Here is a 72,089-nt window from a genome sequence, read left to right on the forward strand (position 1 = left end):
TCCCATTGTTTTGCTTCCCTGTGCTGCAAAACAACTAGAAAGAATTGTTTCTCTTGTTCTTAGATTTTTCTCTTGTCTTGTTCCTTAGCTGTGTCATTAAATGTTTATGTCCCCCACTCCATTGGAACGGCTCTTAACCAGGACACCATAACTCTATGTTGTTCACTGCATTCATCTGTGCCTACCTGGCTAACATGTCAGCTTCATTTGACATTGCAGATCACACCTTCTCCCTTGATAAACGTTCTCTTAGTCTCCAAGATTTCATGCTGTCTGCTCTTTGTCCTATCACAGAGGCTGCTTCTTTTCAGTGACTGCAGCTAAGTCCTTCTGCCCTTAAACCTCTTAAGGATAGAAAGCCCAAGGCTCAGTTCCTCATTTTTTTACTCAGTGCTGTTTTCTCATTCCCTTAATGATCTTCTGTTGCTTCTGGCTTTACACATGATCCATTCTGACTCATACCACCAGATTCACCAAATTCCTTCTCCACTGCTCCTGCTCTAGGACCCAGGATGTAACCACTGAAGACTACAGTGCCAATCCCCCCCACTCCCCTTTGCTGCTTGACTTGTCTGGTTAGCCAGTGGGAGGTAACTTCAGGAAATGGAATTTTCCTTGGCTCTAACCCTTCAATTCTGGGCACACTGTTCTCTCTCCATTTCTCCCTCAAGCCTGAGAATGGTAATTACTTTCCATATTTGCAGGTCCCTAGATGCTCACTGTCCCTTGTAAATCCCTTGAATCCTGCCAACATCTCTGTAAATAGCACCTTTATTAAATTCTTTCCAGTTAAAGACTTTGAATGTGTCTGTTTCCTGTAGAACCTTGCTTTGATATATCATCTATATGCTGATAACTCTGGGCTTCTGTGTCTTGCTCAGACTTACAAAGTCCAGATCTACATATTAAATGGATTACTTAAAAGTCTCATTTAGGTTTCCAGTAGTTATTTCAAATTAATTGTGCCCCAGTGTGGTTCCTTCTCAGTGAGACAGCATCCTCCTTCCATGTTGCTCTTCTGACTCCTAGATTCCTTCCTCTCCTTCCACCTCCTATGAAAGCCATGAGGAAAACTTGTTAATTCCACCTTTAAAAAAATGCAGAATCTGACCAATTTTTCCCCAATCTCCATTACTCCCATCCAGGTCAGGTCACAGTGCTCTTGTACCTGGATATTGTAAGAGGCTTATTGAATATGTCTTATTTACCAGATTGTGTCTCTGGATTTTGTTGCCAGAACAGCAGGCAGAAAAAAATCCTTTTTAAGAAGCAATTCAAGGAAATAAACTCATTACCTTACTTATGTAACTGTAACACCCCCTGTTCATTAACTTTTACAACAAATAATAAAAAAATTAAAAAGAATATAAATCAACTAAGAAAACTAAGTAAATTCAAACAGGTCATCATAGCCATGCCTGTATCCCTAATACCGCAGAAATGGAACCAAGGAAACCATGAGTTTGGATACACAGTGTGTCGTAGGATAGACTGGGCTACATAGTAGCTTCCCTTCAGAAAAGGAAGGAAGAAAGGAAAGGTGAGAGGGAGGGAGGAAGGAAGGAAGGGAGGGAAGGAAGAAGGGAAAGGAAAAGGAAAAGCAAAAGAAAAGAAAGGAAAAAGGGGGGAAAAGGAGGAAGAAGCAAAGGGAAGAAGAAAAGAAGGGAAAAGAAAGGTAGAAGAAAGAGGGAAGGGGGAAAAGCGGGAGGGAAGAAGTGAATTTAGGCAGTATCACTCTCCCTAGCTCCCAACCCAAGCCAAATCCCTCCTCAGGAGGCATCACCTCAGCCGTGCCAGCTCCCTGTTCTCCCCCAAAATGTGCCAGGCAAGCTCTGATTTTAGTGTTTATACTGGCCTCTGCCTGGGGTTCTCTCCTCTGATGTTTTCTTGAGTAACTCTTTCACTTCTTTAACATTTCTGTTGTCTTAAAATCAAATATCAACTTCCTTATGAATCCAACCAAGACTATCATGGTCACCCAGCTTTTAAGCAGCTGCATATCCTCATCCCAAGTGGCTTTCCAGCGTTTCCCTCCTTAACAGATCCATCACATGTTAACACTGTTATGTCTACCAATCAATCTTTGTGTTTATTTTCATTTTTAAAAGCTGTAAAAATGTTTCATATTATATTTTGGAATTCATTTATTACGTTTGTTGTTGTCATCTGTAAACAATACTAGTGATACCATTCTATCATGTGCTGCAATATAAGGTCTATAATAAAAGGAATCTTATTTTTTTCATTAACACAGGGTTTTGGGTATGAGAGATGTTCTCTACATTCTGTTTGTGTGTTTGTTTTTAATAAATAGAATATAACTCAACTATGAAAGTTTACAAAAGCAGCTTCTGGCAGGTCTGCCACTCAGAGCCTTGTCTTTTCATCTGACTTTAGCTGCTCTTCAAAGGCAAAGCAAGGTGGTTAGGTGGGAGGATAGGTCTGGGTGGAGACTGAAAGTTCACATGCAACAACTGCACTCACAGGCTTCCAGTCTTGAGCAGCTCAGCCTTCTTAACACTTGGTTTGCTCTTCCACAAAAGGTGCCAACTCACAGCTATTATGAGGAGTAAGTTAGAATAAGCATGTACTCTCCCTCACACACATACACTCAGGCAAACACACATGCATTTGGCACAACATCTAAATTAGAGACATGTTGTGAAATGGGCAGAGGAGAAATGTTTTGTGTGGAACTGACAGTTCAGTTTCACATGTATTGTCAGGCTTCTGAACAAGGAATTATCCCACCCCCACCTGGAACTCACACCATTCTTGTGATGGTCGATTCGTCACAGATAATATTTAGACCCAGTGTTATTCTCCAAACAGGTGTAGAATCCAGAAACTCTTTTCAAAGGGTCACTTAAATATTCTTTTCCAAAAACTGAGAACTAAGGACAGTTATTTACATTCAATTTTAAAAAACTGGGCCTTGAACTCAGGGCCTAGGTACTATTGTTCTCTTACATTTTTTTTGTTGTTGTTCAAGGCAAGCACTCTACCACTTGAACCATAGGTCCACTTCTGACTTTTTGCTGGTTAATAGGAAATAAGAATCTTCCAGACTTTCCTGCCCAGGCTCACTTTGAACTATGATCCTCCTCCACAGGCTACTGAGTATTTAGGGATAAGCTACCAGTACCCAGCTGAGTTAAATTCTAAAGCAAGTTTTCCCATATCCTCAGACGACTCTAAATACATTAAAAAGGATTATTTTTTAAATTATCAACAGAATTGAAAGAGTAGATTCTAGTCAGTTGCTCTAAAATGAGGACAGGTAGTTGTAGATTGTACCAGCCAGGTACTCACTGGCTTATAAGACAAGGATACCTATCAGCCCATATGTGAGTTTCTGCTGGTCATTCCATTACTGGGTTCTTCCTTGAACTCAAGCCAAGTGCCAGGGCCTTCTTTATTCTTTCTTTAATTCTTCCTTTCCTTCTTTTTCCTTCCTTCCTTGCTTTCTTCCTTTCTTCGCTTTTTTGTTTCTTTCTTCCTTCCTTTTTCCCTTTTCAATACTGGGCACTTCCCCTTAGCTTTTTCTAATCAAGGATGGCTCTCGAAGACAAAGGTTGCACATTTTCTCTCATATGTGGCAGCTAGGATTTTTTTTATAAACACATAAGTAAATACATTGCATGGTATACAAGAGTTTACAAATGTATTAATCAAAATACAAAAGATTCAGGGGAGAACTCAAACAGTGTAATTCCTTAGAAAGGCAAAATCAAAGTTCAACAAAATAAATGCAAGAAACTAGTTACTTGAAAGGTGCCAAAGGTAAAGGGCTAGAGGAATTAAGAGGAGAAGGGGAGAAGAAAGTAGTGGGTTGGGAGGTATGGATGAGAATGTTCAAAGGCATGATCAAGTTGCCTTCATCAACTCCTCTATACAACTACTTAAAGATATAAAATTAAAATATAAAGGGAATAGTTAGTTGTCTATGACTTGAGCCATACTTCTACTTCTGGCTCGTGTGTGTGTGTGTGTGTGTGTGTGTGTGTGTGTGTGTGTGTGTGTGTGTGTTTAAATGGAGATAAGAGTCTTATAGCCTTTTCTGCCTTTGCCAGCTTTGAACCATGATCCTTAGATCTCAGCCTCCTGAGTAGTTAGGCTTATAAGCATAAGCCACCAGCACTCAGCTTTGATAACTTTTGTAAGTTTCTCTTTGGAGAATCCTGCACCCTTAGACTTAGAATAATCACTGCTGGCTATCGTCCTTTCCGAATGAACAGTGCATAGTGGAAGTGCTGCAACGTTTTCTGAGAGCCCTGGGCCAGGAGATCCTGAGAGCTGCACAATGGCATGCTGGACAGTGTCACTAGTAAGTGGCAGTGTCACTTTCCATAAGGAGACTGATCCCAGGAGTTCTGGTCCCAGACAGATCTTTTTGGATCTTCTTTCCTTCCTTCCTTCCTTCCTTCCTTCCTTCCTTTCTTCTTTTCTTTCTTCCTTCCTTCCTTCCTTCCTTTTTCTTCTTCCCAGCCAGTGGCCCCATCTAGACAATGGATTTTAAAAAAGAGATGAGAAACCTGAAAAGGACATTAAACTATCATGGCCATAAATAGGAATTATGATGCCAATTAATTCAGGTTTCCATGGAGAATTATTAGATAAATGGTAAAAGGTTAATTGGTCCTGCGTTCAAGTATCCTTAAAGGTAGATTAAAATTAAACATTACAATGGAAATACTTGCATATTACAAGGACAAGTCTACTTGTCTACTACAAACTAGATGTTAGTCCTCTGACCATGACTCCTAAATTCTGTTTCTGAATAATGCATGTATAATCCTATTTACCCAAGCTTTCTAAATTGAATTTAGTAGGTTTGGGACAGCAGAATTGAATAATTAGTAACCTTTTAAAATATCTATCAATAAAAACACTAACTGAAATATATTTCCAATTAAATATGTCACTAAATAAATATCATCATATAAATGTTGAGTCAGTATTTGAAGTCTGTCTTCCTTGCCTACAATCTTCCAGTCATGGCTTTCATGTGCCATGTCCAACCGTCAGTCTTCCAAATCAAATCCCTTTCTCATAAGCCTTGAGATCTAATCCTGTAAAGATTAAAAGCTTTGATTACTAGCACCTTTAACTTTACTAAGGCAGAAGGAAACTAGTTGGAGTCCTAATTTTATTAAGTAAACCCAAGTGATTTTCAATTAGTCTCCTAATTTGAAGGAGTGTAAAATGAGTGAGAGTAGACAAGTGACAGAAGAATATAATAGTCAAGCCTGAGAAACCACTTGTTATTGGACATAGGTTTGAGCAGCAGTCTTTCATTCAGGATGGATCATTCTCCCACATCCTGCCTCCCAGCAGCCAGACAGTCCTCATTCTGGAGAGTGGAAGTTCTGGCCTGGGGCAATAGGAGTTTCTGTCAAGTCACAAAGGACTCTCTTACTTCTCTTCTGATAATTAAGCTCACTATAGCCCCATGAAATACAAAAGATCCTGAAAAGCACTATTTTACAAGATATTGCAAAGCTTCATAGAAATATTTTTACCTTATTTTGAAAACATTTCTTAAAAATGTTTACAATTATTTAATAGTAAGGAACCCTATTACATTGCTGATGGGAATGTACACTTATACAACCACTTTGGAAAGCAGACTGGAGGGTCCTCAGAAAGCTAAATATTGACCTTCCTTATGATCCAGTCATACCACTTCTAGGCATCTACCCTGAACAACAGGAACCAATATACAAGGACACGTGCACCTCCATGTTTATTGCAGCACTGTTCACAATAGCCAGGATACGGAAACAACCCAGATGTCCCACCACAGATGAATGGATCCAAAAATTGTGGTATCTATACACAATGGAATATTATGTAGCCATTAGAAAGGACAAAATAATGGCATTTGCAGGGAAATCATGTTGCAGAAGAAATCATGTTGAGCAAGGTAAGCCAAGAGCAAAGAGACAAATGGCACATGGTCTCCCTGATAAGTGCATGTTAAATCCAAAATGTAAGATGATACGACAAAGTTAACAAGACTTAAGAAACAAAGGACTTCCACTCATCTAGTCAAATCACTACAAAATAACTCCATGCTGCTGATCACATATATGGCATATATGTGCACACCAGAGGGAAACCAGGAGGACAACACAGAACTAGAGGGAATCAGGGAAAAACATACAACAGTGGGACCCATCAGATGCACTGGACATTGACCAAAATGAGCTAAGCAACTCAATGGCAGAGATGGGAGGAAGGGAACAAGTGGGAAAGAGGGAACAGCTGATGCTATGCAAAACAAAAGAAATGTACATATCACCCAATGTGGAAGAAATAACTGTATTGCAAAGCTCATAGAACTCATAAATGTTATAGACCATAATAGACAATTTGCTCCATGAAAGTTAGAATGTGTTTGTGACTTTAACTTAGCATCACTATCCCATAATACAGTGAAATTTGGGAAATTATGTAATCACTTTATCACAATAAAAATTTTGAAAAAAAAAAACAGTAATAAAAAGACAATTTAGCAGCTCTCACTTCTGGCCATGTCTATTGAAACACTGACAAGTTTTTAAGAGAAGCTAAATTTGGTTCTAGGTTCACAGAATTACATTAAATTAGAGCTGGAATAAATGTAGCCAGCATTGATACAATGACATAATGTATCTGGTGCATTTCTATGCAGGTCTGAAGTGTTTTTAATAGGCGTGCAACCAAAAGGACAGAGAGGTTAAGTAATTCCTCTCAGACTCATAAAAGTGTTAAACTAGGATTTAATCCTGGACAATTTTCCCTTAACCATTCACTGAATCCCCCTCAATAAATATGTGCTAAATATGTGCTCTATCCACTTATTTTCCAAGTGGAGAGAAGGAATGGAAAGAAATTTGGCTTGCAGGATCACATTTCCAGGGATCAGTCCTTTGCTCTAGATCTCAAAGTCCTTCCCTTTCTCTTGAGTGTAAATGAATTTTGTTGTTGGAGAATGTTGTTTTAGAAATAATGAGCTGCCTATGTGGAGGTAGATCCCTGGCCATGTCTCCTACTCTGTAACTCAGACTTGCAAAAATATCTGTCATCCCCTAAATCTTGTGCCAACCTTCATTCTCCACAGTGTTTCTTCACTATCAGTTGAGAAGCTCTATTACTTAGCTTAGCAAAAAGGGAGAAAGATGGTGACTTCAGGATTTGCTGAATTTCTCAGAATCTGGCTCTTAGGTTGATTCTCTTATCTAGCCGTTAAACATTAAGTGGCTTTTTCCTCCTTGGCTCCAGAAAATTGTTCATAGGAAGTGTTTCCTTTTTATTGTTGCTGTTGCTGCTGTTGTTGTTATGTTAAATTACAGTACAGTGCCTTGATTAATATCCTCAAGCTTGCTAGGCAAAGTACTATATCACTTGAGCTTTACTCCAGTCCTATTATTTTCAATTTGTTTTTCAGATAAGGGTTTGCACTAGTCTCCAATCTCAGCCCTCTTGTCTCAGCCTCCTAAGGAACCAGGTTTAGATGCATGCATTATCACACCTAGCTAATAGCTTTTAATGCATTTCAGAAACGTTTAATGCCCTCTAAATACAGTACTAGAAAACTATGAGGTGTAGACATCACTGCTTACATAACCTTCCCCTGTGTCATGGTTTGACTGAGCCAGCCTCCTCTCTGGCTAGATCAGCTCAGGTGGATAAATAGAAAAGATTTTGCTTGCTAAGTCTAGTTATGTAGTCAGATTAGAAAGGGAGATATTACCTATCTCAGAACTGCAGAACTGTGGGACTTGAGCTGGTAAAGCTGGTATCACAGTTTCAGAGCACCCAGAAATCCAGCAAACCCAAATGTTTTCTTTCCCTACAGTTGTCTGTTCATCTACTTTCAATTGTTTTTGCCTGTGTTGGGATTTGAACTCAGGGCCTGGATGCTGTCCCTTAACTTTTTTTGCTCATGGTTGATATTCTATCACTTGAACCATAGTTCTACTTCTGGTTTTTTTTTTGTTTTTTTTTTTTTTTTTTTTTTACTGGCCAACTAGAAATAAGAATCTTACAGACTTTCCTACCTGGACTGGCTTCAAAACAGAATTCTCAAATCTCATCATTCTGAATAGCTAGGATTAAAGATATGAGTCACTGACACCTGGTCACCTTCAATTTAATAACATGAGATTCCTATATTTCTGTTGGGATTGACCTTAATACTCTTTAATCTCTTGGCAAGGCCCTTATGTATGATTGTTAAATTTAATTTATTCTATCTAATTACAAAGTTACCAACTGTAAGTTCAACAGGCATATCTACATTCCAATAGAAGCTGTCTGAACTATTAACCCTAGTTTGTTGTTTGTATCACAAAAATATTCCAAATACTTTTCCTCTCCATGAAGCATTTGCTGTTTTAGGTCAAATCTGACCTAGAAAGTCTTTCCCTTACTCTTTAGTATAAGTGAATTTTGTGGTTGGGAAATGTTGCTTTAGAAATAATGAGCTGTCAAGTGGAGCTCAGAAATCATTTAGTTATGTAGAAATTTTCACTGCATTAACTATCCAAATTCAAGAAACACCACTTTGATATGCAAATGGATCTAATGAGTTCCAAGCCTTCTACTTTGACCCTTTCCAGAGGTGAATTCCTATCTTTGTCTCTCATACACTGCACATTTCCTTGGTATTCTCATCCAACAGTGACGTCACCATACACCTGGATGCTATATAACATCCATATGTTCACAACTTTCGAAAACAAATCTTTAATCCAGCCTTTTGCTTAGTCTCAAACCCATATGCTTACCTGCCTTTTGAGCTGCCAAGTTTACATCTTTACATGGCTATGCCTTCTTCCCCAGAACAGAAAAAGGGCAATTGGGGGTATTGGGACAAAGGCCCCTCCCATAGAGATCTTGCATCCCTCGCCATGGCCTTGAGCAATCTCACAGGCAGGCTACTGGACATCACATCGCCATGGCTCTGAGCAGTCAGTTGACATGCATGGCCCTGGCATGACATTCCACAGTCCGTAGACCGTGGAAGTCTTGCATACAAACAGCAGACTGACTGTCCCAGAGCTGTGCATCAGCACAGGCACCCCGTCAAAGCCTAAACAATGAGTGGAGAATATGTGCATGGAGCCTCTAATTAGGTCTGGGGGCTTCTATGGTCCACTGGCTGTCCAATGACTTTAAGAGTCCCATAGCTCTCTCCTAGAGACCCCTTATTAGTCTCTACATAACGTATTTCAGACAATGATTTTGCTTGGGACTCTCCTATCTAGCTGGAGATCTGCTTATCGTTTCCCCCCCCACCCCCAATAAATCCTTGCTTTACTTCTCCCTCTGGGTTCAAGGGCTTACTCCTCCAGGCTATAGAGATAAAGAACTTGATCCAGATGTTTCAGATTTCCATTATCATCCCCATCAAAGCTGAAGTCCTGCCAAAGCTTTTTATCCTCTGCTATGGTGAATCTACCAAATCACTAGTTCAAAAAACCTGAAGATATGACAGTTGCTGCCTCCACCTCTCCACATCAAAACAACCACTGCACTGAGTCATGGTGACTGCCTATTGCGCATTGGCTCAACCCCCTCATTTCCAGAAAACGCCAATTGTTTTATCTTTAAGATTTGTTTTCTTTTCCCTCCCCATAGTCCAACACATTTCACCTAATTCTAAGTGAATCTCCTTGACAACCTTGGTAATATTCTTGATTAGCCTAGCTATGATCTCATTCTCCTTACTAACCATTGCTTAAGGAATAGACACAGTACTAAATTCCAGAATTCCAGTGGAATCAAATGGAAGTATACTAGAAGCTTTGAGGAAAGTTTGTACTAATAGCTGGAAAGGACTTTTTTTTTGCTGGCCCTGGGATTTGAATCATGTCCTGGGCTCTCTCCCTGAGCCTGTCTGTGCTCAGGGTCTATCACTTGAGCCACAGCACCATTTCCAGCCTTTTCCATTTATGTGGTACTGAGGAATCAAACCCAGGGCTTCATGCATGTTAGGCAAGCCTTCTACCACTAAGCCACATTCCCAGCCCTGGAAAAGATTTTAGGAATATCTATGACATCTGGAATTGTTGCAAATATCTTGTTACTATTTTAAGAAGAAAATCGATACAAAGAATAGCCAAGGAAATCAATTGACTGTTCAGAGACAGAATTACTGTAAGGGACTCCAGTGTCTACTCTCTGGATTTAATATTTGCTAAGCAAACAAATTTACTTCTTGTTGGAGCTGGTTTGTGTTGTTTGTTTTTTGTATTTGTTGCAAGGAACTCCCTAAGTGCTTCATCATGTCTTATCAGTATCTAACATCTGTCTCCCAATCACGGTCTCAGCCGCCATAGCCTTTGTTCTGTCTTTCATCATTTCTCACCTAGATTAATAGAACAATCCTCCTAACTGGTGTTGCTGCCTCTAACCTCAATCTGCAGCAATCCATCCTCTGCAGCTGCCAGCATGAATCTTCCAACATGGAAAAAATTAAAAAATGAGAGAGAGGGGGGGAGATCTGCTTGCCCCAGATGCCTGCTCAAAATCTCTGCAGATTACTCCTTATTATTTTTTAACCACTTAACATGAAATGACATTATGGTTGATTATATTGATTTGAAAAGCCTTGGAAGAGGATGAGATTAGAGAATGAGAAAGGGACCCCCACATGCCCCATCTCTAGTTAGAGGCTAAGGCAGAACCCCAAAGACTAAAACAGAAGATGCAGCAGCTTCCTTGGCTTTGTTAAGTCTCTCAATGTGGGCCGAGACCCACATGATCAGCTTTAAGGTCAAAGTCAAAATCAAGACATATTCCAATAATGATGTGAACGTGTGGAAAGATTTGATGGCTGCTCTGTCAGCAGTGAGCAGTGAAGTCTTAATGAGACCAGCATCTCTTACAAGCTCCCCAAGGTGGACCACACAAACTACAGCATCTCAAACAACAGAAGAGAAGGTATGAGAGTAAGAGATAGTCATGTCCATGTGATAAGATGGCATTGTCTTCATAAATTTTTAAGTCCTTAGCATATTATCCAATGTTGTTCATAGTTGGCCCTTAGATTCCTCTTTAATAATAATGAAATGGTGTGTTTTTGCATTTCCAGCTCTCAATACCTCTCCTCTTCTCAGGATGGTCACTTTACCTAAGATGGTCACATTTCCCTGAGGAATATCCACATTGCTATAGAACACTGCTGACCAGCCTTCTAAGCTTCTGCAAATTGTTTCCACAGTTTCCGCAATGATCTCAGCAATGGCGACCAGGAAATCTTGATGGGAATCTTTGAACTGGAACTGAGAAAGTGAGACACTCTCTGTTTGGGCATCAAATGGAAGTTGTAAAGTTTTAGTAGCCACATTTCCTGCCACATGAACAACAAAAAATGAAGGAGAAGAGAAAGGGGAGCAGGAGAGGAAGAGAAGAGAGAAGGAGGGAAGAGTACTTGTTAGGGTGTAAGCTTTCTGATTGTAGTTGCATGGAAAGTGACATAGACTGTATACAGACTTACTGAGAGCCACATCTCTTTATAAGTCCCCTTCCTCTCCTCCTATTCTTTTTGCTTAGCTTAACCTATTTCTACTGAATAGTTATAACACTTTGTATCCCAAACAGTCAGAACTGATATGCTTGTCCCTAAGCCTCCACAGGGCTTCCAAGCTGATTTGGTCTCCTGTGTCTCCATGTTATCGCCTGTGATTTCTCTCTGGCTCCCTTCCTGGAATAGTCAATACTCCTCATTTGTCACTCCCTTTCAGAAATCGTTTTTATACCCCCATCACCAGTTAGTGCCCTTCTCCATGCCCTCGCAGTGCTCTGTGAATATCTCTGCCATCATTTGTAACATGCTCCACTGCAAATGCCCCTGTACTGCTGTCAGCTTAGTAGCTGGGGCCTTTTAGGCCATAGGACTTCATCTGTCTCTCTTCAGCTCTTAGGAATGTGTTTATTTGATGGATCTTTCTTGTCTGACTCTCTAATAATTCAATTGATCAAGTGATCAAATAAATGCCTTATGGAAACCTGGATACATTTTACATCCTAGCAAATTAGCAAGAACTGAATTAATAAATTCCTGGGAAACTGGCCTGTACATATTCTCTTGGTGGCCCTGCAAATCATGTCAGTGTTGGAAATCAATATAATGATGTATAGCAAGTGACACAGAAATAGTCATGTCTTTGGTCCAAGCATGAGTCCTTCCATCATGGAAAAAGAATTGACAAAAAAAGGGAAATATGTTTATGGAAGTAATTTACGATACCACAAAGTTAAAAGAGGGGTATTTAAATTACAGCTCATCCAAGTGATAAACATTAATGATTTAAATAAAAAACAATAATAACAGAAATGCTTATAATATATATATATACATATATATATGTATATATATGTATATATATATATATATATATGGGCTAAAATTGCAAAATAATAAATTTGGAAAACTTTTGAAACATTGCTAGAGGACAGATTGATAAAAATGAATAGTGTTGTTGAGTTGTTAGAGTATAAGTAATGTATTTTAAGTCAAAGTTTTGGTTAAAAGATGTCAAACTATTTATTAAGTAGGAAAAATCAATTAACCTTGTTATGGTTATGGATATGGATATGAAATATCTGCCATAGGCTCATATATTGAACATTGGGACTCCAGCTGGTCTTATTCTTTTGGGAGGTTCTGGAAACCTTAATAGGCAGGGCTTAGCTGGAGTAAGTAGGTCATTGGGGCATGTTTTAGGGAACTTTGTCTAAGGTGCCTCTTTTTCTCTTTTCCTTTTCCTTTCCCTTTCTCTTTTCCTTTCCCTTTCCCTTCCCTTCCCTTGTCTTCTCCTCCTTCCTCCCCTTTCTCCTCCCTTTCCACCCTACCCCCCACCCACTTCATTTGTTCCCTTGAGTTGAACTATACTTCCCCCCATGTCCTCTCTGCCATAATGGACTGTGACCTCTGAAACTGTGAGGTAAAATAAATTCTCCCTCTCTTAAGCCATTTATCTCAGACACCCAATCATAACGAATATGGCTGCCTTTGTGCTCTGAGATACACCTACCCTAAGAAAATCTTGAAATATAAAACTCAGTACATTAAATTGAAAGCTATTATATCAACATCGTCTCAGATGGCAAATTTGCATAATGATTTATGGACATTTGCCCTAACAATTGTGTGGGGATATGAAGCAGCTGTTCACTCACTTAGCTTTGGCTTTGCTAACAAGAGGCAGACAGCTGTGGTTAACGAAAAACAATTACTAATAGTTCAGATTTAAAATTCTTTTATTGTTAATGCACAAAGTGACTGGAATGCAGACCTAGAACCTCCTCCCTCTCTTCATCAGCTCAGATAGATTTTTATCTGGAGCATGCTGTGTGGGAAGAGACTGCATCCTGTTCTGGCTGGTGGTAATATGCACCATGGCATATGTAGTGAGCTTCATAAGCAGCTAGGAAAAAGAAAATCAGGATCAGAATAGAGCTATGATAATTCATCCTCAATCATCCATCCTTCGCTGCTCCACCAATCTAAACCAATAGAACAGTGAAGAACACAAGATGAATAGAATACAATCCAACCCTGGGACTATGTTTTTTGAGTTGGTTGCTGCTTTGGATATCAGTTTGCTCATATAACAGAAAAGATTTGAAAGAAGATCTTTAATGTGCCCATCTAAGCTTAGATTCTCTAAGAACAAGTTCAAATTTGGTATAATTTTAAATACACTGTCCTTAGCAGGATTGCCTACATTGCACTTAGAACATACTTGGGATTGTGGAAGCCCATAGTCATTTCTTCTGAGCATGTCTTCTAAATGAGTGCAAAGCTAGAATGACAATGGGACTCAAATTAGATATTGGGTAATTAGTGAACTGTGCAGTAGAATATTTTTAATATATTGCAAGTTTCAGTTCATATACCACAACTTAATTGAATTTGCCCTAAAGCCCTTCAATTAAAAATAGTGCAGAAACTAGCATTTTCAAGATAAATGTGGGACCTTGACCATACTCCAAGAAAACAAAGTGGTAAGTTTTTGAAAGGTTAATAACATTTTTCTAATCAAAGCAATAATGGAGATGAAGGGACTATTTGATTTTCTATGATGTGCAAGAGAATCTGATAGTTCTATCCCAGAAGCAATACAACATTCTCAAGAGTTCTGCTGAAAATGAGCAACTTTTGAAATCAATGTGGGGTAGGATCATTTTTGGCAGAGCCCCTGTTCTTTGGAGCTATGTTATCAGGAGGCTCTTCACTTCCCAGGCTCATTTGCACTGAAACCTCATCTCTTGCTTCTCTGGTTTTCTTTTCCTTCTGCAGTACCATCTTCCTGTGTTTCTTGTTTTTTCATCTGTTCTTTGGGCTCAAGGGATCTCCCACTTCTTTGTGACCCCCAAAATACTTAAGTTCTTTGAAAGATGGATCCATGACTTTGAAGTTAGTTAAATCTGGATAAGTCACCTGGCTATATCTGTTGTTTATTACTTAGATCCAGTATTTTGTGAGAGAGATTCACATTTTACTGGAAGAAAAAAAAAAAGGTCAGTTCTGAAAGATGTTCACCACTTGTAAAAAAAACAAAAACAAAAAACAAAACAAAAACAGAGTTAAAATAGTATTCTAGGTAATACCTGAAATCCTAGCTACTCAGAAAACTGAGAGCTGAGGATCACAACACAAAGCAAGCTGGGCAGGAAAGTCTGTGGTAAGAGTGTTACAGACTAACCAGCAAAAATCCAGAAGTGGAGATGTAGCTCAAGTGATATAGCACTAACACACACACACACACACACACACACACACACACACACACCTCTTCCTCCTCCCATAGGAAACAGCATGTATACAAAATTGCAATTTCACACACATATTAGTAGCAGGAAGAGTTGGGATAAAATCAGTAGATTCTGTAGTCAGTATTCTAACTCAGATCTTGTATCATAGTTTTCTTTTTTTTTTCTGTCAGTCGTGGGGCCTGAACTTTGGGTCTGGGCGCTGTCCTTCAGCTCTTCAGCTCAAGGCTAGCGCTCTACCACTTGAGCCACAGTGCTACTTCCAGCCTTTTCTGATTCGAACCCAGGGCCTCATACATGCAAGGCAAGCACTCTAGCACTGAGCCACCTTCCCAGCCCCTATACCATAGTTTTCTAAGATGTCACCATGAAGAGTCCGGCATTAAGATCCACAGCATTTCTCTGTATTATTTGTTCCAAGTAAATGTGGAACAAAAATTATCTTAATGTAAGAAGTTTGAAGAAGCATGAGGCTTATGGCATATTATATAAAAAGCAGCCTGCTTCTCTAAAACACATGTAAAGACCATTGGAAGCACACACTGCTGGCTGGGCTTGGTTGGTTGAAGTCCAAACATATACAATACATAGAAGTATGAGGGATTACAGAAGTTGGCAGAGCTTCCTGGATGGGATACAGAATCAGAGGAAGATGAAGGAGAAGAAAAGGGTCTAGAATTAAAACTTTTGAAATAGTAAGTTTAAAGAAACTGATAAACATTGAAGGATTCCATTCTAAGGGGTCTTTGGTTTCTTCTCCTAGCTCTGTAGTATTAAAAGTGGTTTTCTGACTTCATCATCTGCTCCAACACAGCAGTCCCCTAATCTGCAGTTGCATCAGTGGGTAATGATATATGTCCAGGTAACTGTAATTGCCAGCTAATCTGGAAACTTCTTAATTTCACCTGCTGTCCTGGTTGAATTATTAAAACTGTTTCTTTTCTGCTTTCATATTTGTCTCAACTTTACCATTACATTTTTATTCAAAGTACCTCAAGAATAATACAGAATGCAGAAATATATAATTATTTCTAAAAGGTTGAGGGCATAATTTAAAAGACAAAAGTGGGTTCTTAGTAATCTAGACAACAGCCCACCACTGGGGTCCTACCCTGGAAGTGGCCAGATTACAGAGGGGAATGGGTGCATGGGGGTTAAGAGAAATTTTTCAGAAGCTCACCATGTTCAGATGGCAGCTTTGTGGCACTGGACTAAACATTTCTTCACCCTGTGCTCTCTTTTTCATCTATAAAATGAGAAAGACACCAGCAGTGCATGTCTATACTCCCCTGGTTAGACTTAAATGAGTTAAAGTGGGTAAGATATGCTGACAAAGTTGATACCGAGCCAGAACTTGGTAGATGTCCGTATTTATTACGGGAGCTACAGCTGACTGGCTTCATTTGTGGGTGATGTCCCTAAAACTGTGCTTTTGCTGGTCTTCTCTGAGCATTCTGTGCTGTCCCACTCTGTGTATGCCCAGGTATATCATTCATTCTTTTAAAAAATAATAAATCTTAGGATCCTCATTATTTATTTTTCTCATGTTTTTCAATTGAGCAAATACAGATAAAGTTCTCCTTAAAAACACAATATTCTTAAGGAAAATACAAGTATACCACTTGATTACGCTTGGCATATCTGTCTTTCTTACCAGAAGCAGGCAGCTATGAGTGGGAGAACTTGTTTTACACAGCTTATTTTCTTTGCAGCTGATCTCCTGTTTGCTTTGTAATAAGAACAGACTAGGTTTTTGCTAGCAAGAAGTTGGCATTGTTTGCCCAACTAAACAAAATCATGATCTGAAATCCAAATCAGTGGCTATCACAAAGTGGTCTTCACCTTGATTGTTTTCTGGGGTTCCTCACACTGTCCTCAGATAGTTGCTCCCTGTAAGCGCCATAATCCTCTTGCTGGGCAGCAGAATAACCCAGTTATGAGTTATAAGGGAGTTCTCCATGACTTAACCTGGAGCAAAGATAAGATTAAAGATTCAGAAAGGCAGAAGATACCAACAAGAGTGTTGGTATTTAGGGGAAGATTATTTTTAAAGATTACATTAATTTTGTAAACCAAGCTCTTAATTTCTTTCTTAAACATAATATATTAGTGTTACAGGAAAACAGACTGAGGAGAAACCAATTGCCACTCAGAGAAGTAGAAGAATTTTGTTTTATTTATGCCAGCAGGCCCAGAGGAGTCTACTCCACACTTTTGAGTCCCAACTGACACTTTTACTGGGTAGAGTCTGGCTGTTTAGAATTTTTGTTTACCTCAACAGTTACAGTTTCTTGAAAATTACTTGCAAGCTGGTTCTGGCAATATTAGGCTGAGCTCTAAGTGGCAGGATTTCCTTATCAGCTGGAAAACCAAAATCTCTGGGAACAGACTTTTGGGCTCTCATCCTGGCACTGGAATGTATAAGCTATGAGACTTTGGGGGAATTTATCCAGCCTAGGTTCCCTAGAACACCAAACATAAGGTGAAAGACTCCCTCTGACCATCCAGTGCCTTGGTACAGTGCTCTAGGGGATAAAAAAGAATGGCAGCTTTACTCAGTAACTTCTGAATTTCTCCTATCATGGTTCCTGGAGAGCCCTGGCAGGAACTAGCGCTCTCTCTCTCTCTCTCTCTCTCTCTCTCTCTCTCTCTCTCTCTTTCTCTTTGCTTGAACTATATCACTTTAATCACTTGAGCCATGTCTCTAGTCCTGTTTTTTTGCCTTTTATTTTGAAGACAATACCCTGGGCTTTTCTGCTAAGACTATCTTCCAAACTCAGTTTTCTATATTGTAGCCTGAGTAGCTAGGATTACAGGCAGGAGTCACTATCACTCAGCTTAAACCCACTAGTTCTTACCATTATATCTACATCACTGGCTTAGCTAGACTCTTTGCAAAGCTACTGATATTCAGAAAAGAAATCTCCTAGCCATTATAGAGGTCTCACCTATACAGGTCTCACCCCTATAATTTTTGCCACTCAGAAGACTGAGATCTGATGATCATGGTTCAAAGCCAGCTCAGGCAAAAAAAGTCCCCATGAGACTCATATCCAATCAACCATTCACAAACAAAGTGGCATTGTAGCTTAAAGTGATAGAACACTAGCCTTGAGCTAAAAGAGTTTAAGGACAGTGTCCAGGCCCTGAGTTCAAGCCCCACAACCAACAATAAATAAATAAGTCATATATATATGTATATATATATTTCATAGAAATTATTTCACACAGAAACCCAAGGCTGCTGTATCCTGGGTCTGATTTCTACATGGCAATGATAGGACAGGGCTAAGAGTTACTTTCCTCTGCAGATAGGACCTGTGTCCTTGTCATCACCACCCCATCTTTTCTCCCCTCACCTGTCTCACATCTGTAGTAGAAACTTCAGTTTGTAACTGAGCCCAGTGCTCCCTAGCCAAGATGCCCCTTTATTAGGGAAACACAAACATTCAGACTGTAAAGATCCTTTAAAGATGTTCGGCACCCTTTGCTGGGGCCTCCCTTCCAACTCCCAAACTTGCTCATTGATTACTTGTTTAGTGTGATTTTTCAAATGGAATTGGTTTTTTGTTTTATTAATAGGATCATATATTTCAACAAAAACATACACCGAGAAATATACAGAGTTAAAAGAACAAATGAATTATTATCCTCTGATATAGATTCATTTCTACTAGAAATTTTGGCATGAGCATAGCAGATAGTACAGGATGAGTCATTAGCCACCCCTACCCTGACAAATTCCCATAGCTGGTATACTTACCTTCCTTTGGCAGCTGGAAATGCAGAGGATACATCTCTCAGACTCTGAAACTTCAGGCTTCATTCAGGTCCATGTGAACTCAAGCTAAAGCCCAGGGAGGGGTTTGGTAGGTAGAAATGAGCTGGAGCCAGGCTTCTGAGTCTGCAGTTTCTCCTGGCCCTCGCCAGTGTGGATAGGGACAGTGAAGATAGCCACAGAGCCCATGTTACATTTAGTCCCTGTCATGGTGCTAGGAGGAGAGGGAGGATGTAAGCATCTAAAGGGTACTGGAGAGTTTCAACAAGCAGGCATGGAAGCCACCTCTGGATGTGTTTTCTGACTGTGGCAGCTTTATCTTGACTTGCTTTGCATCAGTACTGGAAGTTCAGGCCAAAACCTGCCCTTGAGGCTTTCCAATAACTCTGCAAACACTCCAGTTCCTGTGTCAAAACCCTGTGTGCTTAATCCAGCTCACTGGGGTTTTGTTCTGTGCTACTGAATAGTCTGTTCTCCTATCCCTAACCATGCTTGCTTTACCTTTGCATATGACATGTGTTGTATGCCTCATCTTTACATCAAATTTTTCCTTTTGAGATGGTTTTGTTTCACACTGAGTTATGACAAATAATGCAGAGAAATCCCCTGCATCTTTTGTCTAGTCTCCTCATAGTGACAGCTTGGAAAATAATATCACTAGCAGAATATTGACATTGATGCTACCTATTGATTTAATTACTATTTTCTCCTGTGCTACTTATATGTGTGTGTGTGTGTGTGTGTGTGTGTGTGTGTCTGTCTGTCTGTCTGTCTGTCTGTCTGAAGATTTATCATGGATTCAGGCTCAGTTCTAGCACCACAAAAACACATTCTCTAGTGTCATCTACATCCCTGTCATGTTTCTCTTAACCTCAGCCCTTCAACTTCTGATCTCTTTTTCAGGTCTATAATGTTATCATGTTGGGTGTATGTAGAAGTACATGATTCTCAAGCTCTGTGTTCTGATCATTTGATCTTCCCTGATTCATAAGCTAAAACCTATTCCCAATGTAGTTTCCTAAGGGCTACCTGTCTGTGAATAGGTAAAAACCCTGATAAGAGGCTGTTAAAGAGCCTGTTATACATTACCCCAAAATACCAGCTACAAGGCAGAAGACAAGGCCTCACTGGACACAGCTGCTGTACCTTGACATTGGCCCAGACTTCTACAGGGGTAAGAAATATATTTCTGCTGTTAAAAATAACGTTACAAGACAGAAAAAGAACAGAACTACAATAATAACCTTTAAAGACTTACTTTTCCACTCATCATAACTCCCTGGCTACTCATGTAACGAATTTATCAATGTTTTATTTCTTTTACTCCCCCCTCTGCGAGGTAAGGTGTGAATACCCTATACAAATTTGTCTTTTGAAACAAGTAGGTTACCTTCAACGTGGGGTTATTATAAATCAAGACATTCTAGTGCTATGGTTCTCTGTGAGTAGAACTTTTCATTTCTCTGATATAAATATATGAGAGCATAGCACTGGTTTATATGGTAATTGTATATTGAGTTTTATAAGACATTGTCAACCTGTTGTCCAAAGTGATGTTCTTTTATTTTCCCACTACCATTATACAAGGAATAGAATTCTTTGCACTTTTGCCAGTATTGGATAATATTACTTTTTTATTTTTAACCATTTTTGAAAGCATGTAGTGATGTTTTTGCTTTTGTTTGATAATAGGCATTAATTTCTGTTGAATTTTAACATTGTAATTTCAGTAATTGCACAGAGCATTCTACAGAACCTCATATATATATGGAGAGGTGGGTGAGAATGTTGAAAGGGATACCATAGATGAAGATGGATTGTATCTATAAACTCCTTTGTTAAACTATTATAGATAATAAAATAAATATATAAACAAACAAAAACAAAGTGATGTAAGTATTACCCAAAGTCGGATGAGACTGATGGAGATTTTCATTAGACACAGCTTCAGGATAAAACATGGATACACAAACAGCAGCTCTAGGGGTCCACCCATAAGAAAAAATGTTCAAAGAATTTTGGCATTACTTGGCATATACTCAGGCAGTTCTCTTTCTGTAACCGGTTATCCACAAATTGCTTTAAAGCCAGAAAATGTAGATAAAGGTTGCTTCTTTTCCTTTCTTTCCAGTGCATTCTAGGTAAGCACTCTACCTGTGAGTTGGAACAATTTGGGAGATGCTTAGTGCTGTTCTGTCTGTAAGCATTCCTGTGTCAGCCATGTTGACAATCTCAGCTGGATGAAATTCTGAGCAAGATACTGAATTTGGTATGGTTTACCAAACCTAAGCGATTCCTTTAATTATCAAGGTTTTACACCATTGACATATATCCCAAGAAAAATAACAAAAGTAGGCAGAAGAGCAAATAAAAAATAGAACAAGAAAATATTTTGTAGTGTTTGTCTTTATTTTCCCATGCATATTAATTGTACCTTAGCAAATGAAATTAAGCAAAAGTTTCCTTTAAATTTTTAACCTAAAATTCTGTCCAAGGTATTTATTAACAGAAATCTGTTTTCTCCTCTGGGGGACAAATATTTTTTAAATGTAGGTCTGACAATATCATTGCCTTAAGTTCGGTTCTTTGAGGGGAAGAGATCCTCAGTCTTTCTAATGCGACAATTGGAAAGCATGTGTCTCCTGCTCATACTACACAAGAGAGATGTTGAATAAACATCCCCAAATGTTGATTTCTCCCAAGCCACATTTCCTTTTCTGGAAATTATCCCCCTAGGCACCATTTCAGTTTTGTTTCACACAGTAATAGAGTCAGAAAAATAAAAATGGACCTACGGTCTAATGAGTACTTACTGAGTGTACAGCCTGAAGAGTCCCACCTCCTCCCGTCCACTTGGTATTTGAAACAAGGTGTACAATGAGAGTGGTCTCCAGCATGAGCTCCCATCAAAAGTCATAGACACTGCAACTTGATAAATTATACGGAACTCTAAATATTTACACACATAGTAAGACCCAAAGAGGATATTTTTAGGAGAAGCACACAAAGGCACAATGCCTATGTGTATCTGATCATATAAAATAATCTTGATCAAAATGAACTCCAGGAAATGGGATAAAAATTTCATAGGTTCTTTTATACCAATGAGCCCTCCAGAGCAGATATGTGTGCTTGACTGGCCACTAAAATGCTCTAACACTGTCAATTCCTATTTCCTCTGATTCTGCTGTTGTCCCTCTATTTTCTTTATTTCCCTGAATGTGTAACTAGCACATGGTCCTAGCATGGTCCTCAGAATGCATCCTTTGACATCTTTCTGACCATCTGCAATGTCTGACGTGTTGAGCCTTTCCTTTACCTCCTGTGGTCTCATCCCCTGTGTTGGTCTCATAACACTGTTGGAAGGAGACTGTTTCCCACTTTGTTATACTAGATATTAGTTTCCTATGGGATGTATTTTCCTGTGACTGCTGTAACAAACCGAGTGGCTTAAAACAACTGAAATTTCTTCTGTACTAGTTTTAGAGAGGAGACATCTCAAATCAAGGTATTGACAGGGCCAATGGAATTACCAATGGAATCTCCAGGGCTAGGGCATGGTGGATCATGGCTGTAACAACAGGTATACAATAACAATAGGCTGTGGAGAACAATGTTGCAGTTGGAAGCCAGTCTCCTTGTAAATATGCAAGACATTATGTGGAAAATAATAAAATAAAAAAGATTGGGTGTGTTGTTTAAGAGGAAGAGTAGCTTCCTGGGAAACATGGATGCTTGTGTTTAAACTACAGCACTGTTAAAACAGATTTCTTTTGAGAGATATGCCTGCTCTCTCCATCATTGTTCACAATATCATATTCCCAGATCATATTTGGAAGTTTGTTTACACTCATTCCAAAAATTTTCAAAACCCTTGTGTTTCTTCATCAAATAACCTGCTATTTGTCTCCCACTAAAACTTAGCCCTGTCATCTTCTCCAATGCACTGTCTAGGATAAGTAGTTCACTTTCTCTAAATTCTGTTTCAGTGCTCCCAAATTTATGCCACAATCCATAAAATCTTGGTCATCAGAATTCTCCATAGTATTATTAAATGCACACTGATTGCTAGAGCCCATTCTAGATAAACAAGATCAGAATATTTGGATGCCATAGGATCCTTATCTTTAAATATTCCCATTATGAATTTATCTATTGATTATAAACCACAATCAACATTTATAGATTTATTATTCAGCTTTCAAATGCTGAATAATAATAACCAAGATGATTGATTTATAAGAAAGGAAAATTTACTTTGGCTTATGGCTTCATCTACAGTCACTTGGATTGTGGTAAGGCAAGCCAATGGCAGAGGAAAGCTGCTCCCTTTGTAGTGGCTAGCAAACAAAGAGCAGCTCACTTTTATAACAAAGCTCCTCCCCAAACCCATTAACCTGAGAGTGTACAAATGGATTGATCCAGTCACAAAACTAGAGCTCTCATGATCCAATTACTTCCTTAAAGCCCCCAGCTTTAAACTCGACTCTACTGTGGACCACGTCTTCAACACGTGAGCTTCGGGAGGGTATTTTAGATTAAATCCAAAACAATTGGAGATTTTAAGTATCTACTAACATGAAATGACAATAAAGGTAGAATGTCTAAACTTGGGATTAACAGGAAAAGCTCAATAATATGAAATCCACATTCAAACTTCAAAATTTTAATGAAGAGAAAGGTCAAATTATATGTGCTTCATATTCTTAGAAAAATATCATCCTGGCAAGAGAGTTCTCTATCACTTGCCATTACTCTCCATAGAAAGAACAGGTTCTTCTTGTTTCATAGCAGGTAGCTTCACGGGGGACTTTTCTGGACACCATGTTGTCTTCTACCAAAAGAGGAAAATAACCAAGGAAAGGCTCAGAGTAAAAGAGCAATAGTGATGCCTAGAAGACACTAATTTCTGACCACTCATCTTAAACATCCCCTGGTTGTCTCCATCTGCTCCCATCATCGAAACTTGTGGCATTTTCTTAATTTCTTGAAGAACTGAGGTCAAACAACTTCCAACATGGCCTCAAGCTTTTGAAGTAATTCTAATTATCACATATAAGATCATATAAGATTTAAGAATCTGCTATGCTTTCTTATTTACCTTTTTCAGAAATTTAGGCTTTTGCTCAGAAGATGGGTTCCTAATTCTTTTCAGTTTTTTTTTTTTTTTGCTCATAGGGCTTGAACTCTGAGCCTGGGCACTGTCCTTGAGCTCTGTAGCTCAAGGCTAGTGCTCTACCACTTGAGCCACTGTGCCACTTCCTTTTTTTTTAGTTTTGTTGAAAATCCAGTCTGTCTCTCTCTTCTCTTTTCATTCTCATTGCTGTTTAGGTCTCAGGCAATATTTTGCTTATGCTGTCAGAAAATCTGATGTTAAATTTACTTGGCTTTAGGGAAAAAGACATCTGATCATTTTACCACGGAACTTTCATGATAAAAATCAGGGTGGGAGGAGGATGGGCAAGGATGGGAAGGGGAAACAAAGGAAGAGGCTACAATGCTTGATAAGAAATGTACTCATTTTCTTGCCCATGTAATTGTAACCCTCTGTACAGTATTTTCACAATAAAAAAAGAATATGGATCTATAGAAAATGTTTTAATTCAATCCAAAACTTAACCAGTGAAAACCTGTTAAGCCTCATATTTTCAAAATCTTAGAAAAAACCTAGCCTTTTGACTATCAATTAATAAATCCTTATAAACACACCGTTGTGAAATTCCATGTGTCCATTTCTCTTAAACCTCTCTTACTGGAGGACATGTGTCTTTGGGGCCCTCTCAGTTTCTTTCTGTCCCATGAACTTTTTACTACCAAGTCAATATACAGTGACCTCAAAATTTTCTGTCCAGGATTCCTTATCTGTTTACTGTTAGTTCATGTTTGAAAAGTTTCCATGAACTTCTAGAAGACAAAAGATTGTGTTTTGGAGATAGAACTCTGGACTTGGAGCCAAAAGACTTCATAAGTATGCAATAGATTTTACTGTATGTAATCAAAGACCTTCTCCATTTCTTTCATGATAATCAGATGCAAGAAAGCAAAGAAAAATGGGTTCACTGAAGATTCAGGGCAGTGAAATGAGCCAATAAATATTTAGATGAGTGGATGAGCCTTATCATCTAGCTAGCTCCTTTCTTAATAAGTTACATAAATCTTTAACACATACCTACTTTATGTTTGCATGACAGACATGGGTTTTATTTAGCTTTTGGAAAATTATATTTGACAGTAGAGAGATTATGCTGAGATTTGCACTTGCTTTACCTTCTTTTGCCAATTAGCTTGTGTGGCTCCTGAGGTATAGTACACTCATGAGGCTGACTTGTTTCTACTTACCTTTGAGGCATATTCTCAGCACTTTTAAGGTCCTTTGTTCCTTTGTTCCTTCGTTCCTTCATTTGTTCGTTCCTTCCTTCCTTCTTTCCTTCCTTCCTTCCTTCCTTCCTTCCTTCCTTCCTTTCTTCCTCCTTCCCTCCCTCCCTCTCTTCCTTCCTTCCTCCCTTCCTTCCTATCTCCCTTCCATTATTCTCTTCTTTGTCCTTCCTTTCTTCCTCCTTCCCTCCCGCCTTCCCTCTTTTATTCTTTTTCTTTCTTTTTTCTTCCCTCTTTAACTTTGTGAATTTTTCTCTTTGCCTCCATTTCCTAGCAGCTGTGAGGTAGTTGTGTCCTCTATATTATTGACCACTGGTGGCAGCTATTGAGAAAGAATTCTCTGACTGACCATGAGATAATAAGAAGTTATGGGGAATATGTTCACTAGGTGAGAGAAAACAGAGAGCTGTCTCCCTATGTTTTTTTTTCTTTTAGTACTTGGATTTGAACTCAGGGCCTTGAAATTATCCAGCTGATGCTCTACCACTGGAGCCATGGCTCTAGTCTTTTTGGTGGTTGTTTTGAAGATGAAATCTTAGATACTCTTCTGCCAAGCCTGGGCTTGAACCTTAACATTCTAGATTCAACTTCCTGAGTAACGAGGATTATAGGAGCGAACTAGTGTCACCTGGCTTCCTAAATTTTTCTTTGTGTATTTGTATGAGGAAATATTTTGCTACTACTGAAAAGGGGAGCAGATCCTCGAGGTGGATCCTGCACTTTAGTTTCCCATGTTCTTCTGTCTCATGGATGAAATGGTTAAGTCTAAACTTCAAGCTGTCTGTGTCTGTGATTGAAAGAAGACGTTCTGCCTTCATACTAGTGATGCTAATGTGTGTATCTTTATGTGCTATTAACATACAGAATGGGTTCATGGATTAAATTTTAAAATCTACCAAAATAAATACATGTACTCTGTGTTCTAACTGGTGTATGAAATTTCAAAAGAAGTTAACTAAGTCAATGTCCCCCAAATAAAGATTCTGATAAGATATTTTCAATATGTTATCTTTCCCAGAAAGAAAGAAAAACCGCAATTTTGCTAAGTGTGAAGTCAAGCTTAAATGATGCGAATACACCCTTGAACAAATTTATTTTCAGCACGGATACAAAGAATAAAAATTGTGCATTTTATTATATTTTACAATTGAAAGGAAAATAAAAGTTTGCTTTTTATTTCATTTTCTTAATAGGCTGATTAATCTTCCTACATTTATATTGATTTATTCACTACAGAAGTTTATAGCACTCACCTATGAAAATAAAAAAAACTATGTGCTTAAATTCAATTATGATTTTAATGCATGAGTTTTATCAATAGTAATTTTATTATGCAGTATGTCAGTTTAAAAATAATTGCCTAGTAATTTAGTCACTGTTAAGATGTTAGGTCAATATTAGTTGAGTTACTTACTACATTGATTTTGAATGTTTGGCTAACTTCTATGTATTCAAAAATGCTACCCAGAAAAAATAGTGTGTGTATTATTTGCATCATACCTTCTTATTTCTATGCACTGTAAAATGGCTATATGTCTGGGTAATGCTAACAAAGGTGTTTATTTTGCCATTTAAAAAGTGTAAAAAGGTACTTGTGGCTGCAGGGTTCAAGTTACATACAAAAGTAAACCTTATGAATCTATTAAAATGATTATAAATAGCAATTGCCATCAACCTCCTAGTTCTTTCTGTGAAATAGATATTACATGCTTTGATAAAGTTATAATTAGTGCAGGGAGCTATAAAAGCATGGAGGTACAATTTGGTATGAAAGGTAATGAGGGGTTTTGTTAGGAAAAATGGGGAGAGTTGTTAAAGTAAAACAAATCATGTGATTGTTCTTATTGTTCTAAGATATAAATGTGAATAGTGAAGAATGAAGTAGGAATTCATTTTTCTGAATGGATTTTTATTTAACTTGGATTACTGTATGGGCAAATAACTATTCTGAAAAGAAGCAATAACTGTGAATTTTGCCAAAGTTGACTCATTTTGATGAATTCATTCAAAATTATCTTTAAAAGAACTATGATGGGGAGACAGGCTGAGAGTATGTTAGACTTGGTGATGTCTGGATGTTGGGTGCTGGTGACTCACACCTATAACCCTAGCTACTCAGGAGGCAGAGATCTGAGGATCAAGATTTGAAGACACCAGGCAGAAAAGTCCATAAAACTCTTATCTTTGAAGGAATGGGAAAGGGAAACAAAGGAGGAGGCAACAATGCTTGATAAGAGATGTACTCATTACCTTGTCCATGTAATTGTAACCCCTCTGTATGGTATTTTCACAATAAAATAAATAAAATAAAATAACCAGTGGTTCCAAAAAAAACCCAAACCCCTCTTATCTTTAATTAACCAGCAAAATGCTGCATATGGAAATGTGGGGAAAATTGTAAAGTGTCAACCTCTCAGTCAACCCACAGTACCAGCACAACCCCCTTCAAAAAATTATATAGAATGCCAAATGCAGGTGGCTCACTCCTGTAATCCTAGCTTTCAGGAGGCTGAGATCTGAGGATCGTGGTTCAAAGCCAGCCCGGGCAGCAAAATCTGTGAGACTCTTACCTCCAGAAAACCTGAAGTGTCACTGTGGCACAAGTGGTAGAGTGATACACTTGAGCTGAAGAGCTGAAGGACAGCTCATAGGCCCAGAGTTCAAGCCCCACAGCCAACAAAAAAATAAAGAAAATAAATAAATTACGTAGAGATATAACAATGAAATATGTGCCCCCTTTCTCCTAAAAACTAATATAAGCCAATTTTTAAAAAGATCCTTTATTATCAAATATTACACTAATGCAAAATTTGATTTTATCTTAGAAAATGCCTCTGCTCTTCTTTATCTTCTTGAACATCTGATAAAATAAAATCTATGCTAGTACTTGCTCCATGGGTTGAAGCAGACATTTACAAACCACACTCTCTGGGATCATTTTTTTTTCTAGTAAATAAAGTTTTATTGCTACACAAGTACACCTATTCATTTACATTATCTGTAGGGCTGAATAGTGGTAACAGAAAGCTTATGGTGCGGTATTTACTATTTGACTTTACACAAAAGGTTTGCTGACCCTTGTTTGGTATAACGTTCCTGGACAGGTGATCAGGAAGACCATCTATTGTTATCCAGGAATCTTAGAGGAGAGAGAGAGATCCTTCCACATTTATAGATATAACTGGCAAAGTAGGAGATATAAATATTTGGGGTTTGAGTCCCTAGCTTTGGATTAAAAAAATAACATAAAATACATTTCTGAAGCAGTAAAACTATTCTTTTTTTTTTCCAGATAGAAGTTAATTTTCTGCCCTTAGAGCTGGTTCATGCCACAAGGTTCTGCTTTTGCTGACAATATAAAAAGTGGCTTTTTTGCATTAATTAACAGTTTTCACTGTGGCTATGTAAATGAATCAGCCCCAATACAATGAAATCAGCTTACTGTGCTCCACTATAATCTTTAGAGCTCCTTTATGATCAAAGGAGAGGCTCTTTAAAAAACTATTCAAACTGTAGAAATACAGCAAGGGAAATTCTTAAATTCTGTCAGTGCCTTTCTAAGGGTTTTCTAACAGGTTCATCTATGGAGCATTGGATTATCCAAGCAACGTCTTCAAACTCTACCTTGAAGGTCAAATATCATGGCTGGTTTTATGTTTTTTGTTCTTAATATTTATATTTTATTGTAAAGATACTATACAGAGGGATTACAGTTACATGTGCAAGGTAATGAGTACATTTCTTATTTAGCATTGTTAACACCTCCTTTATTTTCCCCTACCATATCACATTTTCATGATCCACTCATCTACTGAAGGACATCTGGGTTGGTTCCCTATCTTAGCTATGGTGAATAATGCTGCAATAAACATAGTTGTGCTGGTAGCTTTAGTATAGGCTTGGGTAAATGCCCAAAGTGGGATTGCTGGGCCATAGGGGAGCTCTATGTGGAGTCTTTTGAGGAACCTCCATTCTGCTTTCCAAATGGTTGAACAAGTTTACATTCCCACCAACAAAGCAGTAGTGTTCCTTTTTGGCCATATCCCATCCAGCATCTGTTAGTACTAGATTTCTTGATTGTAGCCATTTTAACCAGAGTGAGGTGGAATCTCAATGTTGTTTTGATCTGCATTTCTTTTTTTGTTTGTTTGTTTCTTTTTTTATTTCTATTTTTTTTATTGTGAAAATACTGTACAGAGGGGTTACAATTACATGGGCAAGATAGTGAGTACATTTCTTATCAAGCATTGTAGCCTCCTCCTTTGTTTACCCTTCCCATCCCTTCCCATCCTCCCTCCCCCCACACCCAATCTGCATTTCTTTTATGGTTAGAGAAGTTAAGCATTTCTTCATGTGTGCATTGGTCATTCTTATTTCCTGTTCAGCAAAATCTCTCTTTATATCTTTAGCCCACTTATTAATCATGTCGTTGTTTCTATGAGGATTTGTTGATGGGGGACTTAATTTTTTGAGTTCTAAGTATATTTTAAATTTGAGACCCTTGTCCATTATATAGCTAGTGAAGATCTTCTCCCAATCTATGGGCTTTCTATTGATCTTGCTTGCTATGCCTTGTACCATGCAGAAGCTCTGAAGTTTCATGCAACCTCATTTGTCCAACCTTTCTTTGATTTGTTGTGTTTCTGGGTCTTTATTGTTTAAATAGGGATACAGGTTGACCAATTGCAACAATGAGATGTACAAGATGCTATGCCGTAAAACAAACTTTACAATTTAGGCAGGGGTGGAGGGGTAGCTGTGGAGATGGGAGGGAAGGGATGGTAGGAGAAAAACAAAGGAGGAGGCAACAATGCTTGATAAGAACTGTACTCATTACCTTGCTAATGTAACTGTAATCCTTCTATACAGTATTTTCACAATAAAAAACTTATGAAAAAAAAGAAAAAGAAAACTTCGGCTTGTGCTAGGAGCCCTATAGTTTCTCCTATCCCTTTCTGTAACCTTTTCAGGGTGTCTTCTTTGACTTAGAGGACTTTGATCCATTTGGAGTTTATTCTGGTGCAGGATAATATATTCAGAACTAGCTTTAGTTTTCTACAGGTATTTAACCAATTTTGCCAGCATCATTTACTACACATTTACCTACAGCCAGCATTATACTTAATGGTGAAAAGCTAAAGCCATTTCCTCTAAATTCAGGAATTAGACAAGGATGTCCATCTCTCCACTCCTCTTCAACCTAGTATCAGAATGCCTACCTAGGGCAATAAGAAAATATGCAAACATAAAGAGGATCCAAATAGGCAAAGATGAAGTAAAGATTGAGTAAAACTCTCCCTCGTTGCAGATGACATGATCTTGTATTTAAAGAACCCCATGGACTCCACTCCCAACTTGAGCTGATCAGAAACTTTGTCAAGTAGCAGGATAAAAAATTACACCACAAAAATCAATGGATTTCCTGTATGCCAATATGAGAAGAGTGCAGTGGAAATCAGAAAAACAATCTTTTTTGTAATAACCCCACAAAAAATAAAATACTTAGGAGTTAACTTAACAAAAGAGGTGAAGGACCTCTATGATGAAAACTTTAAAAACTTGAAAAAAGAAATTAAAGCAAAACCAAGCAAATGGAAAAACCTCCCATGCTCCTGGATTGGGAGGATTAACATCATGAAAATAGCAATACTGCCAAAGGCTATCTACAAATTCAATGTGATGTCTATCAATATCCCAACCTCATTCTTCAAGGAAATAGAAGAAGCAATCCAAAAATTCATATGGAACAATAAAAGACCCCGAATAGCAACAACAATCCTTAGCAGACAGAACAGTGATGGAGAAATATCAATTCCAAATTTCAAACTCCACTACAAAGCCATAGTAATCAAAACAGCTTGGTACTGACACAAGAACAGACCTGAGGACCAACCCATGGAATAGGACTGAAGACCCAGAAATGAACCCACAGACATATAGCCACCACCTAATTTTTGACAAGGGAGCTAAAGAAATAGAGTGGAAGAAAGACAGCCTCTTCAGTAAATAGTGCTAGAAAAATTGGTTAAACACCTGTAGAAAACTAAACCTAGCTCTGTATATATCAACCTGCACCAGAATCAACTCCACATGGTTCAAAGACCTCGAAATAAAAGCAGATACCCTGAAGACATTATAGGAAGGAATAGGAGAAACTCGAGGGCTCCTTGACACAGGCAAAAATTTTCTTTTTATTTCTATATTTTTATTGTAAAACTACTGTATAGAGGGATTATAGTTATATGAATAAGGTAATAGTACATTTCCTATCAAGCATTGTTACCTCTTCCTTTGTTTTTCCCTACCATGCCTTGCCTCCCCTCCTCCCTGCCCCCCTGACATTGTAAAGTTTATTTTCAACATAGTGTCCTCTACATCTCATGGTCACAATGGTGCTACCTTCATCCCCATTTAAGCATTCTGCTATCTCCCTTCCCCTACCCAAATTACAAAAATGTGTATACAAGATGCAGAACACTAGAATCAAATACAATGAAAACAGGTTTATACCGTGGGGGAAGAACATACAAAAGAAAAGTATATTGTAAGTACATTAAAAACAATAGCAAGAAAGAAAAAACCACTTGTGTCCCTGTCTTGCGGTGCATTTCCCTAACATCATCTCATATGGTCATATGTACATAGCCTTTGACCTTCTCTGCTTGTCCTAGACATGTACTAGTCATTGCAAACAAGGGAAACCATGAGACCTATGTTTCTTGAGGCCTGGTTACTTCACTTCATATATTTTTTTCTGGTTCTTTCCATTCCTTAACAAAAGAGGCAATGTCATTCTTTCTCATGGAGGTGTAGAATTCCATTGTATATACATTCCACATTTTCTTGATCCATTCATCTACTGAGGAGCATCTGGATTGGTTTCATATCTTAACTATGGTAAATAATGCTGCAATAAACATAGTTGTGCTGGTAGCTTTAGTGTGGTCTTGTTTGTGACCATTTGGGTAAATGCCCAAAAGTGGGATTGTTGGGTCATAGGGGAGCTCTATGTGGAGTCTTTTGAGGAACTTCTATACTGCTTTCCAAATGGTTGAACAAGTTTACATTCCCACCAACAAAGCAGTAGGGTTCCCTTTTGGCCACATACCCTCCAGAATCTGTTGTTATTGGATTTCTTGATTATAGCCATTTTACCTGGAGTGAGGTGGAATCTCAATGTTGTTTTGATTTGCATTTCTTTTGTGGCTATAGAAGTTGTGCATTTCTTCATGTGTCTAATGGCCATTCTTATTTCCTCTTCAGAGTCTTTAGCCCACTTATTAATCAGGTCATTATTTCTTTGAGGATTTGTTGATGGAGAATTTAGCTTTTTGTGTTCTAAGTATATTTTAGATATGAGACCCTTGTCCATTGTAAGAGGAGTGAAGATCTTCTCCCAGTCCGTGGGCTTTCTATTGATCTTGCTAGCTATGTCCTTTGCCATGCAGAAGCTCCATAGTTTCATGCAATCCCATTTGTCTGACTTTTCTTTGATTTGTTGTGTTTCTGGGTCTCTATTAAGAAAATTTTGGCCTGTGCCAAGGAGCCCTTGAGTTTCTCCTATTCCTTCCTATAATGTCTTCAGGGTATCTGCTTTTATTTCGAGGTCTTTGAACCATGTGGAGTTGATTCTGGTGCAGGTTGATATATACAGAGCTAGGTTTAGTTTTCTACAGGTGTTTAACCAATTTTTCTAGCACTATTTACTGAAGAGGCTGTCTTTCTTCCACTCTATTTCTTTAGCTCCCTTGTCAAAAATTAGGTGGTGGCTATATGTCTGTGGGTTCATTTCTGGGTCTTCAGTCCTATTCCATGGGTTGGTCCTCAGGTCTGTTCTTGTGTCAGTACCAAGCTGTTTTGATTACTATGGCTTTGTAGTGGAGTTTGAAATTTGGAATTGATATTTCTCCATCACTGTTCTGTCTGCTAAGGATTGTTGTTGCTATTCGGGGTCTTTTATTGTTCCATATGAATTTTTGGATTGCTTCTTCTATTTCCTTGAAGAATGAGGTTGGGATATTGATAGACATCACATTGAATTTGTAGATAGCCTTTGGCAGTATTGCTATTTTCATGATGTCAATCCTCCCAATCCAGGAGCATGGGAGGTTTTTCCATTTGCTTGGTTTTGCTTTAATTTCTTTTTTCAAGTTTTTAAAGTTTTCATCATAGAGGTCCTTCACCTCTTTTGTTAAGTTAACTCCTAAGTATTTTATTTTTTGTGGGGTTATTACAAAAAAGATTGTTTTTCTGATTTCCACTGCACTCTTCTCATTATTGGCATACAGGAAATCCATTGATTATTGAGGGTTAATTTTGTATCTTGCTACTTTGGCAAAATTTCAAATTAGCTGGAGTAACTTGGGAGTGGAGTCCATGGGGTTCTTTAAATACAAGATCATGTCATCTTGTATTTACTTCATCTTTCCCAATTTGGATTCCCTTTATGTTTTTATCCTTTCTTATTGTTGTAGCTAGGCATTCTAATATTAAATTGAAGATAAGTGGAAGGAATGGAAATCCTTGTCTTGTTCCTGAGTTTAGAGGAAATGTCTTTATCTTTTTGCCATTAACTATAATGCTGGTTGTAATTTTGTCATACACAGTCTTTATTATATTGAGGAATGTTCCATGGATTCCTACTTTTTCCAGAGCTTTCATCAAAAGGGGTGTTGGATCTTGTAGAATGCTTTTTCTGCATCTATTGAGATAATCATGTGGTTCTTAACCTTGTTCTTGTTGATGTGATGAATTATAGTAATTGATTTGCATATATTGAACCAGCTTTGCATTCCTGAAATGAATCCTGTTGATCATGGTGTATAAATTTTTTATGAGTTTTTGAGGTTAATTCACCAAAATTTTGTTGAGAAGTTTTGCATCGATGTTCTACAGTTCTTTCTTTGATGAGGACCTGCCTGGTTTTGAGATGAGGGTTATGATGGCTTTATAGAAGGAGTTTGCTAGTGAACTTTCACTTTCAATTTCATTGAAGAGTTGGAGGAGTATTAGTGTGAGTTCTTGTATTAGTATTAGTGTGAGGCTTTGTTGAATTCAGCTGTAAATCCATTCCTGTGCTTTTCTTGGTAAGAGGTCTCTTATTGTTGTTTCTATTTCGATGCTTGATATGGGTGTGTTAAGTTGGTTTAACTCATCTTGATTTAAATTTGGGCATCTCAATATTTGCTAGAAATTCATCCATTTCTTCCAGATTCTCAAGCTTATTAGCATAAAATTTGATAAGTATTCAATAATGTGCTGAATCTTGTTTTTTCTTTGTTTTGTTTTGTTTTTTGTTACTTTTTCCCTGTGGTAATGTTTCCATTCTCATCTCTGAGTTTGTTTATTTGGGTGTGTTCTCTTCTTTTTCTAATAAAATTTGGTAAAGGTCTGTCAATTTTGTTATTTTTTTCAAAGAGCCAGCTTTTCGTTTTTTTGATTCTTTCTATGTTTGTTTGGACTCTAATTCATTTAATTTTTATTTAATTTTAATTATTTGTTTCCATCTACTGGATTGGGGTTAACAGTGCCTTGTTAAATTGTTGATTTCAGATCTCTCCAATTTGTTGATGTAGGAACTCATTGCTATAAACTTGCCTCTGAGTACTGCCTTTTTTGGGGGGGTGGGGGGTCCAGTTGTGGGGCCTAAACTCTGGGCCTGGGTGCTGTCCCTCAGCTCTTCAGCTCAAGGCTAGCTCTCTACCACTTGAGCCACAGCACCACTTCTGGCTTTTTGCTTTTTGCTTATGTGGTGCTGAGGAATCGAATCCAGGGCTTCATGCATGCAAGGCAAGCGCTTTACCACTGAGCTACCTTCCCAGTCCCTGAGTACTTCCTTTGCTGTGTGCCAGAGGACCTGGTGATATGTGTGTTCATTTTTGTTAAATATCATGAACATTTGAATTTCCTTTCTAATCTCTTCCATGACCCACTGGTGGTTCAACAATATTACGTTCAGCCTCCATGTGTTACAGGATTTTCTTTGGTGGTTTTTGGTGTTGAGTTCTAATTTTATTCCCTTGTGGTCTGAAAGAAAGCAGAGCATAATTTCAGTTTCTGAATTTGGACAAATTTGCTTTGTGACCTAAAATGTCATCTATTTTGGAGAATGTTCCATATGCTGCTGAGAAAAATATATATTCTGATGATGTTGAGTGAAATACTCAGTAGATGTCTTTTAAGTTTAGTCCATACAGTTGTTTAGGTATGAGTTTTCTGTGTTGAGTTTTTGCCAGGTTGACCATCCAGCGAGGATAGTGGTGTGTTAAAGTCCCCAACAATTAATGTCTTTGGATCTATGTGTGATTTTAGGGAAAGTAATGTTTCTTGGATAAATTTGGATGCTCTGTTGTTTGGTGAATAGATATTTAGAATTGTAATATCCTCCTGAAGGAGAGAACCCTTAATTAGTGTTAATGACCTTCTTTATCTCTTCTCGATAATTTTAATTTGAAGTCTATTTTTTGTATGTTTTTTATTGTAAAAATATTTCATAGAGAGGTTACAGTTACATGAGCAAGGTAATGAGTATATTTCCTATTGAGCATTGTTGCCTATTTTATCTGATATTAGGATTGCACCTCCCACTGTTTTGGGGGAACGTTTGATTGTTAGATTTTCTTCCAGCCTTTCACTTTCAGAATATATTTGTTTTTGTGGGCAAAATGTGTCTCTTCTAAGCAGCAGATAAAAGGATCTTGCTTTTTGATACAACTACACGGACTATGTCGCTCAATTGGAGAGTTAAGTCCATTAATATTGAGAGTTAGGACTGAGAGGTGATTGGTAGTTCCTATCATGTTATCCACCTACTTGGGATTTGTGCCAACTGGATTTTTCCTGTGCTTTTTGTATTCTTTGTTTGGGGGCTGTTTCTTGGCCTTTATTGTGGTCTTGTTGGTTTTCTATGTATAGGACATCTTTCAGTATCTTTTGTAGGGATGGTTTGGAGGAGATATATTATTTTTATTTGATCTTCCATTATGAAGGAGAGTTTTTCTAGGTACAGTATTCTTGGTTGTTAATTGTTTTTCTTTAGGGTGTGGCATACATCATTCTAGGCTCTTCTTGCTATAATTGTCTCTGCTGAAAAATCTGAAGTTATTCTGATTAGATGATTGATCTTTTCTTCTTGACAGCTTTAAGGATCGTTTCTTGGTCTGAATTGATCCTGTGTGGATTACTATGTGAGGGTGGGATGTCCTGTCCTGGTCTGGTCTATTTGGGGTTCTAAAGGATCATTGCATATGAATAGGCCTATCTTTTTGCATGTTTGGGGAGTTCCCTGCTAGGATCCTGTTAAATAAATTTCCTAACCATTAACTTCTGTCTCTAGGTGCTCCTCAACACCCATTATCCTCAGATTAGATGGTGTCTTCTAAATGTTGAACAGATCTATCATATTTCTTGGATTTATCTTGTATTGTTGTATGTTCTTTCTCTATGTTATCTAGGCTGTCTTCAGTCCCAGAGATTTGATCTTCTGCATGGTCTAACCTACTTTCTAGTTTTTAAAATTTCTTTTCCTTCTAATTGGTCAGATTTGATGGCTTCAAATTCTTTCTTGGAGCTTTGTTTTGAGTATTGTGTGGAGTTCTTTACTTCCTTAATTTGGTTTTCAGTGTTCATTCTCAAGTCCCTTAGTTGATTGGTTATGGTTTCATTGGACTCCCTTTCCTTCTGTTAGGCTTTATTCAGCATTCCCTTTGTGGCCTCCCTGGATTCCTCCAGCTTTCTGTTTGTGGATTCTGTGAATTCCTCTATTAATCTTTGTCTATTCTCATCCCTTTCACGCAATTCCTCTATTAATCTTAGATTAGCCTCATCACACTCACGATATTCCAGTATTAATCTTTGGTTAGCCTCATCATGCTCACGCATTTCACTATCCCACTCACACATTTCCCTATTACATTCACAGTGAGACTTTTGCAGGCTTTCAAACTTTCACTGAATATGTTTACCAGTAGTTTGTAGAGCATAATGGGTTATTCATTGACTGCTCTGTTGTCTGATTGTCTTAAGTAGGAGTTGAAATACATGGAGTTGCCATTTTTCTTGTGCTTCTGATTGTTCTGTGCATTTGGTATGATAGCCAATCCGATTCTGAGCTAAAACACTATTTTAAGGCAAGCACCAACCAGAGCCCTGTAGTTGCACAGATTGTTTGATCCAGTGAAAATGGGTACAATCTAGTTCAACAGATACAATCTAGTTCAACAGCAAACAGCTAGAGATCAATGTACTAAGAAAAATCAAAGAAGGGGTCAGGAGACTAGAAATAAATAGGTTTAGGGATAATTGAGGAGAAAATAAGATTGGAGGAACATAGGGAGGGAAAGTGAGAGAGCGATTCAGAGAAAGAGCAAGGATAGAAGGAAAGGAGAAAAGAGATGAAGTAAAAGGAACAATAAAAAATAAAAATGTTTAAAATGAAACAAAAAATTATATAAAGAAATAATTCTACAATTAATGGAGTAAATGCTGGGAGTTTGTGAATTGATTAATCCATATCTGAATTAAGCGTGCCCACAATGAAGGATAAGGTCTACTTATCAAAGACAGATATATATCTGAGCATGAACAGAACAGCAATTAAGTAATGCAAAACAAAAAACAAAAAAAAAAGAGGACCAAAAGGGAAAGGAGTATAAAGAGAATATAAAAAATAACAAAAAAGAAGCAACAACAAATGAAAACAAAAACAAAAAAACGAACCTAAAATAAAAATGAAAAAAAAATAGAAAACAGGTTAAAAATATTAATTAGAAAAAAGTTCTTTGAATTTTTTGTTCAGGAGATGGAGGTGAATTATGTGTTTCCCCTGTGTCCATAACCAGTCTCTTGGTTGTGAAGTCTGTGGTTTGCTTGTGTTTGGTTGTCCTGTGGCTTGGTTGGTTTCTTAAATCAGTTTGTTTGTGGAAGCTCTGCCTTACTAGGTTGTTTATGTCCCTCCTTCCAGGCTAGTTCAGTGAGAGAGTATCACAAAAGAGCGAGGTGGCTGTTTCCTCTAGCTTGGAGTTGCTGTGAGGAGTTCTAGGTTGTCGGTAAGGCTGTGTGACCTGTCAGCAATCAGTAGCTTTACCCTGATGGGCTAGCTCCTGAGAGAATCAATCAGCCCAACCTGACACCAATCTTAGGATTTACTAGTAACAAGTTTCCAATTGCTCTAGGGCTGGAGTTACTTCCTGTGCAGCAGCTGGGTAGGGTAGCTTCTGGCTCTGTTTACCCATTAAGGAGAGTCTGCTCCACCCATGCAGAGCTACCTCTGCTTTGGAAGGGCAACTCTCCCCAGGGGTAGAGCTGAGCCCTGCCACAGTTCAGATCCTTTTGACCTGTTGAATGGCTCCTATTGTCTTCTTCCCAAGACTGAGTTATGCTGGTTGCTCTAGCTGGGTCTGTGTCAGTATTAAAGATGGAGTTTTTCTCTGGTGGTGGGGGAGGGGCTACCTTCCCACCTGTGCTCCATGAGAAGGAGTGAGGATGTCTTGGGCATTCTCACAGCCTTCCTTTGGTTTCCGGGCCATCCATGTCCACAGTCTGCGGCTGTCTGTGGTCAGCCGGATGAAGATTTTTGCTCCTTGTCAGTTCTTGCTGGCAGTAAGTAGAATCCTCTTCTGCACCACCTCTGGTGGTTCTCTCTGTTGATATGGCAGCTGCTGCCACTGCAAACTAGAGGTGCTCAAATCTGTGTCCTTACCGAAGCTGCCTGAGTTTTTCCTCTCTGGCCAAACTCTCTGTACTATGATAACACACTTGGTGTGACTCTCTAGCCTAAGATTTTTCCACTGAAATACTAATATTGGTTTCTACAGGAGAGCTTGCTTAGCCTCCAGCCTCTCCTCCACTATCTTCCTCTCCCATGGCTGGTTTTATTGATAAATAAATAGGGACTTGCTAAAACACAGCTGTGACACTCATCAAGGTATTGTCTATGTTCACTTTCACATAAGGCAGCTGAGAAGCTACAAAAGAGACCACTCAGCCCAACAAGTCTAAAATATTTATGTCTAGCTCTTTACAAAACATTGACTAATTGTGTGTGTGTGTGTGTGTGTGTGTGTGTGTGTGTGTGTGTGTGTGTGCATATGAACCAGTACTTTGGCTTGAAATCAGGGCCTGGACACTGTTCTTTTGCTTTTTTGCTCAAAGCTCATGCTCTATCACTGTAGCTGGAGTTACACCTCTACTTGTAGCTTTTTTGGTGTTTAAGTAGAGATAAGAGACCCATAGACTTTTCTCCTTAGGATGGCTTTGAACCTTGATCCTTAGGTCTCAAGCCTCATAAATAGCCATGGGGGCCCTGCTAACTTTTTTTTTTTTCTTGAGGCAATCTTGGTTTGACTTGCTACTTGCTATTGCTTAGTGTATAGATGGCAATGAATAGAAAACTGAGAGCAATGCGAATGATTGTTGTCTGATAGGAATACAAAATCAAGCTATTTGAGAAAGATCCAAAAGAAGCAATAATCTCAAGAGTTTTATTACATTATAGATGCCAGCAAAGTTTTGTATAAAAATTATTCAAATCATTCAAGCTTTCTTTTTTCATGCACTACAAATACTTTACTCCAATTTTCCTCTAAAATTCTCACCATTTTGTTTTGATTTCCTCAGTTCAATAAATCTGTCATGTATTCACTTTAAAATAAAAGATGATTAATATCTAATTTTGCCTTCCAATGAAACATTGATCAAATTTCTATGGTGTACTTATAGTTATATAAGGTAAAACTGCATCTGAGACACAATTCATAGCTATTATCATTGACAAACAGTAAAGTTTGATAAGAACCAGTTTTGGAGTAATTATTGGAAAAAAAACTTCATACATACTCATGGCTTATAGGACTATACCTCAGCAAAACCATCCTAAAGAATAGTTTTTATTTAACTACTGCTAAGTTAAATTAGAAAGATGAATTTTCTTCTAGTTATAATCCCTAGAAAATCTCTAGAAAACCCTACACACATGTCTAAGAATTTCATATCAGAATTCTTACTACTATCAAACACACATCTGGAGTAAAACATTTTCTATCAAAACACACCAGAAAAATAAATAAAATAACCTGGGCATGGTGGCATAAGCCTGAAATTCTAGCTACTTAAGAGGTAGAGATCAGGGTTCCAGGCCAGCCAGGCCATAACACTTCATGATATTCTATCTCAACCAGTGGTTGGCCCTTCACTCTTCACTGACAGAGTGAAGGGTCCTGACAGGTCCTCCCAAATAGGAGGACCACAAACAACAGAGGCTAGCTAAAGCATATAGCAAGACTATCCCCCAAAATAACCAATGTACAAAGGAGCTGCTGATGAGGCTCAAATGGCATAGCACCTGCCTAAAAAGTTAGAGGCTCTGAATTTAATCCTTAGGACCACCAAACAAATGAGTGAATGAATGAATGATTGAAAGGATGAATGAATAAATGAATGTATCATAGTTACCTATAATAAGTTAGGATAATCCCAGAAGATAGTTTTGAGTTTAAAATGCAAGTTGAGGAAAAATACAAACACAATGATTGCATTCATATGAAGTTTAAAAGTATGCAAAATTACAATAAATTAGGAACACAAGTGTATGATGAAATTATAGAGGAAGGCATGTATCTCATACAAAATTCAAGCTAGTGTCTAGTGCTGGAGGACAAAGAAAGGGAAAAATTTAGGAGAGGTCTAGCTTAGAAGATAATAGGCATATCTTTCTTGAACTAAATAATTAAAGAGCTGAATTTCTACCTAACATTCAAATTTTACAATAGTCTTTTAAAAATCCTCAACATTTAGCAAAAATATATTTAACAAAACAGTCTAGTAATATCCAAGATAGACTAAAACTATAAGGAAGTTGATGGGGCAGGAGATACTTCATAGTCATTCAAGATGTTGTAGGTTGCAAATGGATGATATAAAAAAAAAAACAAATTTAAGCAAATAATGGAATTTATTAGCTCAAATAGATGTAATGACTAGGATTCTTGCCATAGCTTGATAAGAAGAGATGGTAGAGAAGAATGTGATCACATAATGTCTCCAAATGCTGAGTTGTGCTTTCTCTGTGTAGAGCCCATTATGAGGTTTTTTTCTATCTTGGCTTGATAGAATGGCTACTGGACTCTATTGTATTGTTTTCTTATCTTCACTGGGTCCCATTGGCTCAATTTGCCTTGATCAGTCATTAATTGGGGGTATGCAATATTCCAATTAGCTAGAATAAAATTTGGATGTTCACTCCTTGAGCTACAGTTGATGATTTTATTCAAACGGTTTAACCAGGAGTAGAGAAAGGAAGAGCTGACTGCCAGAAGTTGAGTGTATTTTTCCCAAAAAAAATCAAACTAATCAAAATTGCTATATAATGTAAATGATAGCCAGACAGCCTAATCCAGTTTACAGGAAAGCAGGAGCAATGGTCTAAAAGCTAAATATCTCTCTGCTTGGATCCCTAGGTGGCAGAGCCTGAAACAAGGCTTTCATGCTTTTGACTCATTGAGGACCTCCAGTGGGTAAAGATAATAAAATGGGAGACAGTCACCATTAAATGTGCCAGGTTGCTCTGTCTTTAAGGACCATCCACTGAAGCCTGTTATAAACTGCCTCCATGTCCTCCAGACAGGGGAACCACCACAGATTGCACAGGAGGATAGTGCTAAGCAGAAAAGCCCTGAAATGGGAATCAAGAGGGGGACTAGCACATGGTAAGGTGAGATGCAGCTGAGTTTATCTGTGTGAAGACATTTGTATCTCAGGCAGAGCTGGCTGCTGCAACACCAGCTGGATGGAAAAGAAGGTGAGACACAGTGGATCTGATGTTCTGCTCTGGGTAGGGAAGGTTATGGATGAAGATCCAGAATGAGTTCTTGTTCCCCATGATGTCCCTCCATCATGCTGACAGCCATGTTTCACAATTGTATCAGTGATTCAAGAGGGCTTCTATCCAATAGGATTTCCCTCTCTCCTTCAGAGGCTCTAGGTCTCCACGGAGCCAGCAGATTCCCTTCACATACCGAATGGACTCAGCACTGTCTGGCTTATCACCAAAACAGGTGGAAAGAGACTTCTCAAGGTGTATCACTTATATGTAGCACCTGTTCAAGGTATTTCACTTGTGACATGAACTGCAGCACTCATACAATTCCTGAGGCAAGTTTCAGTCTATAATCAATATCAAGTCAAGGTACCTCTGAGGTCCCTACTTTGCCCTAAGCCCAGCAAAATGGAGAAGACGGAAACTAAAGTTGCCTAGGGAAATGATTAAAAAATAATTTCAGGCATTGGAGACAATTTGAAAGGAGGATCTAGAGGCTTCCAGCAAGCACAACTTTGCAGATGATCAGGAGAACTGCACTCCAGGGAGAGGACTGTTTTCTGGTTGTTGATCCAAGGTTAACATTTCCTGTCGTGCTCTGCATGGCTCTGATGCAGAATTGGTTTATAGGAGGTCAGCAGTGCCTCATGAAAAAAAGCCCATTTGAAGAAAATCAATCTGAAACATTAAAGTAGAAATAATTCCATGCTTAGCTACAGAAAAATACAGGAACACATTTCATTGATGAAAAGCTTTTAAAAATAATATAGACCTTCATTCCTAATCCATAAAATGAGGGGTTGGATTAGATGATCTTGAAAGCTTTTAAAAATAATATAGACCTTCATTCCTAATCCATAAAATGAGGGGTTGGATTAGATGATCTTGAAGGTCATTTTTTTCCCTTTGCCAGGAACTTTAAAAGTCCCTTTGCTGTAGATTTTAAAAAGGAGTTTGGGGTTGAGGATTTGTTTATGTCTCTCTCTCTCATTTTATTTTGTTCTATGCGATTCCACCTTTTCAGTCTGTGTTAATAACTCCAGTACATATGGGTCCCAGTGTTATGGTGAACCATGGAAATCCCTTTGGTAAGCATATATAACCAAGATCCCTTTCATTTCCAATACTATGAGTCTAATAATGCTTGTGCTTACTTTTCCCATCTGAAAAATATAAGCAATAATTTCTGCAGCTCTCCTTACTCAACTGCTGAATCTTAGGTATTTGGAAGGATCTGATATAAATAACAGCAATGGAAAGACACTCAGATGCACTGCACTCTTAGAGTTCTGCCCCAGACAATAACAAGCTGGATACCCAAGTGTCCCCGTTTTCATCTTTACTGACTTTCCTTCCCCACAAGCATACCTTCTAACTCTGCTATTCTTCCTCAAGGTACCATCACAGAATTGATTTATCACATGTCTTTCTTGCACTCAGGCTCCTACATCAGGTACAAAGACATCTGGCACATCTAATGTTGTTTCTGCCTAAGTCTACTTAGCTCCCTCCAAGAGGCCCAGCAGACTTTGTACACACACAAAGAACGAAGAACATGACAGCCTGGCCCCTTACCAGATAGCTTCTTTCCATTCCAGAGCCAGTGACTAAAGAAGAGGCTACTGAGGATAAGCATAAATGCCTGGCCAGGTTCCTTCTCCACTGTTCTCCTGTCAGTCTCCCTTCCTACAGTGCTGGTACTCAGGCTTCTGAACTCTTTGTATCACAGAGATTTATGTGCAGCCCCTATATTTTTCTCTCTTCTTTTCCTTCTCATTTGATTCTTTTTTGCTTCTTCCATCAAGTATCTCTTCTATTCTGGGAAAGCTTAGTATTATTCTATATTCTACAGCACAGACCATATATGTCTAAAGAGAAGGAAAGGAAGTTCATGCATTCGTTGTTCAGTTCATTGTGGTGGTCTGGAAGAGATGGAATTTTATCATTCATAGAAATCCTAGGCTTGTGAGACTTATTGGTCTTTGTTAAACATGTAGTTTGGAGGCTTCACAAAAGGTACAGTAAGTATCTTTTCTTCTAACCTCCTCATGTGAGAAATTCAGTCTTGAATGTGACTGTGCACCAGATGTATAGAATGCTCAGCTAAGTCCTGGTGAATCCACTTGGCCTGGATAAGCCAGTGAAGGTAGGGGGCCAGGGAAGAATCGTTTCCTACATAGGCCCTGGGTGATTGGGAGCCTGTTGTGAAGGACAAAGCAAGGTGAAGTCAGCCTCTATATGCACCTGTCCACTATGCACATGTTCATAAATTGTCATTTAATAATGTAATTATCCATAACTTTAATGTAGTTTGGTTTTTAAGAATAACTGATCAGAAAGTAACTGATAAGCTATTAAACAGAGAAAGAAATGAGGACTCGAAGAGATTACATATTTTACTCTCCATGGAAGAACAAGGATTTCTACCAAGGTCTTTGTGATTGTAAATGTTACGTGCTTTCTTTAAAAAAAACAAAACAACAGGGGCCAGGTATGCTTTACCTATTTTCTTTTTCTCATCTGATCCCGATAACACTTTAAGATGGATACTAGCATCTTAGATATTTCAGATAAGGAAATGCCAGCTCACAGAAGTTAATTACCTTGCCCAAGTTCACACTGCTATGACAGGCTGGGGGTATTCACACTCACTCTTACTCCAGATTCCACATTTGCAGTTGCTCCACCCTATCACCAATGAATGTACTTAGTCCCTAACAAGGATGGCATGAAGTGCTCAGTTCCTTAAGTGTGGACCAGGTTGCCTTTGGCCTTCTGTAGACAAAATTTCTCCAACATTCTGTTCAGCTTTCATCAATATGTACTTAAGCCCCAGAAAATTCCTCCACACGTCTGTGACCTGCTGTTTCCAAGACAGGCACCATTTGTTCAGTACCCATCACCTTCAGCCTAGCGATCCTCCACGTGGGGCAGCTGCACCATTAGCAGACCAGATGGTGGGAGCTGGACCCACTTAACTGTAAAGGATGCACAGGGAGGGAGTGCCTGCAAAAAGGCAGTAGCCTTGCTGCCTTGCAGTACCACCCAGTTTGGAAGCTGAAGCAGGGGGCCAGAGTCCTGCAGGCTGCAGGCCCAGCCAACCTCAGCAGCAGAAGCCAATTGCCTGGGGACAAATCTGTTTACTTTTGTGCATAGGAAGTGTTAAGCAGATTTGCAGTTATACTGCCTACCTTCCAGCAAAATAGGCTTAAGCAACACCCTTGCTGGAGAGTAGGAAAATATCTCTGGAGAGAGAACTCACCAAAAGGCAACAGCAAAACAAAAGTTAACAAATTTCTCCCTAACATGGTCCACTAGGATTTCAGCTATAGGAAATTCTTATTATGGCATGCACGCGTGCGCACTCGTGTGCACACACACACACACACACACACACACACACACACACACACACACCAATTGTTGAGCTTCCCCTAGAGCTTATTTAATTATTTTTCTTTTTTTTTTTGGTCCAGTCGTGGGTCCTGAACTCTGGGCCTGGGCGCTGTCCCTCAGCTCTTCAGCTCAAGGCTAGTGCTCTACCACTTGAGCCACAGCGCCACTTTCGGCTTTTTTTCTTTTTGCTTATGTGGTGCTGAGGAATCGAACCCAGGGCCTCATGCATGCAAGGCAAGCACTCTACCACTGAGCCACCTTCCCAGCCACTTAATTATTTTTCAAGAACTAAGTTGGCAAGCCCTAAGCAATGGCAGGAAAGGAATGTGGGGAGGAGAAAGCCAGCCTTATGGGCTTTCTCATGACAGTCATTGTGGAGATCTACAGAAGGCTGGATGGTATGGCTCTGATAAAAATGCTCAGGTACTCAGGACCAGGAAGAGGAAGCCAGTAAACCAGGGCTTTTGAATCACACCCTGAAACTTCTCTAGAGGGTAGAACATCCAGCTGCTGATATGGGCTGCCTGCCATTACTCCTAAGGGGGACTGGACTTGGCACAGCATTCCATCCAGAAGGAAGCTGCCTCTGGAATATGAAAGCAGCAAGTGCCAGCCCAACAGAAAGGAGCACACAGTGACAACTGAAACGTATCGTGCTGAGAGAGAGGGGAGAGAGAGAGAGAGAGAGAGAGAGAGAGAGAGAGAGAGAGAGAGAGATGTTCTTCCCTCTAGCTCCCTCTTCCCTGTCCTGAGTATGAGTACCTGAGCTTCTCTACTTAGTCACTCCATTTTTATCAGAGCTGTACCATCCAGCCTTCTGTAGATCTCCACAGTGGCTGTCATGAGAAAGCCCATAAGGCTGGCTTTCTCCTTCCCCACATTCCTTCCCAGCCATGTGCTTAGGGCTTGCCAACTTAGTTCTTGAAAAATAATTAAATAAGCTCTAGGGGAAGCTCAACAATTCGTGTGTGTGTGTGTGTGTGTGTGTGTGTGTGTGTGTGTGCATAATAAGAATTTCCTATAGTTGAAATCCTAGTGGACCAGGTTAGGGAGAAATTTGTTAACTTTTGTTTCACTGTTGCCTTTTGATGAATTTTATCTCCAAAGATATTTTCCTATTATCCAGAAAGGTTGTTGCTTAAATCTTTTTTGCTGGAGAGAGAGAGAAAGAGAGAGAGAGAGAGAGAGAGAGAGAGAGAATGAGGAATGAGGCCTATGGGCCCAAGGACTGAGTCACTGAGGAGGCTCAGTGCTACAGGCCAAGGTGCTGGACTTCTTACTGTATGAGGAAAGGGATGTGTTCTAGAACAGGCAGTGTTTGGGAATCAGGGTGAAGCTTGTATTTATGGAGGGTTTCTTGTCCCTGGGGGAAACAGTTTGTTGCTCTCAGATGCAGACAAGTTTGATTGATAGCAAAAGAGGACTGAAAAAAAAGGGATGAGAATATGAAAAAGTACTTCCTGGAACCAGAAGATTAACATCCAAGCAGTCTGTATTCCACAGTGATGCCCTGTGTTTTGTTTTTATTTTGTTTTGTTTTGTCCCCTCCCCCCATATCAACAGTATTGAAGGTTGTGATGTCCCAGAAATAGATAAAGCCCTGTGACCTTGAAAAGAAGAGAAGTGCTAAAAGTCTAGGTCAGTAAGAAGCCCAACACTCCTCACTCTTGACACAGACCAGCATCTGGTAAGGCTGATCCTCACACTCCCTAAGAACAGCCCCATTCGTGTGTCTGGGCTCTGGTCCTTGAGCTGAGACAATTCAGAGCTCTTAGTACTGCCAGGGCTTCAGGTAAAGGTAGTTGTGATTGTTTCAACCAATCAAGACCAAGCAATTATGTATAATAAATCAAAGTTCTATCAGTTTCCACCTGATAGATAGTCCTGGGGAGGTCCCTAAGAGTCTAGCAACCATGCTGTGAGAAGCTCAATCTCATGTAAATGCTGTATTGTGGGTATTACATGTCTTCAAGTAATGCTCACCTCAGGGGAAGACATAGAAATGACTGAGAACCTTGCTGAATTTACAGCTTCCAGCTGCTTAGGTAAGCTCATCTGAGGCCAAAGACATCATTGAGCAGAAATGAGATATTCCCACTGTGTACTTTCCTGAACTTCCAGCCCCCAGACTCAGTGAACCTAATAAAACTATTGTTTTATATCATTAAGTTGGGGATAGCTTGCTATACACCACTAGCAACTGGAACAGTGGTTAGATAGAAGTACAGACTAATGCCAACATACTCACCTTCGAACAGTGTCTATCCCATGGCAGATAACATAGGTCATATATTCTAAGATGTGGAGGAAAACTAATTAGATAGGAGAACATGGCCTGGAAATTGAGGATGAGAATGTTAATGATCTCATGAATACTTCATTAGGTCACTGTCTAAGTGACCTGAAGTGCCATTATTTCAATTCACCCAATTCAATTTGGTCTTAAGAAAACACTGGGAGGGGAACGTGTGGAAGGTTCAGAATGCTCAGGCTGTGGCTGTAGGGGATGACCTACCTACCTCTCCTCAGGCACTGTGGCTCCTGCTCTTTGGCACATTCGTTCTTGCGTACTCTGAAGCAGCACACAAGATAATATTCACGTGAAAACCAGCTAATGAGGAGGAGTTCTCAAGATGGCGACGGGGCAGTAGGGAAACGCCACAGCTCTCTCCAACCAAAAAGAGAGTTCGAGTTCCAACCTTTAATCTCCCCAAGAGACCGACAACAACAAAAAGACGAACACTCAGAGAAAAACCAGAGGTGGAAAATAACAAAAAAAGAAAGAGAGGAAAAGAAGAATTTCAGAACAGAGAAGAGCGAAGACCCCTCCCCCAACCTTTACTGGCCGCGCGGCAGTGCGCCAAGCCGCCGGCCAGCCGGCCCGGCAGGGGCTGCCGGAGCCACAGAGACACAGGGGGCTGCTTGCAGATCACCAGGTACCGGATTGCAGAACAGCGGATCGCCAGGAACAGAGAAACCTACCAGCCAGGAGTCTCCAGGAGGATCCCACCCCACCCATCACTCTCCACCGGAGCGGAGAGGCTCCATCCCGCCAAAGCTGCCCGGCACCAGCAGCGCCACAAAGGGACCTGTCCCCAGACCACCCGCCCAATCGCCATCGCAACGACCCGGCGGGGGGCCGCCCAACCCAGCCCGCAACCACCCCAACTGAACTCGGACTGCAACAACAACTGACGGACTGCAACAACAACTGACGACCTACAGGGTGAGTACCCATCAGGGGACAGGGAATCCATCAAGGGAGACCAGAGCTGGAGGGAATCCCCAGACCCTGACCTAGACTCCCTACCCCAACACCCGGACCACAGGACCCACTAAAACTGGGAACTGTTCGAGAGCCCCACCAGCCGGTGGAGCACACTCTGCTGGCCAGGCCAGAGCAAGAGTGCCCCTGGAAGGGAGCTTAAATGCTCAAGCCAGGAACAGTGCCCCTGGGTCAAGACTACCAACAGTAGAAGAAATTTGAACTGTGTCCTCCAGGCTGCATAACCAAGGTGGTATACACATTAGCACAGGCCTAACGAGCGCGCTCCAGGCTGGGGCCGGAACCAGGCCAGGGGACCGGCGCCTGAACAAAGCAAAAAGGGTCAGAAGTGGGGCTGTGGCTCAAATGGTAGGGTGCCAGCCCTGAGCTGAAGAGCTGAGGGACAGCACCCAAACCTAGAGTTCAAGCCCACAACCAGCCCAAAACAAACAAACAAAAACACATCAGGAGCCCATAGCAGACTCCAGTATTTGGGAGAGTGCATCCAGAGCATCTGATCTTCCCAAGAGCACCCGCAAGAGCAAACACAAGCAGTCTAGGCTGCTCAACCCTTCCAAAGGCGGGAATTGCTACAGCAGAGAGCTGAGAATCCTAAGTGAATAGCAGCTGGAAATAGGCTCCCAACAGAATCCAGATCAGGCACAGACTCTCTCTACCAATACAGAATCAGCAACCAAGCAAAGACAGACACACCAAAACAAGATTGAAGAGCAGTCTCCTGAACCCCCATGCGAAAATCACAGAGAAAAATCACAAGGTTTACCACTACCCAGGACAGCAAGCTCACCTCAAAAGCCAGCAGCCACGCAGGGGAGAGCCCCAGTGGGAGCAAAGCAGGAATGGAAGACAAAAACTACATCCAAGGGTTGCTGGAGGCAATGACTCAAGAAATAAAGCGAGAAATGGATCAGAAATTGAAAGAGCACAAGGATGAACTATCAAAAGATATACAGGATATCAAACAAAAATTGGATGCAAAAATAGAAGCTGCACAAACCTCAGTAAGAAGTGAGATAAACGCCAAATTAGAGGTAATGCATACTGATATCACCTCATTGAGAGGTGAGATCAGTACTCTGAGAACCAACATTGAATCCATAAAGGGATCCATTTCCACCATGCAAACCACAATAGAAGCCACGGTCAACAGAGTGAATGAAATGGAAGGTAGAGTGTCAGATACAGAAGACAGAATACACCAACTGGACCAAAAAGTGACAGATATGGAAAAATCACTCAAATTAAACCAAAGGGAAATTCAAGAGCAAGCAGATAATGCTAAAAAATTTAACCTTCGCATAATCGGAGTGGACGAAGGTGAGGAATTCCAGAGCAAGGGAATGCAACACCTATTTAACAAGATAGTCAATGAAAATTTTCCCCACCTCAAAAACGACCATCTTAACTACATCACAAAAGCTTATCGAACACCCAACAAGCAAGATCCCAGGAGAAACACTTCTAGGCACATAATAGTAACAATGATGGATCTGAATAATAAGGAAACAATCCTGCATGCAGCAAAAATGAAGAAGGAGCTATACTACAACGGGAAAAAAATTAGAATCACTGCAGATCTCTCCACACAAACAATGAATGCAAGAAAAGCCTGGGAAAGCACCATACGAGCCCTGAGAGCCAATAACTGCCAACCCAGACTGATATACCCGGCAAAGCTAGCATTCACATTCGATGGAGAACTGAAAACTTTTAATAGCAAAGAAAAACTAAATGAATACATAAACATTAAGCCAGCATTACAAAGAATTCTAAGAGGGGGGACACAACCTGAAGAAAGCAACCAGGAACTGGGACCTGCCCCAAACAGGCATTACTCAAAGTCTAACTGAGCAAGCACAGGAGGAAAGGAAAGAAGAAAAACTTAGGAAAACGGAATGGCAGGGACAACAATGCATCTCTCTATACTTTCTCTTAATATAAATGGGCTGAATTCGCCAATTAAAAGAAAACGAACTGAGGACTGGATCAGAAAATAAGACCCATCCATCTGTTGCCTTCAGGAGACCCACCTCTCAGCCAAACATACAAACAAACTCAGAGTGAAGGGGTGGAAAAGGATCTACCAATCAAATTCCCCCAATAAGAAAGCAGGTGTAGCTATCCTGATATCTGACAAAATAAACTTTTCATTAAAATCAGTACAGAAAGACAAGGACGGACACTACATATTAATAAAGGGAACAATCCAAGAGGAGGATATAACCATCATCAACTTATATGCCCCAAATATCGGTGCACCCAGATATGTCAAACAAATGCTCTCAAACTTACAGAATAAAATAGATCCCAATACGATAATACTAGGAGACTTTAACACGCCACTCTCACCAAAGGACAGGTCTACCAACCAGAGGATTGGCAAAGAAGCTACCGAATTAAGTGAGGCCATACTTCAAGCGGAATTAACTGACATCTACCGAGTATTTCACCCTAAAACAACACAGTACACATTCTTCTCAGCAGCTCATGGAACTTTCTCCAAAATAGACCATATCATAGTTCATTCAAGGAACTTAAGCAAATACAAAGGGATCGACATAATCCCCTGTATCCTATCTGACCACAGTGGAATCAAGCTAACTCTCAATAACAAAGCATACCGCAGAAATTTCTCTAATACATGGAAATTGAACAGCACACTCCTTAACAAGGCCTGGGTAACAGAAGAGATCAGAGAAGAAATAAAGCATTTCCTACAACTCAATGAAAATGAAAACACCTCACAAAGAAACTTGTGGGACACAGCAAAAGCAGTCCTGAGGGGCAAATTTATTGCCCTCAGTGCCCACATCAAGAGAATGGAGACAGACCAAGTAAATAATCTCATGTTGCAACTAAAACAGCTAGAAAAACAAGAAAAAATGGGACCTAAAGCTACTAGACGAAGCCAGATAACCAAATTGAGAGCAGAGATTAACCAATTAGAAAATCAGAAAACCATAACCAAAATAAACCAAACAAAAAGCTGGTTCTTTGAAAAAATAAACAAAATTGATGGCCCGTTGGCAAGATTAATTAAAAAAAGAAGAGAGGAAACCCATATTAATAGGATTAGGGATGCCACGGGAAACATCACAACACGTACCCAAGATATCCAAACAATTCTAACAGACTACTTTCAAAAGCTATACTCTCTAAAGGAAGAAAATCTGGCGGAAATGGATGCATTTTTAGAGAAATACAAGTTACCCAAACTGAGCAAAGAAGAAGTTAACCAATTAAATAAGCCAATATCCTATAATGAGATACAGGAAGCTATCAAAAGTCTTCCAACAAAAAAAAGCCCAGGACCAGATGGATTCACAGCAGAATTCTATAAGACCTTTAAAGAAGAACTAATACCCATACTCCTCAAGCTCTTCAGAGAAACAGAGAAGGAGGGAGCTATCCCAAACTCATTCTACGAAGCCAATATCACACTCATCCCCAAACCAGGCAAAGACCCAACCAAAAAGGAGAATTACAGGCCAATCTCCTTGATGAACACAGATGCAAAGATCCTTAACAAGATTCTAGCTAACAGAATCCAGAAACACATTAAAAAAATAATACACTATGATCAGGTAGGCTTCATCCCAGAGACACAGGGATGGTTTAACATACGTAAGTCAATAAATGTAATCCAGCATATCAACAGAGCCAAGGTCAAGAATCACATGATTATCGCCACAGATGCAGAAAAGGCCTTTGATAAAATTCAACATTCATTCATGCTAAAAGCTCTGGAGAAAATAGGAATAGAAGGAACATTTCTAAAAACAATAAAAGCCATTTATGACAGACCAATAGCCAATATTATACTTAATGGGGAAAAGCTACAACCAATCCTCCTAAAAACAGGAACAAGGCAAGGATGTCCACTGTCTCCACTCCTCTTCAACATAGTCCTAGAACCCTTAGCCAGGGCAATAAGGCAAGAAAAAGACATTAAAGGGATCCGCATAGGGAAAGAAGAAGTGAAACTATCCCTTTTTGCAGACGACATGATACTATACCTCCACGATCCCAAAAACTCCATCCCCAAACTTTTAGAAATCATAAGTCACTTCGGCAAAATAGCAGGATACAAAATAAACCCACAAAAATCAGTTGCCTTCCTATACACTGATAACGCACAGGAAGAGAGGGAAATAAAGGGAGCAACCCCATTCACAATAACCTCCCAAAAAATAAAATATTTAGGAATTAACCTAACCAAAGATGTAAAAGAACTATTTAATGAGAACTATAAAAAGTTAAAGAAAGAAATTGCAGAAGACACTAGGAAATGGAAAGACCTCCCATGCTCCTGGATAGGCCGACTTAATATAGTAAAGATGGTGATACTTCCAAAACTAATATACCAATTCAATGCAATTCCTATTAAAATCCCAATGACGTACATCACTGAAATACAGAAAACAGTCCAAAAATTTATATGGAACAACAAAAGACCTAGAATAGCCAAAACAATTCTAGGGGATAAAGACAATATGGGAGGGCTATCCATGCCGAACTTCAAACTCTACTACAGAGCTATAATCACAAAGACAGCATGGTACTGGCACAAAAACAGACCCGAAGACCAATGGAACAGAATAGAAGATCCAGATATAAATCCACAGGCCTACAGCCAGCTGATATTCGACAAAGGAGCCAAAGACATACAATGGAAGAAACACAGCCTCTTCAACCGCTGGTGCTGGGAAAACTGGGCAGCCACATGCAGAAAACTAAAAGTGGACCCCAGCCTATCACCATGCACCAACATCAACTCAAAATGGATTAAAGACCTTAACATTAAACCTGAATCTCTGAAACTACTGCAGGACAGAGTAGGAGAGACACTTGAACTAATAGGCACAGGAAGGAACTTCCTGAACAGAGTCCCAGGGTCACAACAAGTTGGAGAGAGACTCGACAAATGGGACTACCTTAAAATAAAAAGCTTCTGCACAGCTAAATCTATCGCAACTAAGCTAGAAAGACAACCAACTAATTGGGAAAAAATATTTACCAGCAATATATCAGACAAGGGGTTAACATCCTGTATATACAGGGAACTCAAGAAACTAATCCCTCCCAAACCTAACAAACCAATTACTAAATGGGCAAGGGAACTAAAGAGGGACTTCTCAAATGAAGAAATAAAAATGGCAAAGAAACACATGAGGAAATGTTCATCATCCCTGGTGGTGAAGGAAATGCAAATAAAGACAACCCTGAGATACCACCTTACCCCAGTCAGAATGTCCCACATCCACAAATCAGCCGACGACAAATGCTGGAGGGGATGTGGAGAAAGAGGAACCCTATTACACTGCTGGTGGGAATGTACACTTATACAACCACTTTGGAAAGCAGTCTGGAGGGTCCTTAGAAAGCTAAAGATTGACCTCCCTTACGACCCAGTCATACCACTTCTAGGCATCTACCCTGAACAACAGGAACCAATATACAAGGACACGTGCACCTCCATGTTTATTGCAGCACTGTTCGCAATAGCTAGGATATGGAAACAACCTAGGTGCCCCACCACAGATGAATGGATCCAAAAATTGTGGTATCTATACACAATGGAATATTATGCAGCCATTAGAAATGACAAAATAATGGCATTTGCAGGGAAATGGATGGAGCTAGAAGGAATCATGTTGAGCGAGGTAAGCCAAGAACGAAGAGACAAACGGTACATGGTCTCCCTCATAAGTGGATGCTAAATCCAAAAGGTTAGGTGATACGACAAAACTAACAGGACTTAAGAAACAAAGAACTCCCGCTCATCTGGTTGAACCACTACTAAATATCCTCATGCTGCTGATCACAAATATGGTATATAACATGTGAACACTGTTATATATTACAGACTGTGGTAGACAATTTGCTCCAGGGAAGTTAGAATGAACTTGTGACTTTGAAATTATGTAATCATTTAATCACAATCAAAAAAAAAAAAAGAACCTCGGGGAAGGGAGGGAGGGAGGGGATGGTAGGGGGAAAACAATGGAGGGGGTAACAATGTTCAAGAGGAAGTGTACTCATAACCTCACTCATGTAACTGTAACCCTCTGTATAGTAGCTTTACAATAAAAAAATAAAATAAAATAAAAAAAAAAAAAAGGGGGAAAAAAAAAAAAAAGAAAACACTGGGAGCTAGGCACTGTGCTTACTGCTAATAAAAATAAATAAATAAATAAATAAACAAATATTTCCAGTAACTGTTTATATTTAAAAGAGAATATAGATGTATAAACTCACACTGTCAACATACTATATTAATATCCATACAGAGAAGTGAGAGCAGGAAGCAGAAGGTAACATGGGTGGGCTCTTGCAGGGAGTTAGATCAATCAGCTGAAAAAACACAAGTGGCCCTCAATGTAGAGGAAAGTGCACATGAAATGCTTGGAAAGACCAAGTCATTTAATATGTACAAGGTCCCACAGAGTATTGGAGACAAGAGAGGGTGACAACCGGGAACTACCAAGCTACAATGCTCAGGAGCTTGGGTATATGCTAAATTATGTCAGGTAAATCACTGCTGTGATTGCCTTAGTGGTATAACAGGAGAGCAAAGAAGAGAGATGAAAACACATTGGGTAATAATTTCAACCACTTATTGGATGGGGGACAACCAAAATTTAATTCAGAAAGTAGAGGCCGATATGTGGAGGAGGTAGTGCCTCCAGAGTATTGTGGAGTAGAACTCTCAAGATTTTATAATCACCAAATTCAGGCTGGAGGTTAAAGAAGAGCCATGGATTATTAGCTTGAGGTGCCTGTGAGATACATAAGAAAAAAGTGCTCAGCTGAGTTCACCGACTGAATCTGAAGAGAGAGGAATTGAGATGTGGAAATGTATGTAAAAATCATAAATATAGATTAAAACAATCTCCCAAGGAAAGAACTTGTGGAGTAAGATCAAAAAGGAAACAATGAATTCAAAACTGAGGGAAACTCAAGTATTCTTCAGAAATAGAAAATATAAATAAATTATAGTTATACAATGGAATATATGCCAGTGAAAGTGAATATTACAACCAATTACAGCAACAGATAACTAACAAAGCCAAGAGAAAAGGCATGTATTGGATGAATACAGAATTTATAACAAAGCTTATAACTATACCAATTATTAAGATATGCATATGTGTAGATGAAACTTCAATGAATAGTAAAAAATGACAAAGACAAAACTGGGAATATTAGAGCCCTGAGGTGTGCAGGAGAGGGGTATAACTGGGGATAGGTACACAGGGGCTCCAATGGCACTGAGAATAATTATGTTATCTAAACAGGTAAGACCTCAGTCATTCTCATTCATAGTAGCAGACTACATATATTATTTTTGAAGATTTGACACATTTCATAATATGTTTAAATGAACCATGACATGACTAAAAATTGAGGAAGTCAAGACAGAACATGTAAATTAATCTTTCAAATAGCTTGACTGAGAAAAATAAGCAAGACTAGACAGAGTTTAGGTTCAGATTTATGAAACTGAGAATGTTGATTTTAGTGTAATAGTAGTTGGAATAATTTCATGAACTGAAGTGACTCAGCGTAGAGGAAAGACAGATAGCATGTGGTTCAAAGACCCTGGAGAGTATAAAAAGGGAGCCATATCTTAGTGGTTAAATTGTTTTTTCTCTCTGTCTCTGCTCTGTCTCTCTCTCTCTCTGTGTCTCTCTCTCTCTCATACATACACACACACACACACACACACACACACACACACACGTTTGAAATTGCTATCCATTCTGGGTAATGTTATGAAACCTAGTTTGCCCCACTTTAACCTGCCTGAAGAAAACTGTCCTTTTGTCTAGACTATTTACCTCACATACATTACTTGCCCAGTCACCATTTAGTTGCTGTCTTGCTTATCAGATGGGTCAATTCAGTGCTTGTGTTCAAGGGGTCCTGACGTAGTAGCTCATAATGCTACAACACAAATCTATATCATTCACACATTGTGAATCTCACACTATCCCAGAAACAAGGATGAGTACAGTACAAAAAATATAATATATATATACAAATACACACATATACAGAGAGAAACTACATTCACTCAACTTTTGTTATAGTTGATTATTACATTGTTTGATTTTATTATTTGTGTTCATCTCTTACTCAGATTTTTAACTTAAGCTTAACCACTTTATCATGAGTATCTGTTTATAGGAACAAGCATGGTATATCTAGGTGTGGTATATGCAGAGTTTAAGCATCCAAGTAGTCTTGGTAAAGACAGGACCATACTAATCATCTTGCTGCAATGATTTGGAGTGCCACTTTCACATTTTTACTTCTTTATGCCATTTTTCTATCGTCTACTCTGACCTGCTCAGACATGACATTTATTTGGTATAGGGACTTTTGTTACAGGGACTTTTCTACCTCAGTTGCAGAACAACTATTTTGTATTCCCTGACTATTTCTAAAGTTATTGCTAATTTTATTTTCTTGATCTCATTTGCTGTTCTCTCTTGAGGTCTTTATTTCTTTAATTTCTCATATTCTGAGAAATATAGGGTATTAAATAGTTGTCCATGCTCAGTTTTCAACCTATTTGTTGCCCTAGACTCAAACTACCAATGCCCTCAATGTGATTACCTTAAAACTGGTATCACAATATTACTATTTGTATTTTTTGAAATATCATAAGTTAATTGGAAGGTAAACCATGGAAAAATGGATTAGAAGAAGACAAAAGATGGGAAAATGGTAATTATCTTCATGGTGAAAAGAACACATGAGGATACTGTGGTTTGGGTATGGTGGCAGAAATAATCAACCCCATGGGACTGATTCATCCACAGATCACAACCAGGAACAGCAACTCTAAACAAAGGAACTGAAGGATGAACCACAGCACACAGAGTTTGAAAGAGGACAAAAGAGAAGCTGTCTTTCTGTTCTGAAGGTCAAAGGGAAGGGCATGAAACAAAACAACTATAGGCACTAAAGATGAAGATGGAATCCTGGAAATAAGAAAGCCAGGGAGGGAACCATAAGTTCTGTCTATATGTCCCCATTGTCCTGACCAGCCCTTGATCAATACATGAATCACAATTTTCAAACCTCTTTCAGCTAGGGCTAAAATATTTTATCTGAATTTTGAGCAGGTACCCACTAAAATAACAAAGAGCTGAATTCTGAATCTAATCAAAATAGATTTTTGCTAAAACAAAACATCAGTAATCCTTTAAAAAAATATAACCGAATTTAAACTTGCCACAGCATAATATTCATATTGTCCAAAATAGTCAAGAATTACTCCATCTAAAAAGAACCAAAATGTGGCTTCGTCTCAAGGGAAAAGACAAGCAACCCCATTGACTCTGAGATGACATTCACAGACATTTCACACAAGGGATTTTAAGTAGTGTTAACATGTATCCAATGAAGTGGAAGAAAATTTATTTATAATGCCTCAAGAAACATAGAGTCTTAAGGAAGATTAAAAAAAAATGTTAGAGAGCCAGGCATGGTGACTCATGCCTGTATCTTTTTACACTGCTAATGATAATGTAAGATATTTAAATGTTTTGTTCCATGGCTTTCTGATAAATATTCAGATGACCCAGCCATTTCACTCAGGTATTTACTCAAGATAAACAAAAACATATGTTCACTCAAGTGGTTGCACACAAATATTTCTTTTATGACGATCTGAAGCTAGAAATAACCCAAAAGCTCACCAGCAGATGCCCAACAGACAATATGTGGTTTGTCCTACAATGAGATACTACTCATCGATTTTAAAAAAATGAATGAGGATGAATCTCAAAGACCTGGTTTTGAGTGAAAAAAGTCAAGAAAAACATTAATATAAAATAGTAAATACTAGAATTCTTACAGGATATTCTGGAATACATGGGACAAGAAATCTTGCAGTGATTCCACGTAGTTGGGAAGGAAGAGAATTTAAGTCGCAAGAAAGTCTTGGAAAATTGTTTGTGGATGATATAAGCATTCCCCTTCTACATTATGATAATGATTTTACTTTGTGTCCCATTTGTCAGTACTTAGCAAATTTTACCTTTTACATGAATAAGTTGGTGTCACGTGAAATGCCCTAATCAAGTTAATTACTAAAAATGAATGGGGATCAGTTGGAAAAAGAAAGAAAGAAGAGAGGAGTCAGATAACATGGGACCCATATGAAGTCCAAGACTGAAGACAAACTTAGCCTCCTCTTAAGATTATTGATGGTTGACATTCAATCTGAGGCTATTTGAGTTCTCTGCAATAGTACCTCTGTCTACCTTCTCCAAAACTCCAGTAAAAATACATCAATCTGTGAGTGATTTGCTATAAAAATTATTGACATGTGGCTTGATGCAGAAAGAAATAAGAAAAATGTGCAAGCAGCAATAAATGAGCCATAAATTCTATGATTTCAGCAAAAATTAGAACTTACCTAAAAGGCCACTAGCTAAATATAATGTCCTCTAAATGGGAAGAAATCACAATGGAGTAATTGCCTTAAGATTTGGGGATTTGAAACAATTGTATCCAGATCTTAAGGGGCAGCTAATAATGTGGATTGTATCTATAAGAATTTTGTGCAGTCTATCTATACATTTGACTGTGTAAATTCTGTATTTTATAGTAGAAATCCTCAACTGGGAAAATAAATTTTAACCTAGCTCAAATAAGTCATTATCTCTATAATGTAGTCAAAGCAAACCTATTTTTAAGATTGCTCTAATAAACTCTGTACTAGTCTCTGAGCTACAGAGAAATGACTGAATGGTCCTCGTTTTTGCCCAAATATTACTTTCTTCTGTAGCCATACAGATTCCTTCCTTTTTCTCGAACAACACTCTCCAAGGTAAGCTTGGCTGGAATCTTGTCACTTCCTAAAGAGAAGCTAGTCTGACACAAATCTACTGGGCAGAGGAAGGACTCTTGCAGTATAAATAGAAAGCTCTGCCCTGCACAGCAATGTTACCTGTTCTCTATTAAGTGATTCTTGATGCTTTACTCTATTTTTTTTCTTTCCTGAGTGTCACACTAATAATAGAAAGTCATACTTCTAAATTTGCCAGCTATACTGTGGTCCTAATAGAAACATCTCTACATGCTCAAACTACCAAAGTCCTTTCTGCCCACAAAAGGAACTGCTAGGTTACTGGATTTCCAAAAGGATAACTGAATGAACAAATTGGAACTGGTACTCAAGAACTTGCATATATTTGTTACATAGTACCAGACTGATTATTTTGATAGGAAAAGCTTGAAAGAATCTCTGACTCACATTGGCAAATAAAAATAAAGTTATATTTCTATTTTCTAGTATTTTGCAATCTGAATAGAATTCCACCTGATCAATAGGTGTTAATTTATAATCAGAAACAAAAAAAAACCTGGTGTGGTACTGAGTAATAGGGTAGCTAGAGAAAACAATTATGTATTGTGGATCACAAAAACCTAGAATAAATCATTTTGTAGGTTTTTCTTATTGTTGCTGCTGTTTTATAGTGCTGGAGACTGGAACTCAGGGTCATGATATATGCTAGGCAAGCACTCTACCCCTGAGCCATACCTTCCCCAGCCCAAAGAGGAAAGTGTTTTGGATATTTCCAAACATAAGGAAATTATAGATATTTAAGAAGACAGATATGTTTTACCAATTTAAATATTGTACAATATTTACATATATCAAAATATTATATGATAACCTATTAATATGTAAAATTTCATGGCTTTTTGCATCAAGTAATTTTTTGTGCCAGTACTGGGGCTTGAACTCAGCATCTAGACATATTACTTGAGCTAGTGCCACAGCTCTATTTTGGGCTTTTTGATAGTTAACAGGAGATAAGGAACTCAAACATTTTCCTGCTGGGCTGGTTTCAAACTTTAATCCTCAAATCTTAGCCTCCTGAGTATCTGGGTTACAGGTATGAATTATCAGTGCCTGGGTGCATCAACTGAATTTTTAATCAAAATAATTACAACATAAATGTGATAGAATGTATCAATCCTTGTCAACACTGCTATGATTTCCCCCATGCTCTACTTTATAACATCTCATACTAGGTCTAACACCTCTCATACAGAATAAATCAATTCTTATAAACCCATAAATTAGCGGTTAATTTTTGTTTTGAGAAATGAAGATGGAAGGAAAGGAAGGAAGGAGGAAAGAAAAGAGAGAGAGAAAGAGAGAGAGAGAAAATTTGAGGTATATGAAGATAATACATTTCCAAAGAGAACTCAGGTATTTGGTGGTAAAATGGGGTTTCAGTCTGATAAAGTGTGGCTCTAGACATAATTCAGGATTAAACTACTGGGATTTTTATTTTATGTTTTGTTTTATTTTTTACTTTGTGATTACATAATGACAAATCATTTGTGATCCCATAAAACAAATGCCATTTTGCCAGTATGACAGAGTTTGTAAATTATACCCTTGACTTAGGAGATGTGGTAGTTTCATATCACAAGAAACTAAGAACTATCAAGCAGGAGGGCAACTCAGAAAGGAGGGTAGTTGGAATTGAAGCTCAGGTCTTCTTGCAGGGTGCTGTTAGGTTCAGCTAGACCTGTGGGACAGAGCTTTTCACATGAGAAACAAAAATCTCTGGCCGCTCCCCAAGTAAGTCCCAACTGGTGCTCTCACATCCTGTGGGCATATGTACCAAGATTACATTTTCTATCCTCTTCTAAGATGGCCATGCTTGTTAGGTGAGAGATCTGACTTATGTTTCCCTTGTTCAAGTGAGTTTTAGGACACATGGAAAACCTTTATATGCCTTTATGGGACAACTTACTTGTGAAAATTGGACAATGAAAATCAAATCACAAGTCAGAACAGTCAAGTGGAGGTTCTGATCTGAGGAATGACTAATAAGTGACCTTGAATTCATCACTTCAATCTTATGGATCTAAGGTTGCTCATCTATAACATGAAGGTTCATCACATTGATTTGAGCAGAAATCATTATTGGAATTCCTTTTAAGTGCCATATATAAAAAAAACAGCACTGGAGAGGGAAGGTAAACACCTGGTCCTCATACCTGCACAGCTCAGTGTGTGCACGTTTCTCTACAGTATCGTGTGAACCTACTGTTAACAGACATCCTACGGTAATGAGCAGTAATGTGGTTTGCATTGAGTGAGAACATATAAAAGTGTGGCATGGATAATCTCCAAAGTCCTCACACTGAAATGTAACCTCCAAAATATTCAACAAAAAAATAAGCCAGTATTATTTACACCACAATAGAGACTGCTATCTCCTTCTTTCAGGTACTCCGTTTTGTGCAGGTGGCATTACGCCAGGTTGGGAAGTGAACTGTGATTATTCTTAATCAAGTGCTTAGGCTCCACCCCTCTGGTAATGACTACTCTGGAGGTCACACCGGTTCCATTCAGATAAGCAAGATGGAAGGAGAAGTCTGTTGGGGAGCTTCCAGAAAAGTTTTCTTCCCTCTTGAAATGAGAGCATCACACAAATAATTCTCTCTCACATTTGCTCTTTTGATCATTTCTTATTCTCTTTTACTGTGTTGGCCACTCTTAATTCCTGCCTTTGGCACCATCATGAACAGATAGTATCTGGTGCTGAAGGAGACATTTGGAAGTGTTAAGGGAATAACAAGTAAATTTCAGACATAGCCACCAGCTCCAGGTTGGAGCTGCTATACCAATTTAGAAACCAGCCATAGAAAACCTAAGTCTTGGGACTGGGAATGTGGCTTAGTGGTAGAACGCTTGCCTAGCATGAATGAAGCCCTGGATTCAATTCCTTAGTACCACATAAACAGAAAAAAGAAAAAAAAGCTGGAAGTGGCACTGTGGTAGAGTGCTGCCTTGAGCAAAAGAAGCTCAGAGACAGTGCCCAGATCCTGAGTTTAAACCCCAAGACTGGCAAAAAAGAAAAAGAAAAGAAAAGCAAACTTAAGTCTTATGGTTTAAGACATTCTTAACTAAAACATTCTGTTATTTAAGCTAGTCTCCAGTAGCTCACTCTTATAATCATACACTCAGAAGACTGAAATCTTAGGATCTTGGTTCAAAGCTAGTCTGGGCAGGAAAGTCTGTGAGATTCTTTAATTAGCCTCCCAAATAAAGCCAGCATTGTAGAAGGGGCTTAAGTAGTACATACAGTGCCATTCTCAAGCAGAAAAAGTTAAGAAACAGCATCTAGACCCTGAGCTCAAGCCCCAGTAACAGCACACACACAAAGACATGCTATTATTTGCTGTAAAATGTGTTCTTTTTCTTTTTGTTGGTTGTGGGCTTGGCACTCAGCTCTTCAGCTCAAGACTAGCATTCTACTGCTTGAGCCTCAGCACCACTTCTGTAAAATGCATTCTTTTTCTTTTCTTTTTCTTCTTCTAAGTTCTTTATTGTGATTAAGTGATAACATAATTTCACAATATTGTGGGATAGTGATACTTAGTGAAAGTCACAAACACTCGAGACTTCATGGGACAAATTGTCTATTGTGGTCTATAAAGTTTATGAGTTCTATTAACTTTGACAATACAGTTATTTCTTTGACATTGGGTGATATGTACAGTTCTTTCCTTTTGCTTAGTGTCAGCTGTTCCCTCTTTCCTACTCATTCCCTCCCTCCCATCACTGCCATTGAGTTGCTTAGTTTGTTTGATCAATGCATGCATTTTTTTTTGGTCTGTCATGCAGCTTGAACTCTGGGCCTAGGCACTGCCCCTCAACTTTTCAGCTCAAGGCTAACACTCTACCACTTGAGCCACAGTACCACTTCCGATTTTCTGGTGGTTAATTGGAGTAAAAGTCTCATGGCCTTTCCTGCCTGGACTGGCTTTGACCCGTGATCCTCAGATCTCAGCTTCCTGAGTAGCTAGGGTTAGAGGCGTGAGCCATTGGCACCTGGCTGTAAAATGCATTTTTAATTCATGCAAAATATTTTTGACACTGAACTTCCTACCCCAAGGAAGAAAGAAATTGTACAAATGGCACAAAGGAAATATTGTAACTGTTTACAAGCATAATTTTAGATTCCTCTAAGCTTATTTTTATAAAACAATCCAAGAGAACCCTACTGAATCTTCTAGGAAACAAATAATTCTGCCCAAGACTGCACTAGCATCCTGATTCAATTATAACACATATACACACAGTCTCGTTGTCTGTGTGGTAAAATCTCCAAGCTCAGCTAGAAACAAGATGGAAGAGCAAGACATAGTTCTTTGTCTCTTCATCCTCCAATGTTTATTTCCCACACAAAGTCAGGGGACCTTGAAGCTGAGAGACTGTTTAAAATAATAGCATTTTGAAAGTTATATTGACAGATGCTAAATATCGTACCATTTCTCTGAAGTCTGTGTTACTCAAGAAAGTGAAAGATACACAAGTGATATGGGAAGTCTAGGGGAGGCATCCCAACCAACACCTCCAGTTACAACAATGTGAGTACACTTGTCCTAGAGAAAATAGAATGGATACGTATAGTATATGGGCATTCAGTAGATTCACTGAGTAAATATTTGAACAGTACTTTAAAGATAGCAGGGAACTGTTATGGAAATAAAATGTCTCTGAAGTTAGAAAAGCAGGGGATTATGAAAGTTAGTGGTAGCACATGGCATAAAATCACAAAATGTATGTGGCTGCTTGCTGCAGAGCAATGTCTTAGCAGACTAAAAATTGCTGAGGAAGCACAAGCTATATTATTGACCACCTGGCAGAAAATAAAGGGCATGAGGACTCTCAGCTTTTGATGAGGTTAGAAATATTTTTACATATGACATTGAGAAAAGTTTTAGGAGGATTAAGCAAGTGCTGGTGGGAATCCCCAAAGCCTCAGTTCCACTAGCCAATCTCATGCGTTTTGAGAGGCCCAAGGGATTCATCCAGTTATTTTAATTAATCCAGAAGAAAGGGATAATTGTGAAACTGCCCACAATCAGGGAAATAAACAAAGTGAGATACTTAGATTTCGGGAAGAATATTGTAAAGGAGCAAATATTTCTCCTTTAACAAGTAAAGAGTGATCTTCTAGACAAAATTCTGGATATATCACTCCCTTTTGACTTAGGATAAAAGTAACAAACCTGAGTCTGAGACTCATTTCTGCTATGAAATGAATAATAAAAATCTCTTTTCTCTAATCCAAGATTCTCATGTCTTCCATCAACATCATTGCTGGCAAGGAAACTCATTGGGTAAAAACATTTCTGACATTTCCTGGTCCTGAACAAGAGTAAAACTAAGGAATAAAACCTTCTAGTGAGAGGGTAAGATTGAAGGCTTGGTGGAATCTGTCTTTGCAGGATACTGGTCCTTTTCTTCCTAAAACAAGAAGACCATTTCCCACAGATTCCCTAATCTAGAAGCTTAGAACCCAAGCTTGCAAAACCAAGGTGTTGCATTCAGAACAGATAGAGCACATATGCTACATTGGCATATCCTCGACTCGAACTGACATTTAGGATGCTCCAACATAACAATTCCTTTCATCTAGCTTTGTCCAGCAACTATTGGTAGAAGAAATGGAGCTCCATGGCTGTAAACATAGTACATGACAATAACAGGTGACAAAGTAGAAAATCTACTCCATGTCTGCCTTGTATTGCATCTTCATCTGCGGGAAACAGTATCTTAAGTTATTCTAAGAGAAAAATCAATAAACAAAAGGCAGTTTTCTCTGTATTTTAGATGCTTTCAATAGAAAATGTTTGCACATACCTGTGCTGATTCAATGTCAAAAAAGGAGAAAGAGGAAAAGAAAAGGAGAGAAGAGATGTATGTGAAAGTGACAGCTTATACCTTGAGCCTCATCAAAAGTTTATCCCAATAGGCTTATTAGCAATCCAGTGAAAGAATAATAATAAAGAAACTTATGCTGGACTTTTAGAGTATTCATACTATCATATTTTTTCTATGTTCACTTATAATGTATGTTACAAAAATAGTATTATTATAATTCTACCTAAAGGATATTGACTACCCAGTACATTCCAAGCTGTCTTTGAAGTAGGACTATTGTTTTTGCCATTAAATAGATGCTAACATGAAGTCCAAAAACAATAAATAACCTATCAAAGGTTACAGAGTTAATAACTCAGATCCAAACAGGTTTGCTCCAGAGCTTATATTCTTATCCCTTGAATTACGTTTCTCTAATATTCAATTTCTCCTTCCTACATATTTCTAGGCTCTTATCCTGAAACCAAAATATCACCATCAGAAAAAATAATATTCTCTTCACTTTTATTAATTTTGAAGCTAATACTGAACCTCTATGACTTGGTGTCATGACAGCCATCAAATGTCTTGATGTCATTCATCAGTTGGTTTACCAACAAACAAAACAGTTATGCTTATCATTCTTCTACCAGCTTGCACAATAGTTTTCCTTGCCTTTATATAATTAAGTTGACTGGTAAATTGTGACTTCATACCTGAGGCATGGTCACCTGAAATGCCAGCTTTAGGAAATAGCCTATGATAAGTATCATTGTACTATCTTGTTACTCTTCTGTACATCTAAAGGTGTTCCAATGGAAAGTTCATGAAGCCTGATAGCCTAATACCTGTGGCTATGATTCAGTGTGTGGTTGCATAGAACTCTGTGACTAATAGAGGACTTTGATTTTCCTTCCTGAGTCTCCATTCTCTTAACTGTGGTTGGCTGGCAGGATATGAGAAGTTATAGAGGGAAAAACAAGAGAGAGCAAGGGAAGGGGTGGCATTATCCAAAAAGAAACGTACTCATTACCTGACATATGCACCTGTAACCTATCTGTACATCACATCACCTTTATAATAAGAAAAAAGAAAAAAGTTCATTTTGTGAGGACTAAATGAAATAATGAATGTAGCAGAATGCCTAATGCATGTTCCTAAAATTAGAGCTCAATTTTCTATTATTCTAATAAACAGAGGTTCCTACCTGAGTCCCTGAAAGATCTATGAGGTTAATAGACCTATAGCACCCTAAAGCCATACATCAACTTGCCCACTTAGGACAAAACAGCTATAGTTTTTATCTATAGAGCCATATATTCTCAGAGGGTCCTTATGAAATGCTATTAAAAGCTTATATTCTGAAAGAAACTCTTTGAAGTGTCTAAGGGAGAAAATGTGTAACTTAGTTCCAACGTGCATTTCGTGATTTTGCCAGATTTGTGTTTCTGTCCTTCCTGTGACAGGTCTGCTCAATTCATGTAGTCCATTATTTGCTTCTTAGAACAGTGAGAGGGCTTTGGCTTCCTGAAAGCAAAGAAATGAATACTAAAGTCACCTCTTCATAAAGGACTGATGGTGCTTCTAAGATAGCAGCCTCCATCATTCTCAGCTGTCCTGCTTTACTCTTCATTGTGTTTGCAACTGCTGGACAGTCGGTATTTTCACAAATTCGTTCATTGTGCAGCTTCCCACTAGACTGAGGGTAGTGATGGCAGGACAGTCTCCATTCCCTGCTGCACCTTCAGCATGTTGAACACAGCCTGGCATGGAATAGGCACTGGGGCGACATTGAGTAAATGAAACTGATAGTGTGGCAGCCAGTGGGAAGAAAGTCCTTCAGCAAAGTCAGGCTGAGAGTACCATAATTATCCCCAATGGCTTAGGAATGTCTACTTGGTGCTGGGTCTCTCTGTCTCAGTGATCAGACATGTCTCTCTTAGCTCTCCACAGGCCCACTGCCCTTTCTCAGCAATATTTGTAAGAGATGCTCAGTTTCCACTGTGCTAAGACCATAAGGGAGGGTTGTTATGAGCTTCATATGTTTCTTTAACATTTGTATGTTGAAGTCCTAATCCTCAGAGCCTATGATGTAACTATATTTGTAGAACGAGTCTTTACAGAAGTGATTAGGTTAAAATGAGGCCATTAGGGTGGGCCCTAATTCATTGTAACTATGTCTTATGAGAGAGCTCAGACACCTACACAGAAAAAAGATCTTGAAAGGATGGGAGAAGGCAGCCGTCCATAAAACAAGAAGAGAGGCCTCAGATATCAACCCATTGGTACTTTCATCTCAGATTTCTGGCCTTCAGAACTATGAATAAAATGTTGAAAACATACATATCTGTTGTTTAAACCTCCCAGTCTGAGATACTTTCTCAGGGCAACCCTATTAAATTACTACAGGAGCATAGCCCAATTTGGGGTTCTATTGAGGATTGAGTCCTCCAGGCAAAGAAGATAAAAGCCTGGTCTTCCCTCTTGTGGTGTAGCCTGGAATTCTCCAGCAGCTATCACCTCGCAATTGTGTGAGGAGTGGAAAATCACAGGACAGATCTAGTACATCAGAATCTCTAAGCAGAATGTGTTGCAAAGAGCTCTCCATGTAACTCACGTGCATGTTAGTGTTAGAAGATCCCTGTTGGAGAAGCTATGGGGTATGAATTTGATCTTCATGAATTGGACTCCACCCCTTCATCTTCTACAGACTCCTTCATGTGTTGCAAGAGTAAAACTAGGAAGGTTATTGGTGGCTTCACCTGAAAATACGAAATTCAAGACTCTCTTAAGACAATGAGTGCACATGAAGTGTATGAGATATATGCATCATATAAACAATCAGCCTGAGAATCTCACTCTGGTAATCCAGTCAAGGAAAAGAACTAGCTGTTTCCTAAAGGAGATCAATAAATATTTGAGTTCTGCAATGGAATTTCTCTCATGTTTCAGCCCTTGTTGAATTGTAGGAGTCACTGGGTACCATTGATGAAAGAGAACAAATGGTAAGGTCTGAAAATGAATGCTCAGAGTCCCAAAGTCTACATGCTCATAGAAACTTGTCTCATTCTATTATCTCACTGTTACCTCACTGCATATGTTCAAGTGGGTTGCATCTCCCCAAGGATTTTACTTTTACTTCATCTTACTGGTGATAGGTATGCGCAGTGGTCTCTTTTTCAGACTGATAGAATAGTGGTATGTTCTCTCTCTGTATCCTGGGCTTCTGACCACTGCACTGCCATGGTTTCAAATACTGCAGCAGATACCAACCCTGCATGTCATTCTAGACCTTGTTGACCCATTTGGTTAACTGATTTTGGTAGTCTTAGCCTGAGAATCTGATAAGCAATTCAAATTCAATATGTCTTACACATGCTATTGGCATTATCACAACTGCAATATCTCCTTGTGTGTTTTGTATTATTCCTGTGTGCGTGTGTGTGTGTGTGTGTGTGTGTGTGTGTGTGTACTGGGACTTGAGTTCTTTTTTAAATTGTTAAAAATGCATTGTAAAGGTGATATACACAGTTACATAAGTAAGATAATGAGTACATTTCTTTTTGAACACAGTTACCACCTCCCTCATTTTCTCCTGTTTTCCTTCCTGGATCCATACCCCTCTCCCCCAAGTTGGAAAGCTCATTTCCAAGATAATGTCTAGTGAGTATCGATGTTGCATTGTTTCACCCTTTGTCCTTTTCTCACCATTTCTGTGTTTCCCCTTACCTTCCCCAAATCAGATAAACATATATACAAAAGATACTGAAATAAAAAGGAGTGACTACCACAGAGGGAACCAGAGTTCTTGATCAGCTTCTTTTTTTATTTTATTTTCTTTTTTGTTGCTCCTGAACTGGCACTCTATCACTTGAGCCACAAGTCCACTTCAAGCTTTGTGCTGGTTAATTGGAGCTCCATGGACTTTTCTGCCCAGGATGGTTTCAAACTAAGATTCTCACAGCTCATCCTCTTGAGCAGCAAAGATTATAGATGTGAGCCACAGATTCCTGGCTTCATACGTCATACGCACAATACCAGCTCCACCAAGTGGAGCTTCATTGACTTTAGTTACTATTGCCTAACCACCAGCCATTTAGTTCCTGCATGATCCTCACTTTCCTCCAAAACAGTTTACAATAATCTCTTCCTTAATTGGCCCCAACTTCTTTGACTTATGGTGCCACTGTGACATTCAACTCTACCTTCTGTTAAATTTGGCTCTTCTCCACTCAGCATTCATAGCATATAGGTAAGCCCAGTAGACAAAAACCCCATGACATAGTGACTGAACTCACTTTAGGTTTGTGAGCATGAACGTCACTGTGCTCCTAGTGCTGACTGAAAATAACAGGTCTTACGAGATTTAATTCTCCCACTCTCCAAGGTGACTTTCAGCTCCACAGGCTCTTCTCAAACTTCCAACCCTTCTTCCTTTGTAATAAACATGTCACCAAACACAGAAGCAATCAGAAAGACTTCCTATAAACTTATACCACCCTGCCATTAACCCAGCTCTGCCTGTGCTCTTATTCATAGTTTACATGCTCTCCCTTAGCTTTTTACTTGAGGCTAACACCTTACAATTGAGCCACAGCTCCACTTCTGGCGCTTTGCTTGTTAATTGGATTAAGAGTTTAGTGTACCTTTCTGTCTGCTGTCTTCAAACTGTAAACATTAGCTCTCAGCCTCTTGAATGGTTTGGATTTCAAGCATGAGCTACCAGTACCCAGTATTTCCATTTTCTTATAAGTAAGTTTCTTATAATTTCCTCATATGAAGAAAAAAAGAAAAAAAATCCTTCTTTTCACTTCCCTTCCCTCTTCATCTATACATGTAGGTTTAAATAGTTTTAATTATGAGGACCCCACACACTTAATCTCCAGCCTGAGTCTTACCCAGACAGCCATATTGAACAGCCAGCGGCTGACTCTGCATGTCTCTAGTCTGTCTGAAAGGCATATCACCCTATTTAAAATTGAATACCCTTAAAATCCTTTCACCCAGCCTCAGGAAATCATGACTCAATATTTTCAGGTACCTAACCCAAAAATCTTGCATCTCTTCATTGCTGTATTTTCATTCATATATGTAACAACAGCAAAACTGGTGCCTTTCACCTGGAAGATATTTCAATACCTGATGACTTCTTTACTTTCTTCCCTCTATCTAGCAACATTGTCCAAGCCACCCTCTCTTCCATGGATATTTCTAGCTTCTTCCTAAGAAGTCCCTTGCCCCTACTTCTAACATCTACCAATTACCCATGTAACACCCTCCTCAAGCAGCCTCTTCAAGCAACAATCCCACACTTCTAGGTTAATGCTCACTTTGTCCTTACAAATCTTACAATCATTGGCATCTTATGTCTATATCTACCCATCATAATGCTGGGCAGAGAATCCTCAGAGATCCACTCTAATCTTTTCAAGCAAAACCCTTACTGAAGTGTCTACAACTGTCATGTTTAAATCATCTTTTCCTCAGCTTGGAGCTGGAAGCTAGAATGCAGGGCCGGGTGGAGGGGTTAAGGTAAGAAATCAAGCTGATGGCTCACTCTGTTGGCTAAGTGATGTTGAGACAGAGCCTGAGTTACATAGTTACATGTTGTTTGGCAACACCAGCTGTTTTCCTAGTTGGCAAACCTCTCCTTCCTAGGAAGTGAGTATAGTATTTTGAAACTTGGAACCTTAGACTCCAGCCAAGAGAGAAGCTGGCTTAGCCTTGAGAATCTAAAAAGACTCTGTGCATTTCCTCTGCCTAACAGCGTCTCAAGGTCTCTGCACCAGGCTACCTGAGGGCTGCTGAGAGCCCATCATCATCACAAAGTATGCTACTGTCCTGTAACCCCATTCCTCTTTCAGGAAAAACCTAAAGGGTAAGCTTGACACTGGATTTCCCTCAAAAGATTGTATGAGAAGCCAGATGCTAGTGGTTCATTTTAGTAGTCCTAGCAACTCAAGAGGCTGAGTTCTGAGAATTGCAGTTCAAAGCCAACCTGGCAGGAAAGCTTATGAGACTCTTACCTTCAATTAACCATCAAAAATCTAGAAGTAGAGCTGTAGCTCAAGTGGTAGAGCACTAGCCTTGCACAGAAAAGCTCAGAGACAGCACCCAGGCCCTGAGTTCAAGCCCCAGGATTGAAAAACACACACACACACACACCAAGCCCTAGGATGGACAGACAGACACACACACACACGTAGGTATGTGTGTGTGTGTGTGTGTGTGTGTGTGTGTGTGTGTGTATACACATATGTACATATATTTGTGTATGTATATATGAGAGAGAAAGAGAAAATAGTATTCTGGGTTTGGGTAGAGGTCAGAGATAGTGGTTTATTTCCTAAGTGAAGAGCTAGGAAATTTTTGGCTATTGAGAAGTGAAAATGATGTGTGGCATTTTACCAAGGAAGGCTTTATGGGATGTGGGTGAGGTAACACTAGGCTTAAAGAAAAATATTCCCAGACAACATGAATAGCCAAGAAACAAGACAGAAAAGAGCAGGAAGACAAAATTCAGCTCAGTTAGTGTTCCACTAATTCTTCCATGTAAAGTCAGAAAGGAATGTGGAGGTATGACCACTGCTTGCAAATCTTACTGCTGAGTAGTGTAATAATAAGCAGATCTTTGGAAAACTAGGGAATTAAGGGAAACAGTCCACAAGTAAATGTAATTTATCTCAGTGTCATTGAATGGACATTGTTTGGAGCTCAATCCACTGATATGAAGGAGGAAAGTGGGGAGAGGTGCCTGACATACTGAATGTGGAAATACCGTTTCCTGTCTTCTCCATGTTCTCCTTCTCTCTCCCCTGGGAGAGCTGAACACATGATTAAACAGGCCACCAAAGCAAATCTTCAAAATAAATATATTTTGGAGGGTACAGGGTACTGATTGTGAGTCAGCTGATGAATGGAGTTGGCTCTGCCCACAGCTGCTCCAAGTTCCTAAGAGCTGTGAACCACAGTGTCA

Source organism: Dipodomys spectabilis, unplaced genomic scaffold (assembly GCF_019054845.1).
Source record: "Dipodomys spectabilis isolate Male_0828 unplaced genomic scaffold, ASM1905484v1 ptg000052l, whole genome shotgun sequence".
NCBI classification, from domain to species: Eukaryota; Metazoa; Chordata; class Mammalia; order Rodentia; family Heteromyidae; genus Dipodomys; species Dipodomys spectabilis.